The sequence below is a fragment of the Polypterus senegalus genome, chromosome 1, assembly GCF_016835505.1.
Source record: "Polypterus senegalus isolate Bchr_013 chromosome 1, ASM1683550v1, whole genome shotgun sequence".
NCBI lineage: Eukaryota > Metazoa > Chordata > Cladistia > Polypteriformes > Polypteridae > Polypterus > Polypterus senegalus.
The window spans coordinates 107,351,573-107,423,661 of NC_053154.1; the positions used below are offsets into that span (position 1 = coordinate 107,351,573).

At 38.6% G+C, this 72,089-nt stretch overlaps 2 protein-coding genes across 2 annotated transcripts in view; both read right to left on the reverse strand.

Annotated features, from left to right (window-relative positions):
• LOC120518081 (retinol-binding protein 2-like) overlaps positions 1-443 on the reverse strand; it is a 13,341-nt gene extending 12,898 nt beyond the window's left edge. Inside the window, exon 1 of the mRNA XM_039740675.1 lies at positions 316-443. Coding sequence (XP_039596609.1) covers positions 316-388 — 73 coding nt within the window. The 5' untranslated portion in view covers positions 389-443. The remainder of the gene's footprint in view (positions 1-315) is intronic.
• A 30,089-nt stretch (positions 444-30,532) lies between these two features.
• LOC120518087 (retinol-binding protein 1) lies at positions 30,533-55,499 on the reverse strand. Its single transcript, XM_039740689.1, has 4 exons — positions 55,427-55,499; positions 46,647-46,825; positions 39,443-39,544; positions 30,533-30,891 (listed from the first exon to the last, which is right to left on the reverse strand). The coding sequence occupies exons 1-4, from the start codon at positions 55,497-55,499 to the stop codon at positions 30,838-30,840; spliced, it is 408 nt and encodes a 135-aa protein (XP_039596623.1). The 3' UTR covers positions 30,533-30,837.
• Between the last annotated feature and the right edge of the window lie 16,590 nt (positions 55,500-72,089).

The window sequence follows — 72,089 nt, forward strand, 5'->3', positions numbered from 1 at the left end:
TTCAGAAATTGTTTTTTTTACACAATTAAAATTGCCTTTTCACTGAGTAGTTAATAATGTCTTTTTTCAACGTTCTTTCTTTTTTTTTTTGCGCTGATGGAAAAAATGCTAATTTTATCTTTGAAGGATGCTTATTAGGAAATTTTCAAAGTCAGGCAATTGCAAGGCACACACATTTGACGCATTAGTGAGCAGAAATGGCTTCTGTCCTCCGTATGAAATATTGGCGACAGCTTTTCAATATGTTAACGAGCCGGCCCTAACGCCTGGCGTGCCTTCAGCTGCACTCTACACGCTCACAGATTCTTTGCTTACCAAGAGCTTTCATGTAGCCTTCAAAGTTTTCGTTGCTTTCCATCTCCCACGTTCCATTGTAGTCGGCAGGCATTTTTTTTATTATTTTTTTTTATATGCGTGTTAAGGTGCAAGGGTGATCCCTGATGTGCAGCAGGCAAAATAGGAAAGTGCCTTGAACTTTCAGCTTTTTTATATGTCTCAGCCTGCCCCAGTCTAAGCTCAGAGTTCAGCAGATAAAATGGTTTATGATTGCTGGAGTCAGCCGGCGGTGAGCACCGTCTGCTTTTTTATTGTCCAACGCTGGGGTCATTTGTACCAGTTTGGACTATTTCATTTTACTTGCTACATCTAAATGCTTGCAGTATTTATTTGGTTTTTGTAATCCCAAATGTTTTGCTTTGCAGAATGTTAGCCTTTAAAGCTGTATACTGAATCAGTGTCTTATTCATTCTAAAAACGTTTTTTTATTGTTTCTTTGTCCTTAATTGTTTATTAGTACTGGTGTATGGTAGTTGGGGGCCGCTACATTGGTTATTGCTGCTGTCTTCAGGAAACTGGGTGTGAATCCCCACTTCTTCAGTTCTGTGTGGTGATTGCATGTTCTTCCATGATTGTGCTGGTTTTCTTCATTTACCACTAGAGCGCTTTGCCAACTCCCCCAGTCCTTCGCTACGCGCCATTGTGAAAGGGGTAGCTAAACGCACCCCAAGGAGATGCGGTCGTTTCTCCGAATCCCCCTCTTAAACGGTTATACGATATGAAACAAATACAGTTTTTTTTTTTACTTCCTCTGCACGATCAGCTTCTGACTTGCTGCTGCTGCGGTGCCGCGTGATGTTCATCTCGTGCAGTGCTTCAAACATTTAAAAGCCTGTACAGCAGCTGTCCTTTTGTCTCACTGCCTTGTCTCTCTTCTCCCCCAGACATCCTCTGCTCCTGTTGGGGGTCCCGCTTCCGAGGCGCACCCCTATGAAGAGGAAGTTTTTCTTTTTTTTTAATTGCGAAATGGATCTGTCCCCTCCGACTACACATGGAGCTCAATTCACTCCTGAAAGACACTTATGTTTGTTTGAAGTGTTTGAGTAACATTTCTGTCTGTAAAATCTCCCGTGTATCTGTGCAACTCTGTGACCCAAGCGTGACAGTGTATGTGGATTTCCCTGTCACCAAACAACAAATCTTTTAGTTCTCGCAGATACGCCTCTTCGTTGGGAAGAAACACTATTCGATCTTTTTTCACTGTTCCGTTATTTCACCAAGTAATAGTTTCTGTTTGCGCTAATGTGATCTTTATTATCATTTTTTTGAGACTTTCGAATTTTCCTATTTCCATTATCTCTAACCTGCTCTGCATGTATATTGCACCAACATTTTTTAATTCTTTATGACGTTCTACTTTGTTATCTACACTTTGTCTTTTTCCGGCCCCGGGTGTGGTTAGCCCCGGGTGTGGTTAAATCTCTTGGCACAAAGTCTCGTCTCGCGGGATGTGAAAGTGTCATTCTGAGAAAGTCAAATCTCGCCTCTCTGAACAGTACGGAAGCGTATTAGGGCTTCCGTAGAACAGGGCTCATCTCGTCCCAAGATTTTTTTATATAATAGAGAGATGGTTTTCATCTTAAAAAAAACATACAAGTTATAGTAGATTAAAGGTCAGTCATTCTTGACAGTGATCTCATCAGACCTTCTGATGCAAGGAATCTTGGTGTCATTTTTGATTCCTCCTTTTCTTATTCCGCCCACATAAACCACATTTAAGAAACTTTCTTACTTTCATCTCCGTAAAATATCTCGTGTTCGCTCATTCCTCTCCTTTTCTAATGCTGAGAAACTTGTCCGTGCTTTTATCACATCCCACATCGATTATTGTAACTCGCTGCTGGCAGGTGCCCCTTCTAATCTTATATCACAGCTCCAGCTTATTCAAAACTCAGCTGCAAGAGTCCTTACTTGAACCAGCAGCAATGAGCACATCACACCCATCCTGCTCCGTCTTCACAGGCTCCCTGTGTCTTACAGGATTGAATATAAAATTCTGTTAATAACCTACAAAGCTTTAAATGGCCTTGCACCAGACTACATCAGTGACCTTCTAAATCGCTATGCTCCTGCTCACCTAACCTACTAAGGTCCTCTGATTCTGGTAATCTTGTTGTGCCTCACACTAACCTGCACTCTATGGGTGACAGGGCCTTCAGCTCCATAGCACCAAGACTTTGGAATGGCATCCCGAAATGAATTAGATCAGCTGACTCCATTCATTCTTTTACAAAACAACTTAAAACTCATCTGTTTAGGAAGGTTTTTAAACATTCTGCCCATTCTTTCAGTTTACCCCTCTGTCCAGGAGCCCAGGATAATTTGTGTGTCTGTTATATCACAAATTAGGTTATTTGTTAGGTTTTTCTTTTACTATTGAATTTAGTGTTTTACTCTGGTTTATTGTTCTTTATTCTATGTAATGCTTTGTTATCTGTTTCATTCTTCTATTCAGGAAAACATATCCAATGTTACATATACCATGTTGTTTTTTTTCTTCTTCTAAGACTCTGTGTAGCGCATTGAGCATGGGAAAGGTGCTATATAAATAAAATGTAGTATTATTATTATTATTATTATTATTATTATTAAGGGTGTACTCACATTGGCAATTCATTCCATGCCTGAGCACGTTTGTCCACATGTTAAGGTCTAGTTTGTTTGGATAGTGTGATCGATCCATGCTGGGCCCTGGCCCGCTTAGAAGAGTTGGGCCCAAGTACAGTTCAGTAGCGTTCAGGAACAGTGTGATTGCTAAACGTACCCGAGCACGGAAAACATACATGAGGCCAGTGATGTGCCAGAATAGTTAATGCAATTCTCATGTCAATCAATATCCTTTAAGTTAAAAAAGGTTTTTATTCTCACCTTACACATGAACATGAATTGTAGTTGACAAGAAAAGCTACAAATTCCTCCCTTAACATCATTCATCACCGTAAAAATTTTCTCAGATGTGCAGCATGATTAACCGCAAACTCTGCCCTGCATACTTAATAAATCTGTAACAGGGCAGAACATTATCCTGCCCTTCATGACTCCAAAACAACCACAAAATAAGTAAAGTTTTTTGTATGCATGCTGCTACTTCGGGTTCAGATCTTGTTTTGGCTTTACACAAAGTCACATGGTCATGATGAAAGCGTGCCCAGGCCCAGAACTTTAAGCCCAGTGTGAGTGCAGGCCAACGGGGAAGTAGGGAGGAGGGACATATGCACTTGGGCATGGTATGTGCCTAATGTGAGTACACCCTAAGTAATGATTTGAAATGTGTCATGTGTGTGTATTGTGGCAGATGGCTGGGGCCTTTGCCCGGCCAGGATGCCTAAAGTGTAGGAAAAAGGATTGTTGGGTCAGTTTATTCCCCGGGCCGATAGAGGGCAGCCCCCTTGGTTTCCAGTGGGATCACGGGTTATGAGCATGGGGGCTTAACCATGTTGGAACCCGTGGCCACCGGCAGGGGGTGCATGAACCTTTCCAGGGCCTTATTTGGTCATGCTTCCGCCACACCCGGAAGTGTGGCCGGAAGAAGCTTGTTAGGCAACCTGGAGTCCATCCAGGTGCCCTATAAAAAGGAGCCGCCTCACTCCATAAGTGACTAGAGTCGGGAGGAGAGGACAAAGCCTGAAGAGGAGTGGAAGGAGAAGGACTGGTGGCAAGAAGGGACTGAATGGTGTTGGTGTGTTGCGTTATGTTGGTAAAACTCTAAATAAACGTGTGGAGTGTGGCAAAACCTGTCTCCTGCCTGTCTGTCTGCGTCTGCATGGGTTAGGGTGGCAGTACGCCCCCTAGTGGCTCACAGTATGTATGAATTAGTCTTGCAATGGCCTGGCAACGTGTCTACGATTGCTTCCTGCCTTGTACCCATTGCTGTTAGGATTACTTTGGTCTCTCTGGAACCCAGTATTTGGATTAAGCAGATTAGAGCATGCATCACATTTTGAAATTGTATCAGTCTCGGTTAAGGTGGCCCAGCTTCCCTCATACTCCCTAAAAGCTGCTAACACTCATTGAAGGCACAGTTTCACAGATTTACTGTTATCTTTCCACCTCACATGATTTTTGGAGGAATATTATTTGTACTGGGAAAATGTTCTGGCCTCAGACTTGGTGCCCAAAACAATAAAGACTCTGAGCCTTTTACTTGATTTATAAAATATTCAGAAACATATTTAGCATGACTCATATCATGGCAGACAAACTATCCATCCACAGGATTTCCAGGCTCTTGTTTCTCTCAATTTTGGACAAATTGCACAACATAAGATAGCATTATGCCTTTTCCATTTTATGTTTTTAAAGTTTATTAATTATTTACATTTTTTAAATAATTTTATTTGTGTGCATGCGCCTTTTGAACATATGTTAGGTTTTAGTTACTCATATATATGATGTAAATCTTTTCATTTTGTGTGTTCAAATCATAAGTCACCCACATACCGAGGCATTGTTACCATACCATACCATATCAGGTCACCACTTTGGAGGTAGTGTTGCTGGCAAGAAGACCTCAAAAGGATATTATGACTCAATGAAATGCCCTGGGTGCCACCAGGGGGTGCTGCAGGTGGAGCTGTCCTTGGAGAAACCACTTCTTCCACACCCGGACACATGGAGCACTTCCAGGTGCACTATAAAAGGAGGTACTTCATTACCAGTTAGGGAGCCAGAGTCGGGAGGTGGAGGACAAAGCTTGCTAGGAGGAGTGGCGGTGAAAGAAGAAGACATTGAGAGAGAGAAAGAAAGAGAAAGAAAAAGAAGGGCTGTGTTATATTGTATTGTGTTGGGTACTGTCTGTACTGTGCTGTGAAGTGAGGAGCAACAGACAATGCTTCCCCACCTCAAAAAGCGTGTCCTTTGTTGAACTTGTGTCTCAGACTGTCTGTGTCAGGGTCTGGGGAGCAGTACGCCTTCTGGTGGTTCATACCAAGTAACTTAAAGCAACATGAGTTTAGTAAGTTGAAAGCAATTTTGAGGAAAAGAACTTTTTTTCTGTTTTACCTGGTTCATTACTTCAAAGAAACCAGTCTTAAAATAGATGATTATAACTTGAATTCTGTAATGTACTCATGCACACTAATGACCTACAGGCTTTTGTGTCATATAAAATAAAACTGTAGTTGATTTGCTTGGTTTTCCAGTCTAAAATGGGGCTTTTGTGTATAACTGTAAAATGCAAAGGATGTAAAAATATTAAAAAAAATAAATTGTGTATATAAGTTTCAGGATTACTATTATATTATTTTTCACCTGATGTCTTCTCTTTCCTCCTATATAAGGCCACAGTTGATCTACTCCTTGCTAGGTGTACACTGAAAGTTTTACTTCTTTCTACGGGGTAAATCTTTTGGAAGAGTTTAGGATAAAAATTGCTTTAAATGGCCACAAACTGGGCCACCCATTAGTGACAACTTCCTTTACACAAAACACAGGCTTGAAGGACATTCCTGTCGATGACACCACTTCTTATAGCCTAGGGCAGTGGTTCTCAATCTGTGGGGCGGCCCTGCTATGGGGGGCGCAAAGTAACAAAAAGGGGGGCGCGAAGATGTGAAAAAAAGAAAACAAGAATCAAAAATATGAAAAATACATCTATTGAAACCAAAACAAATTAACTTAAACTACATTCTGATACTAGAACAATAAATATAGAGTTAGATAAATGTCGATAAAAGTTAAGTAGGTATAATAAAATATGCATCTATGACATATCATTAATTAAAAAAGAACAAATTGGTATTAATGGGCTCCTTTCAAAAAAATGGTAGGGGGCACGATTAAAAATGTTATGAAAACTCGGTCGCAAATACTTAAAGGTTGAGAAACGCTGGCCTAGGGTAACTGAGCATAATGTACGCCTGAAGATTAATATCCTTTTGTTGCCTTTCTTAATCATATTTTAATTTATTTGAATGTAAACAACACCAAATGTATTTATATAGCGTATTTTCATCAACAATGAAGCTCAAAGTTCTTTACAGGATGACAAAAAGAAAGTTACAAGAAAAAAATAATTTAGATTAGTTAATAATGTTAAAGAATAAGTAACAACAAAAGAAGGAAAAGTAAGATGGCTGGGAAGAAAAATTAAAAATAAAAAAAATAAAAAAACTCCAGTTAGGCTGGAGAAAAAAAATAATCCAAAATCTTCAGAGGTTCCAAAGCCAAAGGACACCCCAGCTTCCCACTGGGCATTCTACCTAACATCAATGTTCTTGTATCAAATCTCATAGTTTTCATGCTTCACATGTTAGGAATTTTTAGTTGGTCTCGTGGACAGCTGAGATGCCTGTCTTCACTACATTATCTCAGGGGGTTGCATGGTGCCTAGGTCAGGTGGTGATGGTGGAGATTGCGCCCTAAAAGAAATGGGAAAAACAACAGAGAATAGTGGGGTTTAGTACAGATTGTGGATTCCTGAAAAAAATTATAATTCCATGCACATGTACTCTATTAGGAATACAATAAAATGTAGCTACAAAAAAAGCCATATTAAAATTAAGGGGTTTTAGCAGTTTTTTCTAAAATGTTAAGTATTAGCCTGGTGAATTTCAATAGGTAAAGTATTCCAACAAGAATTAAACAAGAAGTAAATAAACAAGGAGAAATACAGTACTAACAGGTAAGCCCCCAAAACAGAAACCCATTCGAAGTTTCCACATCATGATAAAAGCACACATTATGAAATTAGAGAAAGTTTACATTTTCTATTATATTTTTTACTAAGAAAAATCCTAAGTACCTTTATTCTGACAGAAGTGGTGATGTTGGTTCAGAAGCCATTTGAATTATTAAATTAATGGGACATGATGATGATCTTTCCCCAAACCAGGGTAGAGTGTCGTCTCAAAATAATAAATCAATCTATCTCTCAATCAATTATTTAAAAATGCTCTGTTAATAGCATACACCATCATGGGGTGCTTTATAGAATAAAGGTGATTGAGATACCATATGGAAAACAGCAGTACACTCCTAAAAATGTTTTTTTTAATGGCACTGTGTTTTTTTTTAACTATGTTGCATGGTTATTAACAGCTTCATTGCTTGACTAAGCACTGTTTCATTCTGGGGCAGGTTCTTTGCATATGAAGTTGGTTCTTTGCACTTTGAAAAACTTCATAACATGTAGAAAAAAACCAAAATCTTTAATGTATGGTGGGCTGCGGGACACTAACAGATTATGAAAACCTGGACTTAGCTTGTGTTACTGGACATATGCAGCAAGACCCATTGGTATTTCACAAATCTGTTACTATTTATTTGTGATTTTTCACTGTATAGAGCATGTTACAGTTCTAAATAAATAAAGGGTCTTTCTGGAACCTTCATCTGGATGGGTCTTTTGTGAACCAAAAATGGTTCCCCTATGGCAGGGGTGCCCACACTTTTTCGGCTTGCGACCTACTTTTAAAATGACCAGGACGAAATGATCTACCTACATTAAAAATTATACATATATATATACAGTGTATATATATATATATATATATATATATATATCATTCAAAGTCTGAATCACAGGCAGGCAGGTAACGTGTGTGGTTGGTCTGCAAGTCGGCAGACATGTGCCACGGGTGCCCTCTCAGTTGCGAGGAGCAGATCATAGAAAGTTACATAGTTAACTGTCAAATAATGCAAAGAGTATGTGACACGTGTTTCTATGAGGGGCCAAACAGGCCATAAATCATATATTTCTGTTTGCAATCTATTGGTTTACGTGTGAACACTATTGGTTTATGAATATTTACTATCGGTTTGCATGCATACTTAATTGGTTTGCGTGCGTACAATAGTGGTTTCATTCATATGAACTATACTGGTTCGTGTCCGTACATTATCCATTTCCTCTGAAGATCACGTGAACAACCCATATAGTTCACACACAGAACCGATATAGCTCATACACAGAGTTGCGATAGGGTGCACACGCATAACAAATCTGTTTCGTACAAGAAACTGACATGGTACACACATACAACCAATAGAGTTCAAGCGCAAAATTGACAGGTTACCCACATGAAACCAGTATAAGACGTGCACGAAACCAATATAGTGCATACGCAAATCCATTGTTAGACCGACACAGAACACAAGCCAATATAGTTCATACGCAAACCGATAACATGCAAGCATAAACCAATGCAGTTCACTCACAAACCAATAACCAACATACTGGAACCAGTGATATACACACGCAAATCAATATAGTTCATATGCAAACCAGTGATATGCATGTACAAACGGATATAGTCCGTATATATAGTATAAACCGATAATATACGGACACGAACCAATATAGTTCATATGAATGAAACCAGTATTGTACACAGACAAACCAATTAAGTATGCACGCAAACCAATAGTAAATATTCATAAACCAATAGTGTTCACACGTAAACCAATAGATTACACACAGAAATATATGATTTATGGCCTGTTTGGCCCCTCATAGGGGGCACCCTTGCCCTATGGCATTTCTCTGAAGAGCAACTCTGATACCTTTATTATTAACAGTGCACTGGCAGAAAACAGGAAGCCTACGCTCTTAAGACTAACGCTTCTTTAAAGACATCATCTGCTCATGGTTATTATTGGTTATTATTTTGTTGTGGCTTTCAATAATGGTTCTCTATGAAACCAAAAATAGTTTCCCTATGGCATTTCATTGAAGAACCACTCCAGAGTGTACCTCATAAAATTTAATGACGAGAATGATCAAAAGTTACTTGTAATTTAAAGGTGTCATATTAATTGTGCAACTACAGGAACATCTTTAAACAGACGTGCAATAAAAATCCAGCTGTTCATGTTCATATATAGAACAAAATTGTTAGTATATGACATGACTAAAAATAACTTCAAAAACTAAAAATTAAGGGGAGAAATTTAAAAGGCATGCACAGAAAATAAAATTTAATGTCACATGTGCAAAGTGCACTGAAATTCTTACTTATATGTCATCATACAACAATTCCGCACTGTTGAGTGTTATAATCTGCAAGTGTGGACATTTCATTGAAACCTACTTGTGTCCTGTGAGTGCAAGGTCCAATGTAATGGACTCATCCCAGCACATAAAAAAGTGCATACTGGGAGCTGCATAACTACATTAAATACACAGTTTCTAGAGACCACAATGCTCTGTGATGGATGGCCGGGGCCTTGGCCTGGCCAGGACGCCTCTCTCTTGTATGGATTGTCAGGGATGCCAGGGGCAACGACCCGGCCAGGACGCCTTGAGAGACCGGAAGAGGTTCGACGCCCACCATGGATCACGTGGGGGCCAACATCCTGGTTGCTTTGGGGGCCACGGGTAGAGGGCTTGGAAGCCCAACCCTGTAGGGTCCCGTGGTCACCGCCAGGGGGCGCCCCAATGCCTTGGGGACCCTGGACCTCAGCACTTCCGCCACACCAGGAAGTGCTGGGGAAGAAGAGAAGGGACACCCGGAGAGCTTCTGGGAGAACATCCGGCATTTCCGCCACACTGGGGCGTGTCCAGGGAGGAATGGCGGGAAACACCTGGAGCTCATCCAGGATGATATAAAAGGGGCCGTCTCCCTTCATTCGAGGCTGGAGTTGGGTGGAAGCAGGACAAAGCAGCAGAGACTGTGGAGGTGGCCCAAAGAAGAAGGCATTGTGTGGCCAGGACTGTGTTTGTGGTTTGTGTGCACTTGACTTTAACTTGTAAATATTAGTCGTAAAATAAACGTGTGGTGGTGATGAACAACATGTCCGCCTGTCTGTGTCTGGGCTGCGTTCACAGGATCTGGGGAGCAAGCCTGGTCAGGACAGTACTTCTCCCGGAATGCTAGATGGCAGCCCCCTTGGGTTGCAGCTGTGCCTAAGACTCCCGCAGGGCTTCATGGGAGTTGGAGTTTGGTGAAGCCCTGTTGGAATATGTGGGCACCGCCAAGGGGTGCTGTAGCTGCTGCTGAGCCCTACAGAGCAGCTCTTTCGCCACACGCAGAAATAGGTCATCAAGCACCTGGAGCACTTCTGGGCGTGTTATAAAAAGAACCAGCAACCACTACTCCCAGAAGCCAGAGTCGGGAGGAGGGAGATGAAGCTTGCCAGGAGGAGTGGAGGAGGAAAAGAAGAAGAAGAGAAGAAGAAAAGTAAAAGTATTGTGTTTGTGCTGTGCTTTGGACTGTGTTGTGGGCTTGTGGGAACAAGAGGAAAGAAAATAAAAACCGCTTGCGTGCTTTGAACCTGTGTCCTACGCCTGTTTGTGTCAGGGCTGGCCTTTACCGGTCCTTTTATGCCTGGCTAGTTTTAGAAGTTTTGCTCCATGCATTCTTTGACATTGTATGCAGCAGTTTAAGGCCACAGAAATCTAAATGTATGTGGGGCAAAGGCCTTCTTGATTTGCTTTTGTGACATCACCTGTACAGAGGATTTTCAATTACAAGACTCTACATCATTTACAAACTAGCTGACTTTTCCTGTTCACCCAGTGGACCTTTCCTTCAGATACAGCAAGTCAGATAAGCAAGGCTCTGCTTCACACAGCTTATCACAGAGAAAGCAAGCGCTTGGCGAAATCCGCCTGTACCTGATTGTTCAAGATCGCAATCAAATAATTAATGAACAAATTTGTATTCTTTTTTTTTTACAAATGGCTATAAAGGCAGTTTATTTTTCGACAGATTACAGCTTCTTTCATATGTATTAATGCAGAGGTTAATGTGCACAATGGAGGCAGGAAGAGGGAGGGTGTAGGAATGTTACCAAAGGAGAGGAAGAGAGACAGCAGTGGCATAATCTCAGAGAAAGGGAGTGAGACATGACAGAGAGTGTAGGCCAGTGTCAATTAGGAGAAATTTAGATAAATACAGTAAGACAGAGACAATGAATCTACAAAGGAAAATGAGAGAGCGAGATCTAGGGATTGAAGGAGCTGTTTCAAAACATCAAGACAATGATCATATGAACATAACAAATCTGACAAACAAGAGGAGACAATTGAGTCCATCAAGCTTGTTTGTTTAGCTCGTAGCTAAACAGTCCGCATGTGTCATTCAGATTTTTGTTAAAGTTTGTCAATGTTTCTACTTCAACTACATTTCTTAGTAGTTTATTCCATATTTTTACAACTCTTTGTGTAAAAAGTTGCTTCCCGTCTTCAGTTGTAAATGCACTACTCTTTAATTGCTACTGGTGTTCCTGTGATTCAATGTTTAGATGAACAAATTCTGTTGGATGTACTTTATCAATGTCTTTGAAAATTTTGAAGGCCTAACAGAGTCTTCTCTGCTTGAGACTAAACAGGTTTAGTTCTCTGAGCTTGTCAGAATGTGACATGTTCTTAAGTCCTGGGATGCACCTGGTTGCTCTCCTCTGCATGGCTTTAATTATGCTATGTCTTTCTTGTAGTGTAGAATGAGATGAAAAGTGACTGCAAAACAGAAGAAGTGAGAAGGAGAGAGGGGCCGATGATAAGGTTTGAGATGGGATACTGAAGAAGAGATAGAAAGTGAATTAGGAAATGAGACAGAGGAGGGAGAAGACACCAAGGTATATGGATTGAGCTGGGGGATTATTACAGACACAAAGAGAAAAAATGGCTCAGAATAGAGAAAGGGTTTAAGAAAGAGATAGTGGGTTAAAAGAGATTAGTGGTGACAAGCAAAACAGTTTTTGAGCTGGAAATAGATGCAAAGATAAATGGAAATAAAATTGAAGAAATAAAATACACCAATTAGACACAGTGATAATGAGAAAGTGACTCAGATAAAAGGAGCAGGGTGAAGTGTGAGATAGGAGAGAGTGATACAGGAGCAATGTATCAGAAGGGATGGGATAAGAAACTTAGGTAAAGGAAATCGAGAGAATAAGGGAGCAAAACAGAAGTTTAATAAGAGTAAAGATAAAGTATTACATGTAGGAAGTAAAAATGTTAGGTCTGAATACACAATGGGAAGGTTGAAAATTGAGCATACACTTTATGAGAAGGACTTAGGAGTCATAGTGGACTCTATAATATTAGCTGCTAGACAGTGTTCAGAAACTATTAAGAAGGCTAACAGAATGTTAGGATATATAGCACGATGTGTGGAGTAAAAATCCCAGGAGGTTATGCTGAGGCTTTACAATGCACTGGTGAGGCCTCATCTGGAGTACTGTGTGCAGTTTTGGTCTCCATGGTATAAAAAGGACCTAGCAGAGTTAGAAAAGGCCCAGAGAAAAGCAACTAGGATGATTCCAGGGCTACAGGGGTTGAATTATGAGGAAAATTAAGTGAGCTAAGCCTTTTCAGTTTAAGCAAAAGAAGATTAAGGGGTGGCATGATGGAAGTATTTAAAATTATGGAGGGAATTAGTACAGTGGATTGAGACTGTTTCTTTAAAATGGGTTCTTTAAGAACACAGGGACACAGTTGTAAACTTGTTAAGGGTAAATTTCACTCAAAAATTAGGATGTGTTTCATCACACTGAGAGTCATAGATACTTGGAATAAGCAACCAAGTAGTGTGGTAGACAGCAGGACTTTAGGAATTATTTTGAAAGAATTACCTGGATAGGACTGGCGAGCTTTATTGGGCTGAATGGCCTGTTATCACCCAGGTTTTTCTAGTGTTTTAAAGATATGGGCAAGGATGAGGTGACGATGCCGAGATAATAAAAGCAAAGGAATGAAATGGAAGGGTAAGACATAGGGAGTAGGAAGGAAGCATCAAGATATAATGGAGTGGCAGGTGAGCAAGATGTAGAGGAACAAATGGAAGAATGAGACAAAAAGATTGAGACAAATTTAGAGGGAAAGACATGGAACAGGGAGACGGAGAAAGTGAGAGACAGAATGCTCTTTGCAAAGCTACAAAAAGAAAACGCTGGCTATGAATATTGTTATAAATGTGGATTTACTTAAAAAAAGTGCATATTTGGGATTATGATTCATTTGAAATATCTGAACAAAAGCCACAGAAAATTGTATGATAGTTTTTTTTTTTTAAATATTATTTAATCAAACAAACGTGACAAGTAGTGGATGATATTTTGTAGTTGTTCCAAGTTCAGTATGGTAAACATAACTTCTTGGCTTTTGCTGATGCTTTAATACTTTCTTCTTTGTATTTTCAAGCATGATGTTAAGTGAGCTGAGGAATTTTGTATGAGTATAAATATAAAAAATGATGATTACATTTAGATGCGAATATGACCAATAATAGCCCACTCGCAGATGGCTCAAATTGCATCTAGGAAATCGGAGTTTTTTTTTGAGAATCATTGCGGGTTATACAGAGGACAGCCCATCAGTTTTTCACACAATCTGCTGCCTTATGCACACACTAGGGGCTAAGGCATAGCGCTTGGCCAAGTTTTCTCACTAAATCAACCTTAAGAACTTGATGATGTGTTATCAAGAATACTATTCTACCTTAAGGTATTTGTTTTATTGGACAAGTTAAAAACAATAAAAATATTTCTGCCAAAATTTTTTAGCAACAAGCTAAAAAGAAATGTGTACTTTTTTGTAAAGATGAATGATAATTTTCAAAGGATTTACAGCTTTTTTTTTGGACCTGAGCAGTTATGTCCAGTCTCTATCTGCCACCCTTTATATTTTCTAATTATTTTCTGATCACAAACTGTATTCTACCAAGGGAGAGTACCCAGACAGATCATAAAGTAACAGTGTATTATATTATATTAAAATATTGGGTATATTTTGTGTCTTTTATTTACTGGGCACATAATGTTTCCTCTATCCCTGGTGGCATGGTGGCTTAGTTGTTAGTTTTTCAGCCTTACAGCTCCAGGTAAGTGGATCTGAAGCCCAGTCTTGGCTCTGTTTGCTCGGTGTGCATAGTCTTCACCTCAGTGTTTCATTTATCACATCCAAAAGACATACACGTTGAGTTGATCTGAGGCTCTAAAGTGTCCCAGGATGAGTGAATGTGCATTGTAATGAACTATTGCCCTCTTCTTGGTATGGTTCTTTCCTTCCACCCTGTGTATCTACCCCTTAATTTTTAAGAAACTGGCTCACAAAATGGATTAATGGATGGATGCTTACGATATCATTGAAATTCCACAGAGTTAGCTGAAATATTCCGCTTCTTGCAGACTTCTTCCAATGTGTTTTAGGGCAATTATCATTTCTGCCCTCCTTTTTATATTAATTTCCATCATATATTTGTTGCATTCAAGTGATAATAAAACACCTGTTATTCTTACTCAATTAATGTCTACCAGAACTCTCTGCAGCATGATGCTGACAGATCTGGCCTGCAGACGTAGATGGAAATGCATCATTACCCTTAACCTGCAGCCGTGGCTTTATGGTGGGGGGGGGAGATATAGTTGGTTGACTAGACAGATGACATTCTTTTGCAGATGAGCCATGAAATAGAATCCTTGTCCAATGTATCAGTATGTGAAGAAGAAGTCCTTTAAAAAACGAGGGAGAGAGCAGCATAGTTGTTAACCCTTTTGACCTTCCAGAATGAAGCTCCACCATACCTGTTTGCAGCTTTAAGTCGAGCAAGGCCAGTGCCATTAAGCTGTACTCAGAGACTATCTGCTACTGTGAGAATGGTGGAAGCTGACTTTAATCTCTACAGACACTGGGCAAATAAAGCCTCAAACAACATTGAAATAAGTATCCCTTGGAAGCCTAAGGCATGCAACATGTTTGATTGTAAAAAAAAAAAATGTAATTAAAACGATTTTCTATCTTGGCTTAAGCATTCAAAGCAAACCTTGAGCTTTTCCACAGAAAATGAATGCATGCTTCTTATGTGTAAAGAAACACCAGTTTCCCAGTCTGACATGCTATTCTGTAATGCATTTTCAGATTGTCAGCATGAAAAGAGTTAAAAAGTGACACAAGAACTAAAAGTAAAATTTGCAGCCTTTATGTCAGCTGGATTGATAGACTAATAATTGTAAAGCACTGTGAGACAGCAGCGTATATGAAAGATGCAGCAGAATTGAAAGAGTTGCAAGTTTAACCTTGGGCTCAAGGTTTGTTGTAGCATACAAAGCTTGTTTTGAATTGTCACAAAAAATACAAAGCACGTATCTCTCGTTTCTCAGAGGCTCCAGTGAACCTTAACCTGCACAGCAGGAATTTTATTCCAGTAATATTACACATTTCCATTCTCTTTGTTGTATTGTCTTGTGCTTGGATTGTTTTGTTCTCTGCCCAAGTAGTATCAAACCTAACTCTAAAAGTGTGTGCTGGTGAAATTGTGCTTAGTAGCATTGCCTAAAAATAATTTTAGCAGCTCTTCTGCCAACCACATTTTCTTTAGCCATAACTGATGCAATGTTCTGCCGTGTATTTATCAGGAAAAGACTCATGGTGTTGTATAGCATTATCTCCACCAATGCAGTGTACGTACAGATGAAGAAAATTGTTGAAAATATTTTCTTGGTTTTATAATGATTTTGAAAATTGAACAGTAGAAGAAGAGTTTTCCTATCTTGCATTCTCTGGGACATGGACTCATTAAGGTGCAGAGATACTGACACATATCATCTCTAAAGTACCCAACAGTTCTAGCAATTTGCCTGATGGTGGATCTCCACGCTCATTTTATGTCATCCCATAGTGAGATGACTATGGAATTCAGATGCATAGATGACTGGGCTTGTTGCTTCATGTAAAGTTACATTAATAGAGACATCTAGTGATGTGCTAGGTGATAGGGCCTCAAGGTTGGTCTGAAAAACAAGCTGAAAAATGGACGCCTGGGCAGCTTCATTTAATGACAATGTATTGATAAAAAGAGCATGAACTTTTTGGAAGCTGATGGACACTTACATATGTCCTAACCAATCAGGCTGTTGATTAACATATTGACATACTTTGTAACCTATTGAACTTCATGAGAACAAGTCAATATAGATAGATAGATAGATAGATAGATAGATAGATAGATAGATAGATAGATAGATAGATAGATAGATAGATAGATAGATAGATAGATAGATACTTTATTAATCCCAAGGGGAAATTCATATACTCCAGCAGCAGCATACTGATAAAAAACAATATTAAATTATAGAGTGATAAAAATGCAGGTAAAACTGACAACTTTGTATAATGTTAACGTTTACCCCCGGGTGGAACTGAAGAGTCGCATAGTGTGGTGGAGGAACGATCTCCTCAGTCTGTCAGTGGAGCAGGACAGTGACAGCAGTCTGTAGCTGAAGCTGCTCCTCTGTCATGGATTCTCCATGATTGTCAGGAGCCTGCTTAGCGCCCGTTGCTCTGCCACGGATGTCAAACTGTCCAGCTCCATGCTGTAAAACCTATACCCTATAAATATATATATATATATATATATATATATATATATATATATATATATATATATAGTGAGGACATTGCCACCTTTAGACAGAGAGGATCAGCTTTGAAAAGGTAACTGCTGTCAGCCTTCCATCCCAAGAAGCCACAAACTAAGCAGAGGAGAGAAGGAGGAAGGAAACTCCTTCTGTGTTTTGATATCTGTCTTTCCCATGGCATCTTTATATCCTTTTAATACCCTCATATATTTAACTGCTCTTGTTGAATATGTGCAAAGCCTTGCTAGAATTGTAAGAGTTGTAATATTTAACTCTTTTGATGAAGTGTAACAAGATCAAATAAAATAAAATAAAAAGACAAGTGTCTGTGTGCGTCTGTGTGTATCCGTCCAGTTGCTGAATCTCTGTTATATGTCATTTGGTATGGGATTCGTAAAAGCAGTGCTAATGTTTGTGAGGCGCCATCTGTTGGAATGGAAAATGTGATTCATTTTATTACTACATGCATTACAAAATATGTGCCAACAGTGCAAATGTTAATGCTAAATACAATAAGGTCCATGTTGATTATATAGATTTCAGCCCATTTTAGTCAGGCTGCACAGCTTGTAGTTTGAAAAGTGGATATAAGCTCTGTCTGAGGTACTGTGAGAGTTACACAAATTATAAATATACATTCATTCAGGTTAAAAGGAGTCTGGGAGCCATGACTGTGTGTCTGTGTGCTTACAGCATAAAGGGGATGTCTTCTTGGTGTCTGTAGAAGGAAATTCGTAAATAAGGACCTAACCCTGGTAAGTGGACCAGCAGCTCTTAGGGGAGACAAACAGAAAAAAAAGAAAACAAAAAAAACATAGCTGTGACTCCTGCTTAGCACAAAATTAAAAAAGTACACATTTCAAACCAGTACTGTATACCATAGATGCTTCTTTGTACTGAGATCTTTTCACTGGGGATGTTACATATTCTACTGAAAAACTCTTTGACAGGTGTACTGCAGCCATGAATGGTTTACCTTCCTGGAGATCTCCAAATGCCCTGCTGCATTCAAACATTGCTATCATGTTAAAGTAACTCTGGTGTGAATTATGAATGCACACTCTACACTCTACAGCACTACAATACCTAAATTTTCCCTGAATTTTTGCTGTATGGCCACATGTATCCACAAACTCCTCGGTTTTTGATATATTATGCTTCTTTGGGGTTCATCATATTAAGGGTTCATGTTCCTTCTTTCACTGTGTTTGTTGTCAGGAGTGAAACTTAGTTGGATTATCGATTTCCATACTCTTTGACAAAGAACATCAAGATTGGTGTCCTAATATGCTTTTTTGTGAAGCCTCGTACACAACTATTATTTGACTTACTTCAGACATAGTGACTTATGTCTCTATTGCCGTGTTTCATTAATGGTCTTTTTCTAACTACATAAATGCTATTGGCTGGATATTTTTGAACTGTGGGCTGTTCTCAAAACACTTTCAGCAGATTTGCTATTACTGACTTATTCACGCTGGTACATCTGGTGTGTTCAATTCTGAACTGTACACTTTTTTATTCTGCCCAATTTCTCTCACAATTGCAAATGCATGACCCTTTAGTACCCAGCTGCCTTCTTTAACTGGCATTCACACAGATTGTTGTTGCTGACTTACCTGGGAAAGGCAGGTGGACTTAACAAAGTGACAATTGAAAATAATTGCCCTCCCTCACTCTCCGTCTCTCTCTATCTCTATCTCTCTATCTCTCTCCCCCTCGCTCTCTGCCTCTATTTCTGTTTATATACAGTATATTGTTTAAGTAAGGTAGAAAGAGCTACCTGGCAAAATTACTCAGACAAGAAACATGTTAAAATGACAAGTCTACAGGACAGGGGTCTGATTATATTTATACATACACTTGCTAACCAGTGAGCCCCTCCAAGTACAAGTGTGAGCAGGCAGGGGGCAGAAAATACAATTCATATTAATACACTTTCCCTGAAGTAGTTTCTTCAAATACAGCAAAATAAGAGTGAAATCTTCAGGGCTTGATTAGTGGGATTCACTCCAGCACTGACAGTGCATCAAAGGTTCCAACAACTGGGGAGATGTAGGGCAAGCTGTTTGCAAGGTGCTGTTGCCACCAAGCCCTTTAAATAAATATGTGGATATAGACATACAGGAGCACCTGAGAGTTTTGCTAAGATTGCACCAGGATTGTTCATGGAAATTATACCGAGGATTGACATTGTGGGCTTTAAAGGCATGCCAAAGACCAGCTGAATATGAATTGAGGGCAAACAGTAAAGGGGTGCCTTGAATTGCCCATAAGGTTAGTGTGATTATAGTTTGAGTGACAGAATTGGGGTTTAGAGAGTGTGATGTGTGTGGTGATAGTTATGTGAAATGTGGATGAACTCTTCCTGCAACCCAGGAATACCCAGGTAGTACTAAAGTTTCCAGCTGGGTAGCAGGGTTTGCGGTGTATTTTTGTAATCTCCCTATGTGATCTGTATCTTGCACAGCACTTCAAACATTTAAAAGCCTGTACAGCAGCTGTCCTACTCTTTGTCTTTTATTTCCAGCCCTGGCCGTGGTTAAATCTCTTGGCACAAAGTCTCTTTTCGAGGGACGTGAGTTCTTGATATTTTTTAGTGTATAATTTAAAAATGGAATAAGAATCTGAAAATCTAACAACATCACATTTAAGTTAGATAAATTCTAAAAAGAATGATACCAAACATATATATGTAGGTTTTAAAATAGGCCTGATTTAAAGAGTGACAAAAAAGTGACATAAAATCGTTGAATAAAATCATTGCACTTTTAGGCTTAGGATTTTATATATATAGAGTACAGTGATCCCTCGCTATATCGTGCTTCGACTTTCGCGGCTTCACTCCATCGCGGATTTTAAATGTAATCATATCTAAATATATATTACGGATTTTTCGCTAGTTCACGGATTTCTGCGGACAATGGGTCTTTTAATTTATGGTACATGCTTCCTCAGTTTGTTTGCCCAGTTGATTTCATACAAGGGACGCTATTGGCGGGTGGCTTAGAAGCTACCCAATCAGAGCACGTATTACGTATTAACTAAAACTCCTCAATGATATACGATATACGATGCTTCCCGCGCGGTGCTTGATTGTTTCACTCTCTCTGCCTGACGGAGGGAGTGTGAGCAGAGGGGCTGTTTGCACTGAGGCTGTTTGCCTAGAGGATACGGATGCTCCTCTAAAAAATTATCGCAGTGCTTCAGTATACTTAAAAGCCGAAAAGCACGTATTGATTTTTTGATTGTTTGCTTTTATCTCGCTCTCTCTCTGACATTCTCTGCTCCTGACGGCGCTCCTTTGAAGAGAAGATATGTTTTGCATTCTTTTAATTGTGAGAAAGAACTGCCATCTCTGTCTTGTAATGAAGCACAGTTTAAACGTTTGACTAAAGGGTGTTATTTCATGTCTAGAGGGCTCTAATAATGTTAAAAGTGTGGGAGAGTTTATAAGGGCTTAAAATATATAAAAATAACCATACAAACACATGGTTTCTACTTCGCAGATTTTCACCTATTGTATATATATACACCCCGTGACCCTGTGATATAGCGGGTTGGAAAATAACTGACTGGCTGACTGACACACACACACACACACATATATATATATATATATATATATATATATATATATATATATAGATAGATAGATAGATAGATAGATAGATAGATAGATAGATAGATAGATAGATAGATAGATATATATACAGTATATATACTATATATATATATATATATACAGCTTATTAATAGGACAATTATCTGTGTGTCTGTTTATTTCAAAAGATGGAGCATCACAACCACTTTAGTAATAAATTGCCAAAATGTCAATTGACAGCTCTAGTCTGAAAAGTTACTGTGTGTTTTCTGTTTCTTTCTTATCTGATTCCATGGGATCACCAAGGATGTGTTCCAACTCTTTATTTTTGTTTTCTGTTTTACAATATATATATATGTCATTAACTGTTTTATTTTCTTTAAATATTATACACTGGGCAGCCCAGGTGATTAGGCCTTAAATTCTACTTGTGTAACTGTCTGGTATGGATTAGTACTTTAACCCGCAGCTATCTTGAGACTCATTCTGCTGCTTGTGCTCTGTTCCTGATGGGTTCGTCTTGCAAGCTCCCAAAATGCATTACACCTGTCATTCCTACGGATGGCTCATCACAAATGTTAGCACTGCTTTAATGAATACCATCCCTAAAGACATATAACAGAGACATATGTATTGTATGGTGCACTGAAAATGTTAGCACTGAGGTCTACGTCGATTATTTAGATTTCAACCTGTCTTAGACGGGTAGCACAGCTACATGTATATAGTCACGTGTGTATGCATGGAAGACAGACAGCGTAAGAGTTTTGATGATTGTTATTACCCGCTGGGCCTTGGATTGGTGCTTTGCACTAATGTTACTTCCGTGTCCATCTGCCTGGACCCTCATTTTCTTACCACATGAACTCATAACTTGAAAATTGTCCATTTTGTTTCAGTTCAATTGACAACTCCGGTCTGAAAAGTTACTGTGTGTTTTCTGTTTCTTTCTAATCTGATTACATGGGATCACCAAGGAGGTGTTCCAACTTTTAATCTTCATTTGTTTTCTGTTTTAGGCCTTAAATTCTGTTTGCATAACTGTCTGGTATGGATTACTACTTTGACCTGCAGCTATCTTGAGACTCATTCTGCCGTTTGTGCTCTGTTCCTGATGGGTTCGTCTTGCAAGCTCCCAAAATTCCCATCCCTCCCTGCAGCCCACTTCCACTGGCATATAGTATGCATTCCACCCCTTGCCACTGCGCTGCTCCACCAAGTCTTGGCACTTGGTCTTCTTTCTTTCATGAACCTCATCCTTCTGGTTTTCCCTGAGTACAGTCAGCTCCAGCATGACCATATGTTTACATGCCTCTGACAGAAGCAGTATGTCTGGCCAAAACATGGCTGTCAAGATGTGTTCAGGAAACTTTATTTGCTTCCTAGGTGAACTCTTACAGTAAATACTATTCCCTTGCTGGTCCCAGGATGCCAACTAGTTCCATTGATCACATCTGAACCTGCTTCTGTACCTTAATAAAATCAATTACTGGTTTTGCTGGATGCTGATGTTTGGATTTGCAGTTTGCTTCACAAGTGGTATCGGCCACTGTCTTTAGCGTCTGGTCACGCCACCAAAGGTAATGCCCTCTCTCAGGGCCTTTGGACAATTGCAAGGAATATGGTCTAAAGTACCCTTTCCTCAGCACAGTGGACTTGTCAGTGTTTTGAATTTTTCCCCAGCTGAAGAGATTTGCTGAACTAGGCAAGACAGCCTAAACTAATTCAATTAGAAACTTAGTTCAATGGAAACCCACTTGCCTTATTTGCCCCATGAGATGTTATGTTCTATTACCTAGTCCCATCTTGTCCATTCACCTTGTTGCTGCTTGACATACTAATGTTTCTTTACTTTTATTACAATCTTCTGCTCTCTGTCCCGGCATTGGAAACCCAAAAGCCTTGGGTTCTCAGGTATTTTCATAAAACAGAGTTGTGCTTTGTAGATGAGATTTTCATTACCAAACTAAAATACAAAAGCAGTAGCCATGAAAGTTGAATCATGTCAAATGATAGATTTCTGGTCAGCCATCATAAAGCTTTTGACAGGGATATGTTAGCAGCAGATGTTGAGAGGGAGTTTACAATGGGGCTTTTCCCTGTGTTGTGTGATTTATAATCTATCAGTCTGGTGTCTTTCCATAAATTAAACTGGAGCTACCAACCTTCCCACCAGTGCTCTGTTTTCATTAGCAGTACAGGCACTTATGTTAGAATTTGTTAAATTGTGTGACTGGAAACCAGCTTGTTCTTTTCCTAATAGATCATCAAATGAAGAAACTTGACACCCATTTTCCTATCCCATTTAATGCAGAACTCTTCTATTTTAAGGAATGACTGCCAGCATGTTGTAGGGTTTTTGAAGTATGTGGGGCTTCATTACACCCAGTTGTATTGCTCTTCCCACTTTTTTCATGTTGTTTTATTTCTCTTTCCTCTGCCACAGCAAGTCTTAAACTCTCTTGAAATGTAATTGCCTGCAACCAAGGCATTTTAACACTTAAACTGTGGCCTGTGCCGAGCTCACATTATGTAACAGGTGTTTAGGTCTACTTCTCATTACTGTTATCTTTTTCACATGAACCTGATGTCATGATTCTAAAATTTGTAATTCAGATTTGTGAATATCCTTTGCCAGCAGTGCTAAATCATCTGCAGACAGGATGTCCTTCAGATGCTCTCCTCTGACCCTGGATGAATTGTTCTTCTATTCCCTGATTATTGCATTGTTTGTATCTAATGCTCAAGGTCTATCTGTCCTTTATAACATCTAGAAACTATGGAAGCCAACTTTGCTATCTACAGATGTGGAGGAAAGCCATTGTTTTCACTATGTATTAGTCTGTTTGATTGACCGAATATCATTAATGGTGGCAGGGGACATGGTATTTCACCACAGGGATCTGCCCAATATGTAGAGGTGGACTGAAAACATCCAAATAACTACAGTCTGACAATATTTTCTTTTATTACATTCCATCAATATACTGATATCAAATATGAAGATATTTTATTAAGGTTATTTATTTTCTTTACCAAATTCATAAACACAGTGTGCTGGAATCTTACCCTAACTTCATTAATTTGTTACTTAAACAAAATGAGTTGCTTCTGTATTTCTTGAAATAATAACTTTTTCTTCTATCATGTGAGTGCTTGCAACAATTTTTTATGGGTGTGAGAGAATTAATGGCAACTGGTCGTGTTAACATTGGCAATGCTGTAACTGTGTTTAAGGCAAATATGTTATATTTCTATTGGGTTTCGTATTAAAAAGGGAATACATTTCTATATATGAAATATGAATATACAAACATTGTCATATGGTAGTATAAAACATTTCTACATAAGGTTCGGGAATACACTAATGCATGTGTTACACAGGGAGAGTATTCCGTCTTGCTTTGGAGAAAATAATATTTAGATTAGATTTTACTTAAGAAGTTTTATTATATGGAGTAACAGACTATTCAATCAAAGATAAAAGAAGACAGTGTTCTTTTTGCAGATCTGAATTCCACCTTTTAATGTAAAGTATGATAGGATGAGTTGTTTTACACTCAGTACAAATAGAAACAATAGTCACAATTTTTCTCAGTTGATTTGACACATTTCTCCAAATCACACCACATGTTCTCAAAACAGAAAATACAGTTTTTAGACTCTTCATCATTTTGCACAACAGATTGAACATGTTCATTTATGTCATACAAACTTCAAAATAGATACAACATGCATCCCAGTCATGGCACACAACAAACCAGAGCCATATTTTCAAGACAGTGACAAAAATTATCGAAACTCTTAATAACTATTGCAAATGCAGGAATATATATTTGATTGTTTTGCCACATGTTCCTATGAAAATAAGCAAACCTTTATCTGAAGTTCAATTCTCTTTTTAACCATCCATCTTACCAAATTCACACAGCATGGGTTCATTTGCCATCAAATTGAAGTTGATCAATTATGGGATGCAGTCAAAACATGAAGTGCATTTTGTTAAATTGTTCCCCACTTATCAGTGTTTTGATGACTATAAAAAGTATTATATGTGAAGGTTCTTGATCCTGAAGTGCCAGAGGAATGACAAGTGAGAGGAAGAAGCAGAATGAGAGGAGGAAGAGGTAGAGGTAGGCGAGGGAGATAAAAAGTGCAGGGAAAAGAGTAGAGGAAAGGAGATGCATAAAGCTGGAACAATGGGATAAGAGAGGTAGAAGAGCAGGGTGAGGAAAAACACATGAAATCGTATCAAATGAATCAAGGGCCACAATCATAGACCACATCTGAATCATTGTCTTACCTTTAAAGACAAAGAGTCCAGCCAAATGTCTATACACAACTGTGGCTGGAAACATTTGAATGTTCCTGAGAGAGAACAGGTAGTGCACACTAGATACTGGGGTTATGAACATCACAATTTAGGTAAATGTGCAAATGTTAATTGTCTTTCTGCACATTTCTCAGAATTGAATGAAGACTGCATTCAAAAGGATATGCACATCTCTCTATTATAAAAGAAAATCTTCAGAAGAGACAAGACTATTGCCAAGAGATTTTTTCAAGTCCCGCCCTCCTCTCAAACATTTCTGGTTAACGGCTCACGCTCACGGTCCTTTCACGTCTCATTCATGTGAATGCTATTGTCAGACACAGTTCCTGCACTCTCAGCTCTTATAAATTTTTATGTTTTCCTCACTTTAAGTTCCCAATAAAAGAAGACATATTATGTCCAAATCTTAATGAAGAATTTTATCCTGGAGGGTTTTCAACAGAAGAAATGATTACACGGGCAATCCTAGCACCAAGAAACTATGAAGTCAAATGAATTAACACGAAAATTGTCGATCGGTTAGACAGCAAATTGGTTAAATGCGTATCAATAGACTGTGCTGAAACAGTTGGTGGTGATTGTGCAGAAGATGAAAACATCAACTTACAATATCCTGTAGAATATCTACAACCAGTAACACAAGTCCAGTCTTCCACCGGCCGAGTTACTATTAAAAGAAGGATGTATCGTAATGTTATTGTGTAATTTATGTCTTAGTGATGGGCTGTGCAATAGGACAAGATTAGTTGTACAGTATTCAAAATTAGTCGAACAATTCTGACATGTAAAATTTTAACAAGCAACAAGAAAGGTAATGTAGTACATCTGCTGCGGAAAACATTAAGACACCAAAAGAGATCTTGATATGCCATTCGTATTAAAACGTTTACAATTTCCTGTTAGAATAGCTTTTGCTATGACAATTAAAAAATCACAGGAACAAACATTCGAAAAAGTTGGTTTATTTATTAGAGAGAAAGAAACGATATTCTCTCATGGGAAGTTATACGTTGCATTGTCAAGATGTAACTCCGAACACGGAATCAAAATTCAATGTGATATTGAGAAAAAGTGAATTCCAAACTTTGTTTTTACTGAAGTTTTACAGTAAAAGTTTAAGTTTAAAAAGTATTTGCATGTTAATTTCAAAGCCAAAAAGAACAAAAACGTATAACGCAATGAATATTTCTAATGCAACATGAAACATAATTTCCTTCAATTGTTTACATTTTACTATTTTCTATTATGGTTAATTACTCGCTGTAATGTAAAATAGTTAGATCTACTGTATAATGCATATGTAGTAATTCCCCCAAAAAAACAATCTGTTTAAACTGTACATCCGCTTCCCCATATGAAAGCTGCAGAGCCGTGAAGTGGTTATCGCATAGCACCAACAAGGGGGTTGGCAAGCGAAGCAAGCAGGGGGGCAGAGCCCCCTATTCTTCTAATAAAAGAACTGGAACGTGCTGTAGTGAACAGGGTATTACAAGATAATACTATTCGCCTTCGAGTAATTGAGCAAAGATTTATCAAAGACAGCATTGTGTTCCATGATATTCAGCAATACAGTGTGACCACTCTTGCCCATCTACTCAAAAGAAATGCTGTAAGCATGAAATAAGTGTATAAAGTGCCCTATGAGAGGAACTCAAAAAGAATAAAGGAGTGTCTACTCAGTTTCTGCGTTTACTATGAATAACAATTGTAACACATAGATATAAGAGATGATGAATCTTTGGGGCCCCCAAAGGCCAACCCCATATATTATAAATAAAATGAAAAGAAAAGAAAATGTCTTATTGACGCAAGTCTCCAAAACAAACTGTTGAAGATGATGGAGCTTCCGGTATTATTTGCTGCTGGCAGGAAGAGGCGGATCCAAAACAATCAGACACCATAAGTGATGTCAGAGACGTGATGGTCGTCAAACCATTCTACAGATAGGGGAAGAGAAAAGGCATCAGTCAACAATGTCCTCTGGCTTTCTGGAGAGAGATTACAGTTAAATGAGCCCTTATACTGTCCCCCATGCTGACGCGTCTTACACACTGTTGCGCCTGTCTAAGCACCGAGCACATGAATTGGTCTCACATGCATTGTTCGCTTTATAGTCCCATATGTAATTGTGTGTGCTTCTTTGTAGAAGATTTTGGAGTTGGGTGCCAGCCAAGTAACTTATGAATACATCTATATTGACAAAGCTGGCTTCAACTTCAACAGAAGAAGGAGAAGAGACAGGAACATCATGATTCAGCATGCAACACTAAATGTACTTGGTCAATGTGGACACAACATTACAATCTATGCTGCAGTGTCAGTTTATAGGGTGGATGTCCACAGTGCTGATTTTGGGCCTTACAATACAGCACGCCTGCACAAGTTTATAAATGTTCTCCATGATGCTCTTAGTCCATAAAGACAAGAAGACCAGCAACAATTAGATGGTATGCAGCTTGTGCTGGCATGGCATAATGTTCAATTCCACTACTCAGCTATTGTCCAGCAATGGTTTGAAAACCGCCCAGGTTTCATGACGGTGTTCCTGCCACCATACTTTCTTATTTTTAAACCTAGTACTATAGTTCTTCTTCTCATGGAGGTGGAAAGTGTTTGACTGCAGCCTACATGAAAGGGTGATACTCTGCAGACCATGAAAGAAGCATATGGAGAAATTGCAGTAAATGCTCACCAAGCATGGATACAGCATTCACAGCAATTGTTTTTCCCGAGGTGTATTGCTAAAGGAAATATAATGTGCAATATTGATGAAATCTTGTTACCTAACAGAAATCAAAGGCCCGATGAATGCAATAAAATGTATTGCTTTCATAGCTAGTTGTATATCGATGCATTTTGAAATTTCTAGGCCTTACTATCATAATGTCTACATTCATAGAGTTTCAATGCGTGTTTCAGGCAAAGTTATGTTGTATACAAAATTGCTGCTATACCCTATAAACTTTTGGATGTGTATAGTATTTTTAAAGTTGTAAAAATTGCCATTTTTGCTTGCAGGCAAAAAAATTCTTTTGAGGACACATCAGGGAATCACTTCATAAAGGAATGTGGATGTATCTGATAAACGTATAATTCAATTAGCACACTTATGAATAGATAGATAGATAGATAGATAGATAGATAGATAGATAGATAGATAGATAGATAGATATGTTGCCATTGTTGAATAATATATGTAATCAACTCATGATTGTCTTTTGTTTTTGAGATTAATCTTTACTTTTAAAAAAATATTATTAGAAAAGAATGCAGTATGCCATTTTGCACATGAATTGTGCTATCGTGCAACATAAAGAATCTACTTTAATAGCTGTGTTAACTCCTCAGACAACATGGCTGTTTGATTGGGGTGATGTATCATCTGAGAAAAACTGTAATACATATATAGGCCCATGTTGTATTTTGCAGTTTTGTTTTTAAACTCACCAAAACATCATTTTGCCTGTGAAGGTTTCATTGAACATTACATGGTGTCAAAAGTGTAGCAATTTATGAAACTTTATCCCTGGTCAATTTTGATTTCAGACTCTTGGAGCTGGGACCTGAATGAAAACACCAATTCCACAGGCACAGAAAGAGCCTGGTGACATCAAATGTGCACACTGTTCTTTTTGGGACAAAAAGCCGAACAAGTAGTGAAATTGTGACATATTCTGCTGATGGTGATAAGAATAGATATGTTGTGCTGGAAAGAGATTTAATAATGAAAGGGCACACTTCCATCAGCACACTCAGAAAGAAGGAGAGAGTATGGAAGGATATTTATAGAGTCTGCATGATCTCACAGTGATTTGTGTTTTCAATATTGTGAAGAATGAAAATATTTGAGACACGCTGGTATTTGGTATTCTGGGCAAACACTTTTCACAGATAATGTAGATGATGTCTGATCTGATACTCAAATAGGCATACAGACTTGCATGCGATGTGGAGAAAACCAAAGGACAAATCTCAGAGCAGTGTAAAAGAATGACATTTTGTTGAGTTGCACACAGACATAAACTTGAGCTGTTATTTCGAACCAAAGGTACATTTATGGAAGAAAAAGGAGAAAAACATAGTACTACCAAGCAGCAAGGGCAGAAACTATCAAATAAATTTATTTCAGCAGACAGAAAATCTCCACTCTGTGTTAGACTATAACAGAGACTTGAATGTTGTGCACTGAGAAATAAAAGGTGCCATCAATGTGAAAAGAATGGCTATACTCTAATGTTGTTATATGTTTGGAAGTGGGGACAGGAATGCTAGGGTACCAAAGAATCAGTGTTTGTTGGGGCCATAACTAATGCACAAGACACTAATAAGCCATGAAGCACAGAGCTTCACACATATTAATACTATGTATACAAGTAATACTGCTGTCGTGATGCTACCTTTCATTTAATGCATGCACAGCAGTGTCACTTTGAAAAAGAATCACATTGCGCAGATAACAATTTAGTCAGGCCTTGATGCAAATATCATGATAATATTGTATTGTGGTATCTCTGGAAATACTCACCCAAATAAGCCTACTCAGTTATCCTGTCCGTAACCACATGGGGCCTGGTGGCATGAACATTTACTGTATTTCTCCTTGTTTTCCTCAAAACTACTGTGCATTACCATTGGATCAGGCGCATTGGATACAATTTCAACCTATTTGCTGAAAATGTCCTTGCAGATGAATTCAATCAAATTATCATTTTCTTACTGTAAAATTTGCTATTCCTATGCATGGAGTCCATATTTAACAGCTCATATACTCACCATCACTAAATATGAGAAACATGTCAGACAGTACAAGATTGGCCATGTCTGCCAAATTTAAAGATCCAAAGGAAAATTTGCATACTCAACATGGATAGCGACTGGGCACAATATTTAAAAAAAAATTTTTTTTTTTATCTCATCCTAAGGCTAGACTAACCAGGGTTCTGTCAGTGTGTACGCAGAGTGATCTAATCACTTAGGGATATCAAAAAGACCCAGATCTCTTACAATTACAGGTAAAACCTTAAGGTCTGTTGTGGTGTGATGGAGTTCTCTGGTAGTCCAAAATATGCCCAATCCTTTTCTCTTCAGGGGTATATTAGTAGGCTGGGTCTGTTAGGTGAAATTTTGGCATCATGCTTAAAACAAACAGGATCCCAGGATGACAGAGTAATATCACTCCTATGTATAGAAACAGTGAACTTGCAAGAAGACAGAGAAAAGTGGGACAAGTGGGTGAAATAGAGAGACATTGTAAGGCAAGTAGCGTATCTGCTGCTCTTTAGCCCAATACTAGTAATGAAGAAAGCCCCATTGTTGCATTTCAAAAAAAAAACAAACATTTGTTGCTCATGGATAGATGATGGCATTCTACATTACACTTAAATCACATGATTTTAGGATTATGGCCAAGCTCTGGCCTATGTCAACTGCTCATATAATTTTAATTAATTAGCAATTTAGATAATCTAACTGATCTTAAACAATGGCATTGTAATCTGCTGTTTACCTGTTCATGGGATGATGAGGCACTCAGAAAGTAATTGGAGGTACTTGACAAATGATAACCTGTCTTTCTGTGGACCCGCATTGCATTTTTTGGTTAGTATAATTGGCAGCTGTAAATTGTCCCAGTGTAATTGTATTTTATGTGTTCGTTCATTTGTGTATCCTGTGAGATGTTGGAACTCTATCTAGGGCATGTGCTTGATGTTACTGTTACTACAAAGCAAGTGGACAGGTGAAAAGTAGGGAGAGTTTGCACAACGTTTAGAGCAAGACTGGATGACATGCATTTTTCTCCAAAGTTCACTCAGGCAGAGAATTTTGATTCAGACAATGCGTATCCCATGATGCCAACAGCATGAACAATACAAATATTTGTGAACTCTGAATATTTGTGAGCTATTTATCATCCCTTTAATTCCATCTAATCCAGACACATATTACTCTTTATAGGGCTACTTCCTTTTATTCAGACACTCTGCATTTTAGAAACTAATGTAAGAAAAGATGGCATCTATATTTACCACAAATTGTGTCGGAAGCTATACTTTACACCATTTCTCTGTTAAAATTCACAACACTTAAGAACCGAGCATAAGCTAGAGACACAAATGAGATTGGAGATAACTGAAAGATGCTTTCACTGGTCCAGGGACAGTTGTTTTCTTGCAGAAAATAGCAGAGTGGAGTAGACAGTATCCAGAAAGGCTGACGACCAAACATCCACATGCTGTACACGTTGTACTTTCCCATTGCTCTGCTGCTATTGGACCTTTTTGAAGACTTGTTTGCACTTCACTCCACACACTCTTATTTCCTGCCAAAGAAATCATATTAGAACATCATTGGTAATCTTTTTTTCATATAGCCTGTTTTATAGAGTACACCGATCTACAGTGTTAAAAAATGAAAGAAACAGGAGAGCAAAGTATAATGCAGGATATTTTAAATGTTTGATAAATTCCAGATAAACAGCACGGTCGAGTTGGTATAAATAGTGTAGGCTCCAGGAGATCAAAATTAACATAGACAAGTGTGACTGTAACAATTAATGTTCACAGAGCCTTGCAGACTTTGGAAGAGAGTTCTGAATAGTAGAAACTGCTGAGGCTGACTCTATCTATCTATCTATCTATCTATCTATCTATCTATCTATCTATCTATCTATCTATCTATGCCTTAAAGATCCATGGAAATTAAGAAATAGATCATTTTGGCTTTGTGGGATTTTGGCAGAATTTAGGTACCAAAGTCATTTGCCAGAAGTCAATTAACCCTTAAAACAGAGTGCTCAATTTTGATCCTTGACAGCCACGTTGGCATGCTCCTTAATTAGAAGCCAGTTCTTGCTGATGAATTAATTATTGATCAGACAACATTTTTTGCTTCATTTTAGCTAACTCTATTTTTAAGTTTTCCAACCTACAACTGTTCCCTTTAATCCTGAACAGCTGCATTCACTGTTTTTGATTGCCAATTAACATTGAGCTTCAAGCAACAAAGGAACTAACATGTAGAATTGTCCCATGTACTCCTGTGTGTGCTCGTCAAGACGCATCATCTATGTTAAAATATTTGGGAAGAAACAGAAGAGAAGAAGGTGGAAGACCAAGTATTACTAAGTCGCTCTGGGCCTCAAATCTTTGATAATATCTCATCTATAGAAAGGAAAAATCCACACTTTGAGAGTGACTGAACATAGCAAAGTTAAAATGCAAAGAAGCCACCAAAATAACTTCTATTATTGGCAATGATTGGCTTCTAATAAATTACTTGGGTTAGAACAAAAAACAGCAACCACCCACTGTGACTCTCCAGGATCGTATCTGTGCACCCTTGCTTTAAGCAATAATATACCAGTAATTTCATCCTGTATACATCTATAACAAAAACAGAAATATGTGATAAATGTTATTTTTGTTTAAAAAAAAAAACACTGAAGATAAATCTCATTAGTAAGTTTAAATAGCCTATTTGACAAGGCCCCAGTCATAGAAACCAGAATTACTCAGAAAAAGATCTGTAGATCTGAAAAAATGAATCTTTTGATTTGGAAGCAGTGAAGATGTATGGTCTAAATAGGCACATTTGATTGATTAAGAGTCTTGCTTAATATTTTAAAATGTTTGGTTTTAGAGTGTTTATTTAAAAAAAATCTCATTTACACTTCTAATGTGTAGGAAAAAGCTAAATATAAACCTAAAGAATACATTATGATAATTTAATTCACTGTCAATAAATTTGTTAAAGTTGCTGAAAATCCCAAATGCTCTGGACTGCAGAAACAAAAGTCAGGATCTGTTGCTTTAGTGAAGCAGTTGTGCACCACAGATTCAGAACGTATCTTACCAAATATGCTGTACTCACGGATATGCTGTATCATGCACAGTCCTTGCACCTGTCATACCTTACAATGTCTGCAACTTAGAAGGTAAAAACTCTGAAAGAATAAACTGCTAAATAGTGCGTTTGAGTCAGAATGATAGAGAATGCCCTCATTAAAGGCCCCCATTATTCATGGAATGGAATGTATAAGTAAAGTACCAGGTGCAGGTCAATGGAAATTGAAAGGCACAGAAAATATCTTGTAAAAATACATCCTTGGCATTTCCCAAGTAAAGACTAACCGGCCCAACCTTTATTTTAAACAGGTAATCAAGAACAGATTCAGTGTACTATTGCTTATACTGTTTACACACACACACACACACATATGTATGTATTTTGTTACAGTTAAGTGTGCTCAGGGTCACACCATACGTGAGGGACTGGAATTGAACTGAAAGCCTATAATGAATACTGACTGAACTAAAAAAAAAGAAATGATTACTTGATAAAGTTTGCTAAGCATCAAAAACACCTTATATGAGACATGCTAATTTTAATGAGTGTGCACTGGTCATAAAAAGCAATGACCAGTGTAAGAGTGCAGGTAGCTCAATAGTTATCTCAATGAAGCATACAAATAGTTTTTATTCACAATATTAGCTCTTTAAAATCTACATGAAAATAGAACTGTGAAATAAGAGTGCTACATGTACTCTACATCTAATTATTCAACTTTCAGAAGAAGGTCTTTAATGCACATGACACTGTTATACTTATTACCTTTCATATTTTGTTGTGTTCATATCGATGGTAATTTTATTTTCATTTTGGGCTTTAGTTTGGTCTGGAGATTTGCAATTTAGTTTATTTGTTATTTTTTTTCTCTCTAGCAACAACATTTTGTCTTTTAGTGGGTGTCACCATTTTGTGTTCCTGCCTCAAAGATGCACATCACTAGAGACATACCCCCGAAAATAACATCATGTGGCATCGTCAGCACAGCACTGTTGAAGTCAGTGTGGCACATCAAACATCATCCAATGTTGTGGATTCAATCCCAAAACATTTTTGGGTGTTTTCAATAACTTCTTGAACTTGAAGATTTTAAATGTGGTTAACATATTGGGTTTAGTGGCATGATTGTTTGCTTTTCGTTTTAGATGTTTGGTTTATTTTGCCTTCACTTTTGTCTCCTTAAACCTTTATTCTTGCCCCAGTACCCTGATGATTTTATGTCTCTGGCAGTACAGATATTCAGTACTTAAGATACAGTAGATAAATGGTTTAGCTTATAAACAACCTGAAAACTCTTCCAACATTGTGGTTGTGGACTTTTTATTCAACTTTCATATCTCTTCGCCCTTGAATGCTTCCCAGACTGAGACTGTCGTGTATGAATGCTATCAGCACTGGTCATCATTATATCTAAGAGTACGTGAACTTGACACCTCATGTCATTGTGCCTGTGTTTAAAGTGGGCTACTGAAACCACTTTCCTTTTTTTATTTTGGATATTTTAAATCCATCTTTCAAAGCTGATAACTATTTATGGATGCTGGTGTAAGTCACTGTTTAGCCATATTTAACCCCCAATGTATAATGGGCAAGGATTATTGACAAGATGTAATTAATTTACTCTAAAATAAATAATCCTAACAGTATCATTTAGAAGTAAGATTATATTTAAAAATGCTCCCTGAATATATATACACAGGACGATGCCACATTCAGCCTTCTGCACACAAGCCTGCAGCCATATATTATTATTGACTGATCTACACAATTAAAGCAAGACTCCAGACAATCGGCTCAGTACAGATGATTAATAAACTGTGTCCACATGATTTACTATTCATTAATAATGTATCATTCTGACAATTTATAAATCATGTATAAAGCCATTGTTCTGAACGTTTATAACCACTTATCTTTTGCACAAATTTTTATAATGCCATAAATCAAACGTGCATTACTTGCTGATTAAATGCAAAGATGAAAGCAATTCTTTGATGATGAATTATTAATAGATCATAACACCTCTTTAGATTATTTGATAAGACCCTTGTAGGGACAAAGAGGCATTGTTTTCTTTGCTCGGTGGGGGTTTCTGCCATAAATTGTGTACAGTGTGTACTACCTTCTACTTGCATCCTCCCTTCATCCATCCTCTCGTATTTTTTAAAACCCATCTGAGGATAATTCAAGTGAGGCTTCCTCTATAACACACAGCCTTCATACAAACTGGTGTTTCCCTTTCTTCATAAGGTGGGTACAGCTCATTCTCTGAGAGGTAGGTGAAGATGGAGCAAACGACCTCAGTATTCCTAACTAACATGATAGGCCTTAACAATACTGTACCCTGATTGCTCTCTTCTTCTTTCTGATCTCTGCACAGTCACCTAATGGTTGAGCTTGATTACTGCTAAACGTGTATTCACGTCTCTGCGAACAGAAACCTAACACCTAAACTGGGTCTTCACCTACTTATAACCTTATAAATCATTTAGATTTAGGAAAGAATGGAAAGCTATTAGCAGCACAGAAAGGAACATTTTGCTTTCTGAAGGTGGATTCAAATACACAAGAAAGCAGAGACATGGCAGAATATAGGTTAACAAAGGTTGGTGAGATGTTCAGATAAAAAAGGAGACAAACGACCAGTCAAGGCTATTGTCTGGAGCAGGTCAGAATCTTGACACCAACAACACTAGGATTGCATGGCACTAATACATTAAAAAACAAAGAAAACATAAAAAAATCAAAATAAACTGCTGAAAAAAATGAAAGGAACACTTTGAAAACACATCAGATCTCAATTGGAAAAAAAAATCATGCTGGATATCTATACTGATATGGACTGGGTAAGGTGTTAGGAGCGAAAGGACGCCACATCGTTTGATGGAAAGTAAAATAATTAACCTGGAGATGGCTGAAATCAAAGACACCCTGAAAATCAAAGTGGAAAAATGATGCGGCAGGCAGGCTAGTCCATTTTGCCGAAATTTCATTGCAGCAACTCAAAATCGTAATCAGTACTTTTTATGGCCCCCACATGCTTGTATGCATGGCTGACAACGTTGGGGCATGCTCCTAATAGGATGATGGATGGTGTCCTGGGGGATCTCCTCCCAAATCTGGACCAGGGCATCACTGAACTCCTGGACAGTCTGAGGTGCAACCTGGCAGCGTTGAATGAAGCAAAACATAATGTACCAGAGGTGTTCTATTGGATTTAGGTCAGGCGAGCGTGAGGCCAGTCAACGGTATCAATTCCTTCATCCTTCAGGAACTGCCTGCATACTCTCGCCACATGAGGCCGGGCTTTGTCGTGCACCAGGAGGAACTCAGGACCCACAGCTCCAGCATAGCATCTGACAATGGCTTCAAGGATTTCATCCCGATACCTAATGGCAGTCAAGGTGCTGTTGTCTAGCCTGTAAAGGTATGTGTGTCCCTCCATGGATATGCCTCCCAAGACCATCACTGACCCACCACGAAACCGGTCATGCTGAACGACGTTATAGGCAGCATAATGTTCTCCACAGTTTCTCCAGAACCTTTCTTCTCTGTCACATGTGCTGAGGGGGAACCCGCTGTCATCTGTGAAAAGCACAGGGCACCAGAGGTTGACTTGCCAATTCTGGTATTCTTTGGTAAATGCCAATCAAGCTCCATGGTGCAGAGCAGTGAGCACAGGGCCCACTAGAGGACGTTGGGCCCTCAGGCCACCCTCATGAAGTCTGTTTCTGATTGTTTGGTCAGAGACATTCACACCAGTGGCCTGCTGGAGGTCATTTTGTAGGGCTCTGGCAGTACTCATCCTGTTCCTCCTTTGCCCAAAGGATCAGATACTGGTCCTGCTGATGGGTTAAGGACTTTCTATGGCCCTGTCTAGCTCTCCTAGAGTAACTGCCTGTCTCCTAGAATCTCCTCCATGCCCTTGAGACTGTGCTGTGAGACACAGCAAACCTTCTGACAATGGCATGTATTGATGTGCCATCCTGGAGAAGTTGGACTACCTGTGCTACCTCTGTAGGGTCGAGGTATCACCTCATACTACCAGTAGTGATGCTGACCACCAAGTGCAAAACTAGAGAAAAAACAATCAGAAAAGATGAAGAGGGAAAAATGTCAGTGGTCTCCACCTGTTAAACCATTCCTGTTTATTGGGGTCATCTCACTGTTGCCCCTCCAGTGTTAATTTCATTAACACCAAAGCAGCTGAAACTGATTAACAACCCCCTCTGTTACTTAACTGACCAGATCAATAGCCCAGATGTTTAATTGACTTGATGCTATACTCTGATTAAAAAGTGTTCCTTTAATTTTTTTACGCAGTATATATAAGCAAGCAAGAAAAATTTGATTAACACAAAACTCAACAAAGTTGATTTAAAAAACAAGTGTGACTACAGCAAATAGGTTTTAGTTAGCCTCAGGTGAAACCTGTCACAACAGTTTAGTTCAGTTAATGAAGACTATCCATCTAAAAACTGTAAAAGTTTTATTATTGAATGGCAGAGATTTAATTAAAGAAATAGGAATGAGTAGGTAACAAGGTATTTTCTTTCTTCAAAAAAATAGGAGTAACATTTAAACAGAAATTCACAAGATAGTTTTAGGTTGATTTCATTAGATAATTTAATTGAAAAATTAGGCAGATGGCTAAAATAATTTCCTGTTAAGTTATTTACCCTCCCTTTTAAACAAAATACAGATGATCCAAAGGTGATGATTGTTTTTACATAATATGTCTGCAATAACACAGCACACCAATCTGCATGCACATGTGCCCTGCAACAACAGGACAGTCAGAAACTGCCATGTAGAAGCCTTTGACATGAAAGACGTTCAGTGGTTTTAGACCAAAATGTAAAGGAAAGAAAAGTGAAATTATGAAATGACACCAATTATGAGCAAAACTTGTAAGGGAGGTACATTAATCACCTGAGTGGAAGGGCACAAAGCAATGTGGCTTTTGGGGCAGCATTTTCCAGGAACATTTATGTGGCTACCACACAATACCACATCACTGATGCATTTCTAATAGACACACTTGGAAGAGCAAGACCCCAGTTTAAGCTGCTTTCTGTCACATAGAAGCACCTTCTAGGACATCTCTTGAGACAGCCTAGATGCTTACAATGTGAGTTTCTCTTTCCTATTTAAAAGTAATATCCTAATATGCCCTTGACCAACAGAATTTATTCTTCTTACTTATACACATGAACACCTACCACCTTGTCATGCATTCATCCGCTGTAGGTGCCCATATCTAAAGGACAAATGAACTACAAGATTCTTTATAAATGTAGTCTCTATCTAGGTGCTGATCTTTTTCTTTAATTCAACAGATTCAACATTCTTGACTTCTAAAATATACAATCAGATCAGTCAAGATACTCAGTCATACATGTAGCATGATACTGGTGTAAACATTCAGTCAGCAGTGAGTACAACCAGAGTCACTTGCTCATGTAAGATGTGACTAAATTTACTGAGTGGCAGGTGACTTCTCTAATCCTATTATGCAGAAATGAAATTTTCATATGGAATGCATCTACTGTGTACTGTGTAATGTAGTCAACATTTCGGAGAAAAAAATAAATTACATAATTAGGTGTCACCAGGTTCATTCCATTATCTGCTATAGGCAGAGGCCACAGAGTTGAACAAAAACCTGTTAGAGAACCTTTTGCACTGAATTTCCTAGAAATACTATTGAATCAGTCCACTTCATTCAGTAGCATTTCTTCTGTTGAAAATGTTAAGAGCTTCTTAAGTAATAGAGAGGCATGTGAATAAATCTAATTTACTTTATAAAATGTTACTTCATGGATGGTTTTACTTGAATATTTCATTATTCGGTGCCTTTCTTAGACTCTCTTCTATCTTTTATAATAGCAGTCTCCTAGTTGGAATGGAATGACATTCTGAACAAACTATCAAGCTAAAATTTCATCCATCCATCCATTATCCAACCCACTATATCCTAACTACAGGGTCTGGGGGTCTGCTGAAGCCAATCCCAGCCAACACAGGGCGCAAGGCAGGAAACAAACCCTGGGCAGGACACCAGCCCACCACAGAGCTATAATTTCAGCTTGGCTCAATGTGAATTTGGAAGTAATGTCATGTCATGTAATGTCAAGTAATATAATGTCATGAAAGTGAGTTCCACTGAACCAGGCCAGGTACCAGTGGTATACAATCCTGGCAACATCACACCTCAAACTGAATAATTGATTGGATTGTTCTAGATTCTGTATTATGTGCATGCATCAAAATAAATGCAGCAACATCTAAGATGCACAGTGCATTATAAGAATGTACTAGTTCAGCTACGTGACGTGAGTCATGTAACAAATAAAGTTTGCATGATAACTTTGTCAAACAAATATTTGATAAATTCCCATATAAAGGTTAAGGCACAGTTTGGAAAGAACATCATGATCATCTCTCAAACACTCCAGGATGTGCCTGTGTTTCCAGCATACCCAGGTTCTCTACCTGTTGCTACTTTTGCAACCATCTCATGAACAAATGGTGCTGGGTAGGTGCAATAGACAGCATTGCTGAATTCTAAGTCCATTCCTTTGCCAAAATACCATGATTCCACTTTTCAGGACACTACATTTCACAGAAATGAGAATGCTTGTGGATTTAATATCATCAAATCTTGCAATATGTAGTATTCTATTCACATAACAATGATAATTGATGTTTATTTATCTATCTAACCATAACCATATCTATCTATCTATCTATCTATCTATCTATCTATCTATCTATCTATCTATCTATCTATCTATCTATCTATCTATCTATCTATCAGGTCCTTTACTTCTATGCAGACAGACAGTTTATAATATACTCTGTTGATATTTCTTACATCCTTCCTTGTTTCTTTCCAGAAAACATTCACAGCCTATCATGAACAAAGTGGCTGGAGGGTTTGTTCATCTCCCTCTTTCTTGCATTACTCTTGTATCAGTCTAGAAATGTTTTTCAATTTTGGACAATTGAATGAGACCAATTACCAGGTGCATCTCGTCTCCTTCCACCCACTGGGTCCAGCCTCTTCCTTGTTTCTCGCCTTTTTGCATGCACAGAAGTTTGTCTCCATCCCAGGTTACTGTCGTCTGAAAGCCAAAGAAAATAACTTTCCATCAACACATGTGACTGACTGGCTTAGGGATGTATGGTCTAACCTGGGTAATCATTAAAATGGGGATTCATTTTCATTTCTTGGGTAGGAATAAGGTGAAGTTATTATTATTTTATTTAAAAGGCACTAAGAGAAGAAAGCCAAATAACAAGTTTGCATATAGGTGAGCTTATAATCTGGACAGTATGTTTATTTGAAAGGGACTAAAAGTTGCAAAAGTAAAAAAAATACAAACGACTGTTTCAAATATATGATGGATTTTTATTAGCAAAAAAACAAGGACAGTAAAACCAGTATCTCTTTGAAGATATGAAAGTGTACAATCTTTCTAAAATAATAGAAGTAATGCCACCAGGTTACTTATTACTTTTGGACAAATCACACTCTGATGTGCTTGTAGAATTTCTGGCTGCTGAATATACGTGCTTTCATTTTCTGAAGTTACTTAATTCAGTTTTTGGGTTCAGGGTAGCAGGAGTCTAATGTAGCAACTTTGGATACATTGGACACAAGGCAGTGGCTAATCTTCAATAAGAAGCCAATTTAGGGTGGAAAATAAATCTAACACGTCCCTCTATAATGTAAGAGGAAAACTGAAGTGCATTGATAAAAACACACACAGGGAATCATAAAACATATCTAGTGAACACAAACAATGGCTGTTTTTTTAATTCAATGTTCTTCAGCAGTGAGGTAGAAGTGGTAACCTCTGTGACACAATGCTTCTGCTAAACAGAATAATCCATCCATCCATTATCCAACCTGCTATATCCTAACTACAGGGTACAGGGGTCTGCTGGAGCCAATCCCAGCCAACAAAGGGCACAAGGCAGGAAACAAACCCTGGGCTGGGCAGCAGCCCACCGCAGTAAACAGAATTAGCTTGTGATAAAATACCGTTCTTTTTAAAACATTAATGATGATTAATTATTCTGAGTTTACTCTATGTTCGTGATTAATAATTCTGAGTGTGCTCTACATTTATCAGCTATCCTGTAAAGTGAACCCACTAAAAAAATAAATATGGTATTTAAATGCAAGAAGACAGTTTCTGTTTTATTAATGAAACTAGCAAAATACCCGCGCTTTGCCGCAGCGAAGTACTGCCTCAAAATTTTTATTAAGAAGAAAATTAAACCTTTTTAAACTGAGGGAAAATATACCAATAATTATTTGTTAAGGATCTCTTTGTATACCACATTGTGAGTTCGGCCCTCCGGTTATAATATGACCAAGCTGTGCGCTGAGCTTACTCTTAATGTAACGTACAGTTGGCCATGTGAACAGTAATCTTGTTTCAAATCTCACAGCTTGGATTGCTGCTGTCATAATCGGTTTGAGTTTCATAGTTTGTTTTAATTACGACAGTATTTGTAGGACTTGTGTTGAAGTGACATTTGGCATCTGTCAAGCGTTGTAAGTATACAACCGGTTTCATCGATAACTTCACATCCAGCTTTTGAGAGTTTAAACTTTTATAAACATCAAAGTGTCCACATCGTCACCTGTCAATCTAAGATGTTTTAGAGGCATTGGTGGTTGTCGAAAGGTGTAAAATAAGCTGTAAGGAATGAGCCTGGCAAATTTCAGCCTTCTGCCTACACAGGAAGTTGGAGAATTAGTGACGTTGGAAAGTTCAATATCGCGGCTGACAGTGGCGTCATACCACCGAAATAAGTACGTACATTGGTTTCGGTTAGCGCAGGGAAGCCGCCTACCAAATTTCGTGAAGATGGGGCCATGAATAAGAAAGTTCAACATGGCGGACGTTGTTGACCGTTATGACCATTATGCATAGAATTTCGAAATGAAACGTGCTTAACTTTTGTAAGTAAGCTGTAAGGAATGAGCCTGCCAAATTTCAGCCTCCTACCTACACGGGAAGTTGGAGAATTAGTGGCGTTGGAAAGTTCAATATGGAGGCCGACAGTGGCGTCATACCATCGGAATAAGTATGTACATCGGTTTCGGTTAGCGCAGGGAAGCCGCCTACCAAATTTCGTGAAGATGGGGCCATAAATAAGAAAGTTCAATATGGCGGACGTTGTTGACTGTTATCGACCGTTATGACCGTTACGTGTAAATTTCGAAATGAAACCTGCTTAACTTTTGTAAGTAAGCTGTAAGGAATAAGCCTGCCAAATTTCAGCCTTCTACCTACATGGGAAGTTGGAGAATTAGTGATGAGTGAGTGAGTCAGTGAGGGCTTTGCCTTTTATTAGTATAGATAACAGATAGCCCTTTTAGTTGGTTCTTTGGCAGTGGTTTTACTTCAGTGGACTGTAATGTACCCAGCCAGCCATTCATTTTTAAACCTGTTATTTTTGATCCAAACTATAGAGAAGTTGTATGCTATCTACAACACTGAGGGACAACCCCTAAATTGACCATCACAGGCGTCATGAGACTATAATTCAAACCAACTCCAATTTCATTTTCAACCAACTTTTAATTTCATTGGAGTTGGAAAACATGATGGAATGACCCAAATTCAAGGATCGATTCCCACTTTCAAAGAGGAAGTAAGGATGCATCTAACTTCATTTTACTATTATCAAAGTTTTATTGCTGTAAATATTTATTGAATGAAAATAAACATTAAGCTAAAGATGCAGGGCTGGTCACCTTTAATTTCGCAAATTTATTGCAGTGATTTTATGGGCTGATTATGTTTGTTGAACTTTATTTTTTACGTGAAGATGTATTTTACTTCCAGTTGTGAACCATGGACATGCCAAAGTCATTCCCCAACCATTTCAGGATCCAAGAAGGAACTGGGATACACTACCAGGAGCTCCTCAGAACTGTGATACAGAGATGACACCCCTTAATGCTTTTTATACAGCAAAGAAAAAAATTAAACCAACGATCAAATCATCTGGATACAAAAATCTCCTTCACATATTGAAGCACTTGCTTCGGAAGACAGGAAACAATCACAGTAAATCATCTCAAGCTTTTCTCTCTTCATGATCTCATTACATTATTACTGAAGGTGCTTCTTAGTGAGCAAAGGTAGATTTGCAATCAAGGCTCTGAAAGCCCTGGGGGATAAAGAAGGCAATTGGCCTCAGCTCGGGTCAGACCATTTGGCTGGTGTCACAAGTAGTGAAATGGTTTTGGCAAAGGACTGATGAAGGGTCACTTGTCATTTTTAGTGCACAACAAGGCTATTACAATTGGGGAGCTTAATTACAAAAGCTGTTAAATCCTTTACACATATAAAGTAGAGTTTATATATGCAAATTTAATAAATAAATGTGTGTCTGTGACAGTAATAACTTGAAGGATACTGATTTAAAATTCTGTGACAATATTCAATGGTGGGTAAAAAAAAACAGGCATATATAAAGAATGCTCCAGATTGATTTCAGTATCTTCGGGCACAAGGTATTGGGCCAGATACCATTCCATTGCAGGGTACACTAATACAGTATGTACATGTTCTAGAGTCACTAGTTAACCTAACCTGCTATATATATTTTCATGACCTACTGGTCAAACCAGAAGCATTGTTACAAAGAAATTATTTAGTAGAAAAATAGATAAATTAAAATGTTCTGTGATCTTTGGCCGGCTTATAATCCTGGCCAATACCCCCAGGCCGCCAGATGGAGCCCTCCCTGCAGTATGGAGGTGCCCCGAAGACCAGCAGGGAGTCATGGGATATGTAGTTTTTATACAGGACCCTGCTGGATACCACAGGGGCCGTAAGAGTGAGCTGCAGGGAGGACTGAAGACTTCTTTGTGCCCTATAACCCGGAAGTGCGTCAGAGGAAGAGCGACGTGCTTTCGGGGTGAGAAGAAAAGGACTTGTATCTGACCCGGAAGTGAGTGAGAGTCACATGGACTGGGAATTGGAACACTTCCGGGTCAGGATATATAAAAAGACTATGGGAGCTCCCAGATGGCGAGCTGAGCTGGGTGGAAGGGTGGCAACGCGTCTGGGAGTTGGAGGATTGTATTATTGTAGTAATTACTGTGTTTGTATAAGTATAGTGGAAGAGAGGGTGCTTTGTGCACTGTGGCGATTTAATAAAGTCAATGTTTGGACTTTTACCTGGTGTCTGGAGTCGTGGACAGGGGTTCAAGGGAGCGATAGCTCCCCCTATCTGTCACAGTTCTTAATTTAAAAATTTGGTAAATCTTTTTTTTTTTTGTATTTACATACTTACTGATGACTAACAGAGATATTATCAGTTCAAATCCTTCTAGGCAAAAGCAGGTATTTCTGCTAAGAAATAAATAATTATGAGAAGTATTTGTTATTTAAAGTATAAAGCCAGAGCACAAAAAAATTCTAATACATATTAAAATGTGAAATTTTGCTCTGTGGTAATATGCTCTGTAAGTGTCCAAGAGGAAGGACGGGCATCGCAGGAGGCCAGAGTGGAAGGACAGATAAGTACGCCAGCTGGACGAGGAAACAGCTTCTTGCCTGACTGGAGTCATATGAATAGTGGACCAGAGGAAGCCAGAGGCAAGAAGCAATTCCATCCCCCATATGACAGGGGGCAGTAGTCTTCCCGTGGTCCCAGTTTGGACATCCACAGACATACCGTATATACTCGAGGATAAGTTCTCCCGTGGATAAGTCGGGGCTTGATTTTACCATATAATTTCTGGTATTGTGTAATGTCAGCCATATAAGTCGAATGCGGAAAACTCACGCTATTGGACCAAGAGATTATGATATGCAAATGCCCACCTGAGAGAGTAGCCACGGAGCACAACGCCTTTTTTATCTATGTATTGTGCCTACATAACCATACAGTAATACTATTCTGAAGCAACGTTTGCACTGTTTTGTGTTGAAGTGGCAAAAGAAATTGGTAGCTGCGCTGCTGCAACAAAATTCAATGTGTCTGAGAAACTGATGCAAGACTGGATAAGGCAAGAAGATGTAAAAAAAAAATTAAGTGTTGCATATTTGAACGGGCATATATGTCGGGATCTGATTTTATGATCGATTTTTCGTGTTTCAAGACCAGACTTATACGCGAATATATATGGTAAATTGGAATTAGAGTCTGGAAGTGCAGCCATTTCCGGGTCCCTGGGTGCCATTGGGGTTGGACATCCCTGGTTTCCAAATGCCCTGCAAGTGCTTCCAAGAGGACACTCTGTGGCAACAGAAGAATTCCTCGGTCCAGTTTAGAAGGAATCTGCCACCCTAACTGGTTGAGTCAGAGTCAGGAGGCGGTGGTAAACACTCTTGGAGGAGGGAAGGAGGAAGAATTTGACAAATGTATTGTATTGGTGTCTGATGGTGTCTGGTGGTTGTTGAAAAGGAGTGACAGAGAAATAAATATCTTTATTTTAAAAAAAGAATTGTGTTGGACATTACTGTGTCTGCAGTTTTGGGCTCTGGTGCGCCTCCTGGTGGTCACAGCATTTACCTTGTATAAGTTGTTGCTTTATCTTAAAATCTAAAGGGATCAAATGGAACAATGGAAGCCCCAGCGTGGTGACCTTGCTCATTTTAACTGTTTATGATAAATGTGATGAAAGTCCATTTAAATATCAATCAATCTCGCCATTCATTAAAAACAAATTTATATCTATGTAGCAAGCTTCCTAACTTATATAATCTTGAATAGAATAAAAACTGAGATATTCTGACAATTTAGGTGTTAACTAAAGAAATGAGTGTGCTGGACTGAATGTTCTCCCCTCATTTGTCAAATTTCTTATGTTCAAAAATGTGAAAGGTCTGGGATAGTGTGAAGAATTACTGCTTACAAAGAGAGATGAAGGCAAAGAAAATGCCCTTTCAGTCTATTGACTTGCCTTCTCTGTTCCTAGAAATATGATTTTTGTTGAAGAATTCTTTAGATACATTGGAATTATACATTGAGCTTCACCTTTAGGTGTTTAAATTACGTTCTTTACTTGGGGGGAAAAAAACAGAAATCCTAAATAGATTTAATCAGAGAATAAATCAGTAGTTGAATGTGTCTGAGCCTCCACATTTGCAAAAAACACTTAGCCCTCCATAAATTAAAAGATGTGATAAACTGAATGTCATAGGTGCATACTTCCTATTTAAGTGTGTTGTTGTGCTGTCACATCTAGGGGAACTCTGACAAGCGCTACTGAGATAAGCACTACCACCTCGGGGCAAGAGAGGGCCCTGTTGTTAACTATGTCCTCTCATTTTTCTCCACCCATTGAAGGCATGCACAATTGGCTGTGACTTACCAGGCTAGAATAAGACCTGCCCTTTCCAATCATTTCACCATAAAATGAATAGATCCAGAAAGGTGGCATCTCTGGAATTTTAGAACCAATCAAGACCCAAGTATGACATGATTGATAGAACAAAAGACAGAAAATTGACATTTGGCTGACTTGGCATCAGTGCCTTTTCTGCTGTGTCTTGCACAAATCATTTGTTTTATTTTTGAACATTTACTTTTCAATTAAACTGGCATACCAGGGTGGTACCCCAACATTTCTCTCTGCTCCTGATTGCCTCCTCGCCACCTGTCACATTGTCTATACAGGAACAGCAATATTAATTCCCTGGGCATTGCTGCCAGTGTGTGCATTACCAAAAGGCAGTGGGCTATAGAAAATGGGAGGCAGCTCTAGTATTGACAGTTCCACCTATTCTTCTGTCATGGATAATAATATCAAAAATTCCTTCTTGAATTGTATTCTGCTTCAATTTGCCTGCTATATAAATTTGCAAATATTGTTGATCAGTTTGTAACTAAATGAATGTCTGTTATTGTCATCTTTAAAGTTTCTCTGAAGACAGTTTAATAAGCGTGTAAACTTTGGGGCATCTAATGTAACTCTTGGAGAGCTGCCACATTTTCTGCTTTTTATTTTTATTTTTTCCAGATCAGCTTTCAGCAAAATATTGACACTAGTGAGTCCAATTAATTGAGCAGCCATAATAATTTTGCAAGGCACCAGCTGACCTTACAGTGATAGAGTACATAACACAAATGAAGAACAGTTTGGTGTCACGAACTGAGAGAAAAGCCAGAGGATATTTCTAGATGCTCTACAGAAGCTTGACAATGTATGCTAAAACACTCATGTGACTCAGTAATGCTAATTCTTACCATGCATTTGCGATCATCCACTCCAGTCAAATCCTCTTCAAACTCCTTTCCAACTTCAAAATCCATGATGTAATTTTTAAATGTGCTGAGGGTTTTAATGATCATGTGATCCCCATGCTGAATGATCTCTTTGTCAGGTTTTAGCAGAGAAGCGATTTTCCTAATTGCAATGTTTACATCTGCAAGGTGATTTAGAAGAAGTTATTAGGAAAAGCTGTACAATGCATGCGTCATACACTCAAAAAACAAAAGCTGTACCATGCTGTTCTCATACTAATGGAGATCCAGAAGTATCAAAATATGCAGGCACAACCTTGTCCTTAACCCTAACCTTACATGAATAGATAGATAGATAGATAGATAGATAGATAGATAGATAGATAGATAGATAGATAGATAGATAGATAGATAGATAGATAGATAGATGATCTGTCCCCAGGGGAAATAAAAACTTTATAGAAACAAGAAAGAGAGAGAGAGAGAGAGAGAGAAAAAATATATAATTAAAAGAATAAGAAGAGCTGATCTCCAACAACTTCCAGAAATGCATATCGTTCCAGATATATTGTGGAGTGACCTTGTCCGCTGTTTATTTTCTAGTATAATTTGTGCTGCAAGTTCTCATGAATTATTAGGGCTTGGATTTAGAACCTATACACCTATGTTAGATGAAGCGACTCTCTAAGTGTTTGAGGCCAGATGGTCTGTAACCCATTGGTTCCAAATTGATTTCTAAAAATGAGATGGAAGACTAAGCAGAGTTCCACCACTCTAACTCTGAGAGGGATTGCCTTAATAAAGCCCTGAACTGAAGATGGTTAGGGGAAATTAGTTAGGAGCACAGGTGACAATATTCACCTGCCTGTGGGGATGTTGGGGCACTTATGGTGCCAAGGGAGGCAGGACAGCTTTTTTTTATATTCTAATTTGCTTGATTTTAGAAATCTGACTTTTATTATGTTTGAAACATGTCAAACAATTTTTACATTGATAGCTCTTATTATTCTTTATATGTTTATTTACTGTTAACATTGTTACGGCAGCATCATGATATTGCCACTTTGTACTCTCATGCTGCTATTTTGTTTGTTGGACATGTGGCTCACATTACTGCATGCATATTGAAGATGGAGTTTTTATAGATGTAGCATCCTAGTTTTGTTATAAAAAGAAACTTTCTTTCAATTAAACCTTCCATTTTGATTTTGAACTTCTTTTTTGTTTGTTTCTGGAGTTTGATTTTTATTAATGTTTTGATGGTCAGTATTTTAACTTCCTCTTGGCATTATAACCTTTAGCATGTCCATTGATTACGTCATTGTTAGTTAGTAAAATATCTGTTGCAATGCTCTCAGAAACCACTCGAAACAGAACTCAACTGATATTTTAGCATGACCTTTAACATTTTTAACTTTTCAGCATGGCCTACAGAGTCCTTTAATGACCTCTTGGGCACAGCTATCAGCAATGCGTCTGTTTACAGAGGGAGTGTCGAGATTTACTTACCACTGGTTTGACTTTGTGTCAAACGAGTAGTTGCTCTCGGAATTAGGTGCATTACCTGCATTGTGAGGGAGCAGCCATGTGGCGTGATTCCCTGAGGGTGATCCAGCTTGCAGGATCATTACTGTTGAGGACCTGAGCAGCTCAACCAGGCCAATGGGACACCCATATAATACTTGGCTGTGGCAGATGGATGGTCATTTCTGGAGGTTGGGACTGGACTGTGTGTCTGCCTGTGGGGATCCAGGATCCTAAGCTGTTTTGCCATGTGGTAGGTGCAGCAAAGTGCTGTACCAGTGAATGCTTCTGAACCTAACCTGACCTGACCTACAGAGGGTGGATTTTAAAATACGATGTATTGTAGCTTTATACTCTCACAAGGATTCTGGAGGGTTCATGGGAGTATGCCCAGTCAGTGTTCATGTGTTTTGTGGACTTGGAAATGGCTTATGACCACATCCCTCAGGGTGTTCTGAGGGGGTGCTTTGGGAATATGACATGAGGAGCTTGCTGTTGCTGGCCATTTGGTCCTTGTACAACCAAAGTGGAAGCTTTCTTTCATTGCTGGCAGTAAGTTACACTCATTCGTGGTGGATATTGAACTCAGGGACCAGGGCTGCCCTTTGTCACAGATTCTGTTTATCTTTTTTATGTACAGAATTTCTAGGTGCAGCCGAGGACTGGACGGTGTTCAGTTCAGTGTCCTCAAGATCATCGAATTTCTGCTTTTTGTGGATGATGTGGTCCTGCTGGCTTCATTGGGCTGTGAATATAAACGTGCAATGGGGCAGTTTGCAGTTGAGTGTAAAGTGGCCAAGGTGGGGATCAGCACCACCAAATCCGAGGTCACGGTTCTCAGCTGAAAAAGGGTGGAGTTCTCTCTCTGGGTTGGAAATAAGGTGCTTCCTCAAGGAGAGGGGTTTAAGTATCTCGAGATCTTGTTTACTAGTGAGGGGAAAAGGAAGAAGGAGATCAACAGGTGGATTGCAACAGCATCTGCAAGCAACTCTCAGTTTAATAATTGATCTCCTGTACGTACATTTTGCACAAACATTAAGAGGTTTTTCTTTACATAGAGATCCATAGACACATGGAATAAGTTACCAAGTAGTGTGGTAGACATTAGGACTTAAGGGACTTTCAAAACTAGACTTGATATTATTTTGGAAGAATTAAGTGGATAGGACTGGCAAGCTTTTAATGAATGGTCTGTTCTCATCTAAATTGTTCTAACGTTCTATATTCCTGCCCTCACCTGTGGTCAAGAGCTGTGGGTAGTAACCTGAAGAACTTGTTCATGGATATAAGCAGCAGAATCACCTAATCGCCTGCAACGCAGCAGTGCAGTAGATGACATCTTGTGCAATAATGTTCATGTGCAATTAAGGTCTTATGTTGAATGTTTGTGTTCTACCTTATTTTCTCTTATCCTTTTGTAGTTATTTATTTTGACACCGCAGGGACTGCACCTAATTTCGTTGTATTTGTCACAATGACAATAAAGATATTCTGATTCTGATTCTGAATACGGTTTTCTTCACAGGTAGCCTAGACTCACCCATACAGAGAGGGTGAGAGGCACACATGTTTGGGGAGGAGTTCAAAGTAGCGCCACATCAAAAGGACGCAGTTGTGGTGGTTCGGGTATCTGATTAGGATGCTTCCTGGATGCCAACCTGGGAAAGTGTTTCAGGCATGTCTGACCAGGAAGAGACCTGAGTGCCGTGCAGGAAACACTTGATGGAAATCTCTTAGCAGGCCTGAGAACACCTCATAATCCTCCGGAAGAGTTAGAAGAGGTGGCAAGGAAAAGGGATGTCTGAGCATCTTTGCTTAGACTGCTACCTCCGCAACCTGGGTCCGAATAAGAAACAGAAAAAATATGGATGGATATACTATAGTAGCAGGTAGGATACTATGTTAAAAATCCCAAGAAGGGGCCTGATTTGCCTCGAAAGCTTGCATATTGTAATCTTTTTAGTTAGCCAATAAATGATGTAATTTTGCTTGGCTTTTCTCTACATTTGACCAAAAGCAAATAACGTAGTGCACAGAAGATGAGCCAGGGCCGAGTCAACTGAATGTTTCAATTGAGAGAACTGACCCATTTCAGAAAGGCACCACGTGCTCCTCATGAGTGTACCAAGACAAATGTACATTTTTTATTCTTTACCGAAATTGTCTAGTTTATGCCCCTTTTTAATTACTATAATTTTATCAATCACCACTTAGCATGAGGAACCTGTGATAATAATTGACATCTCTTTATAGTAATAAACTGACTAAAGTCCTTTTTAGACTTGATAAGTTCAGAGGGCAAATGGGTTGATGCAACAGCTTTGCCATAGTCATGGTAAAGATACAGACAAGAGTTTAAAGAGCACGGTTATGGCCTGCTCATTTCAATAATAAAGTGCAGAGCAGGCAGCTTGATATTTACATTTCTCATTTCAGATAAGGAGTTTTCTCTTTGAATTGAAGCCTGCAGGACAGGATGAACAGTGCTCTGAGAATTAAGCCTTGACATTTTATTCTGGTAATACTCCAACTAGAAGGTTATCTCAAACCATGGAAAGAAAGAACAGACTTTCCTGGTCACAGCTTTTACTTTCTATCAATTCTTACTACGGAAAATGTTCTTGTTACTTTTGAGAGGGTTCAGGACTATCTCTCCGGCAATTGGGAGCTGACATAATCTGCTATCATTACAAGCTGAATTAGTCTTGTGTGGTGCAGTGTCTAGTGTGTCTGACTATAAACCACACAATTGCTGGTTCAGTTGCACTTCTGACTTATTCTGTGACCCTGAGCAAAGGGTGATAATATTAATAGCATGGGGTTGGGGTGTTTAACACCCCCCAGAAAACTCCACATAGATAAAGGTGACTAGAGGAGTACTCATATTGTTTTATGATACTGTTGTTAAATATTTCAAATGGATAGTAATTAAACTGATATGAGCAAAAAATGTTAAGCTGTCAGGCAAGAAATATGCAATTAACGGCCACTTCTAGAAACATTAGGAAAATACCTTTAACACAGTTTCTCTTCTCTCTCATAAGCAGATCTCCAGATCTTTACTCAGTGCTATCTTTCTATATGCCAATTATATAAAAAGGAAAGATAAGGCATGTACATCTTTGAATTTGTTTCAAACACTGCATATATGCCTGTTGCTCCTGGAATGAGGGTATCGTACAGTGAACTGGTTACTGAGTATTAGGAAAAAGTTAAATCATATTGCGTTTTAAAAAATTGAAAAAGAAAAGGCACCAAAATCTAGACTGCGGTGGGCTGGTGCCCTGCCCAGGATTTGTTCCTGCATTTCTCCCCGTGCTGGCTGGGATTGGCTCCAGCAGTCCCTTGTGACCCTGTGTTAGGATATAGCGGGTTGGAAAATGACTGACTGACCAAAATCTAGACATTTGTCTAGCGCGTCTATGTGAGTCTAACAGAGGAGAGAATGATAACTAATGGATGAAGAATACATTGAGAGTTGTTTGAGCAACTTCTGTATAGTGGAAGTTTACGTAGTAACAACTACAATCAGTTTTAACAAAGAACTGGCCATTTAAACCAAAATAGCCTGTCGTTTAATTTTCAGAATTTTGTGAAGTGGTGGTGACTTCAAGCAGAAGGCAGTATTGCGTTTCCAAAATTAATACTAAAGCAGCTGGGCTAAAAGGGGCAGAAGTCAGCTTTGTTCATGGGGACCCCTATTGGCAGTATTGGGTGAAAGGCAGGAGTCAACCCTAGATTGAATGCCAGTTTCTTTTGGGCCAATTTCTGAATCAGCCTATCAATCTTTATTTAGTATACCTGTAGTCCCTGTCACAGAAAAAAAAACCCAACAGAAATTGTTTTACAAAAGAAGAATAAATATAAGTTAACAAGGTGCATCTATTAATCTAAAGTGACAGTGTAGCTTTCAGTAGTGCCTGCAATATCCTGGCATCAACTAAATAATGTTTTTCTTTCACATGCTGGCATTGGTGCTATAATCTAGGAAATGAAACATCTGCTCTGTGTCGGGCCAGTTCACTTCACCAAGTTAAGACGCTCAGAGTCTTACTATTGCACTGTACTTTGTGCATTTGGTAAAGTACATATCTGATGTGCTTTGCTTTTTATTGCTTTGAAATCATTTCCTAAAACATGTTATGGAAGAAGCTTCGTAACAAGATTACTTTTCTATGATTTTGTTTTATGTTTACTACATTTACTTGGGGAATGATGAAGTGATCAGAGCTTCTGCTTCACAGCTGCAGCAAAATGGGTTTGAATTTCAGCCCAGTCAATGTTTCAATGGAGCTTCATTTTATATAATGTCATTAACATCATGCATCATTGCAAAGTCAAGGCTCACAAAATGATAAATAAACAATATAATTATAGGAATTAACAAATACATAGAAGAATAAAAGAAAGGCAGCATTGGTAGAAAGCAAGAGGACCTTGAATGTGAAGCTGAAGGATTTCACAGAGCATGTGCATTAAAGGTATAAGGTATATATGGTTTAAATGAAACAATAATGACGTTTGAGTGTTCTTGCTATATCTATGTTGTTTTTCTTCTCTGGATATAGTATTTTTTTCTCCTGCATCCTAAAAATATACAAAGTTAGATTAATTGGTGAGTGGCATCCTGTGCTGGGTTGTCTGCTGCCTTGTGAACAAAGGTGTCAAGATAGGCTCTGACTGCCTGTAACTCTGAATTGAAATAAGCAGATTCAGACAGTGGATGGATGGATGGATGGATGGATGGATGGGTGGTGATTTACTTGGTATATTGCCTAGAGTGGCTGCTAACTACAAAAAAAAAACAGATGCAGTGCCTGCTGCTTGTGTTGCTTTCAGTCTTATTAGGCCTAGTAAAGCACATTGTGAGTGTGTGTTTGCTGTGGAAAACACTATGCAAAACAATGAATGGTCAACAGTTTGTACTTTTACAAAAATATAATGGGTAAAATGCCTTCAATAGTACCTCTCTGTGAAACTTACTATATAACATCGAGTGCCTTATTGCTGTCTTGTATTGCTCTTTTCTCATTCTAATTGCTTGACATATTTCCTTGTGACAGTATCTCTTTCAGTTTATACAATTTGCCTTGTAAAGGTGCTATAAACATAGAGCTGTTTATTATGTCCTGCTGTTTGCATCTTATTCTAATTTCGTAGTAAAGGTTCTTGTCATGGTAATCAATATGAAATCACATCATCACTTGTAAAGGAGTCCGGAGTGAACAGTACCACATAAACTAACATCCCTTCATCGTTCGGCTTATCCTGGCATGAACAAGACAGGGACCAACTGTTGAACAGGTGTCCACTTTAATCCAAAGCCTGCTTGGCAGCTACTTGGGGTGGCCATTTAACCCAACCTGCATATCCTTCTGATGTGGCAGAAAAAGTGGAGTACCCAGAAAGAAATCTGCACACACTGCAAATGTGTAAGCTCCCCACAGGCAGTGATTGAGCGTGGAATTCAAACCAAGGACACTGCTTCCTGGTGATCACCGCAAACACTTTGCCACTTCTTCAATCATTTATTTATTTGTTAGCTATTTCATGGCTTTTGTTTTGCAACGTAACTGTTGATGGTGATCAGTGTATAGGTATCATGTGAAATAAAGCTGTGGCTTACTGTATTGTGTTTGCTTTACATATCACCTTGGTATGGTGCAAACTGTGAAAAACCTCATACGAGACAAAAGCTAACTGATTGCTACTGTTTGTTGCTATGTATCTTATTCATTTTGTAAAATTCCCTCTGGTACAGCTCCACATCAAAGGTGATTTTAATATTTTATTGTCTTATTTGTTTTTGTAAATACTTTGAAATGGAGGTTTCTGTGAAAAAATAAAACTTATAAAACCAAATATTGTCTTGATTTGTATTTAAATCATTGAGCACTATAATGGCTAACTGTACTACAAGCTAATAAGTAGAGAAATCATGCTTTAAATCCTGGCCATGTGGTTATCCACATGCTCTTCCTGTGTTTCCATATACTTATTTCTCTTTCTTCCCATATAGCAATGATATTCCTATCAGCTTAACTGATGATTCTAAATTGGACCAGTGGAACTTGTTCTAGACTAATGCCACTCTTCATGGCTGGCTCCTGCTGTTCCTCATGATGTTGTACCCGGTGACTTTGTAATGGAAAACATGGAAGGGTGGACACTCATGGAGTGCCTTCTCATGGAGGTGTAGCCTATCATTATTGAGCACATTTTCTTAAAGACAGGCAACATTAACAAAAAAATGGCCTCCCTCTTTTAATATTACCTACCGGCAACCTCCTTACTGGTATACTTTGATAGTTAAAGTAAGACTTGAAAAAATTAGAAGAAGGCAGTGAGCACCCTGGACTTTGTGCACACACCATGCTTACTACTGATATAAAAATATTTTCTTAATCCTCATAATCTTCTTCTTCTTCTTTTGCCTGCTCCCATTAGAGGTCACCACAGCAGATCATCTTCTTCCATATCTTTCTGTCCTCAGCATCTTGTTCTGTTACACCCATCACCTGCATGTCCTCTCTCAACACATCCATAAACCTCCTCTTAGGCCTTCATCTTTAACTCTTCCCTGGCAGCTCTATCCTTAGCGTCCTTCTCCCAATATACCCAGCATCTCTACTCTGCACATGTCCAAACCAACGCAATCTCGCCTCTCTGACTTTGTGTCTCAACTGTCCAACTTGAGCTGGTCCTCTAATGTACTCATTTCTAATCCTGTCCATCCTCATCACACCCCCAAAATATATTTTTACTCTGATTATTATATTACAACAACAAATAACCAGGAAAAAAAACATAAAGCAGAAATCTATTCAAAGCCAGAGGGAGTCATGTGCAATAGTTTAGAGCTTGAAATTTAAAAGCCAGCAAACCCTCGGCTGTCCCTTGGAATGTTGCGTGTGACGGAGTGAGAGTGCTGAATTGGGCCGCATTGAAGTTGCACAAATCTAGCTAACATGGCTGTGAAGTCTTCTATCTCTTTTTCTGCCACTTTTGTTTTATTTCTTTGTGAATCTTTTTCACTCAGTTTTAAATCGCTTCCATCACTTTTAAGGTCTCTGTCTGTAGCCTGAGGAGCTGGCAGCCCTACTAGAGGAGAGCACAGGCATCGCTTCCTTTGCAGATTTGAAAGCTCTTAGTTTTTCTTGCCTTGCTGGCATATCTGTGTTTTATTTGTAAATAAAGACAAGACAGGGTCTTCTAAGTTCTCACTGCTGGCATTAAACGGCATAATAAAACACTCTTACCCAAGGCTTTCAGATAGTCCTCAAAGTTTTCATTGCTAATCATTTTCCAGTATCCATTGAAATCTGTGGGCATGTTGCGAAGAATTAGGATACGAACAGGTCTGGCTGGCAGCGTCTGTGGAGTGCTTGGGCAGGATCTGGGACTGACAGCTCTCTGCTGTTGCCTCTGCACAAACCTTTATCGGTTTAGAGGCGTATTAATCGGATTATTGCTCGAAAGTTGCATAGCCTATTCTGATCAGTCTTAACACATGACAAAGATAAGCCTTCTGTCTAATGAAAAAGTTCTTTTTTATTTTTAAGCATACCTGCAAGGTCCTAATTCCCAAGTTCTAATGGTGCCTGCAGCTTTTAAGTAGAATTCACCAGACACCCATGATCATCGAAATGGGTTTAATGGCCTTAGAGAGAAACAAGCATCCTTTAATGAGGGTGTAACAACATAGGGGGCTTTCTGTCGTGCACCCTTGCTCATTTTTGAAAGCACTATCAACTCACACACACAAGCTTACTGTCAGGGAAGAGGGCTTGAAGCGTCTGGCTGCATACTTTACACTCCAGACATTTTGTTTTGCATTCTTATCCAACAAGAAAGAAATAGCTGTAAGTTAAAAAAAAGGTAAAAAAAAATTCATTAAAAACAGCCTAACTAAACTTTATGTCATAAACCAAATTAAGAGAATAAAAATGGATATGGGGTGATGCATTTGTTTATGCTGCTGCCTCTCATCTCTTGGTTCCCAGTCCAAGCCTGGTTCTATGTAAACTTGCATGGGATTTTTTCTCCAATATTCCAAAAACATTTGCTTGATTAGCTGGCAACTCAAAATGTTTTGCATACATGATGTTCCAACTAGGTTGGTCTATATAACCTTGTAAAGGAAGCAAACTATTCATAAAATGGAGAATTGGACAAATATATTCAGGCTGGTAATATGGTACCAAAGGTTATATAAGAACTCAAAAAATCTGACAGATGAGAGGAGACAATTAAGTCCATCAGCCTCATTTGTTTAGTTAATAGATAAGTTGTCCCAATATCTCTTCTTTAAAGGTTGTCAAGGTTTCAGACTCAACTACCCATCGCGGCACTTTTGTTGAGATTCCCACAACTCTTTGTGTAAGGAAGTGCTTCCTGTATTCAGTCCTCCCCTTAATTATGTGCTCATGTACACGATTTGCCATTTAGTCAACGGAATTTTGCTGGATCTACATTGCCTTTGAAAATTTTGGAGATAACATTCAAGTCGCAACAAATACTTAGACTCTACTTCAGTTGCCATTTGGGATGTTTTCTGTGTGGAGGTTACCTGTTGTCCACTTTCTATGGGAGTTCCCTCTGATTTTCAAATATTGAACTGGTAAGCATATATAAAGTGGTCTGGTGTAAAGTGTGGAGATGTTTGTAAGATGAACTACTGTTATGTTCGTGTTAGCTCCTGTCTTGCCGCTCGAATAGATTCTAGCACCAGCTACCATGAATTGTAGAAATTCAAGTTCACATAATGAGTTGATTCTTTATATACAGTAAATCCCCGATTATCCGTCAGGGGTTGGGACTGAGGTTGTGACGGATAAAAGAAAAGATCGATAATAGAATAGCTACTTTAAAAATTATATACAGTAGCGAATAGTCATATTTATTTACAAAACAAAACTATATTAGTAAAATATAATATAGTTTTAACAAGATTATTTAATTCATATAATATTGTAATGACCAGCGTAATAAACAAATACACCTCAGAGGTACTGGAGTTTTCTATGTTTTACTTAGAGTCTTTGCTATGCAACAAACGGTACCCTGTCTTATCTGGGTTACAGGGCACATCTCCAAAACAATAAAAGAAAGTTTTCCTTACCAATCAGTTTATCTCCTGCCACTTACACTGTTTTTTCTCTCTAATGCAAGCACTCCTGCTTATTGTCTCATGACTCTCTACTCAAAACTTCTTTCCACTGCACCTTCCTTTTTCTCCTAACTTCTTCTGTCACTCATCTCCTAACAGACGTGTCTGCCCATTGTAGAACAGAAGCCCTTCACCCAGTCCCATTACTTACAGAATACATTCCGTCCTTTCTGCTCATGCACAGCGCATCACAAGCTGCCTGCATGTCAAAATATACTAACAAAACATAATATAACAAAATTTGAAAAGAAAACGGCAATTCAGAAGAATATTAATACAGAATAAAATTACGGTCAATGGTTTCCATTGTCGACACATTTTTCAGTTTTGCCGGCATCACGCTTGATATCATTCACTGTTCTTCCTACTCCATAAATTGAAGCAATACTTGAAACACTTTCTCCTTTTTGTAAATGTTTTAATAATTTCAATTTTTGTGAAAATTCCAAAACCACATATATACATTTATCAACCATAACTGAAGGTACTGTGGCGGGCAGCTGGCAGCTCATCATAAAGGACTGCTGCAGACCCAGCAAGTGAGCTGGAGTTGGGAGGTGTGGTGAAGAGAAGACTTATGTTTTGGTATCAATTTAATTGTGTTTATTGTGACTGTGGTGCTTTGAAGGCACTGTGCAAGAAAAAATAATTAGAAGAATACTTCTTGGTGCTTTTACCCTGTGTCCACACTTGTCTATTGGGTTTAATGGGGCAACAGAGCCCCCAAGTGTCTTACAGTACGTAACTGACACTGTAGTGCTGGGGAAGAACACTACGCGCTAGCACAAGGAAAAGTTGTTCAATGTGCAAAGCTTGCAGCGTACTGCATGTCAGTAATAGTACAGTAATAGGTAGGTGATGCTATGCGCTCTTTTGTTTTTTTTGCCCTGACAGTTAATGGAGACTGACGGTTAACCAGGTGATGGATAATCGAGGTTTTGCTGTATATAGTGCAAAGTTGACTGACTAGTAGATAGACAAACAGACTCACTCCCTCACTTAACTCACTCACTCATCAACAAAAACACTATTTGCTGTTCAACTAAAAAGCTAAAATTTGGTAGGATGGTACATCTAGGGCAGCAGGTATCCACTAAGAAAGGACATTTTGATATATCAATATGTAGAGTTAAAAAAAAATAACAAAAGAAAAACTAAATATCCCCACAATCTCAAAAATGCCTTGACAGATTTGATTGAAATTTGGTGAAGATGAAAAAAAATGAAATTACAAATTGATATTTGTCATTGATAATGCTGTAGTGAGTAGGACATTCTAACATCCCTTGTTCTGCCACAGCACTTACAGAGATGACACTGACAAATGGGGCGTGCTAATTTATGCAAATGAAGTCTGTCTGCTGAAGCCAACTGAAAAGGACCAAAGTTCAGCAAAGCTCGGAGAAGACAAGGCTAGCAAGTGTTTGCCACGTGCTGTGGTTGTGAGCATAGACAATATTGCACAACTGATCTAGTAACAAAGGTATTCAATATACTGTATATTACCCTTCCCATTTCTTCTTATCTACAACCTTGTGCAAATGCTGAAGTGGGGACTACAATTGCTACTCCAGACAACTTTATCTGCACTCACAAAGTTTAAATAACAGCATCAATAAAAGCAGAATAGAATGAAGCTGATGGAGATGCTGTTTTTGAAAATGTGAGGCTGTGCTTTTGAAAGAGTAAAACTAATTAGTAACTTTTTTTTGGCATTCATTTATTCACATCCATTATACCCTGAGGCATTACTAATTGAAGGCTTTTTAGCAATTTTTAGCTTTACATGAATCAACTTTAAATCACCTTTGTAAGATTACCAAAAACCACTTTAAAATGGAGTTCTGCTGCAATCTCTTTCACAGCAGCACCATCAAGGACAGTATGTAGCAAGTTCAAAGGTAAGCAGCTCAAGGGACCTAATAATATTAACCCCTGATTAAAAAAACAATTATATATATATATACAGTGGTGTGAAAAACTATTTGCCCCCTTCCTGATTTCTTATTCTTTTGCATGTTTGTCACACAAAATGTTTCTGATCATCAAACACATTTAACCATTAGTCAAATATAACACAAGTAAACACAAAATGCAGTTTTTAAATGATGGTTTTTATTATTTAGGAGAAAAAATCCAAACCTACATGGCCCTGTGTGAAAAGTAATTGCCCCTTGTTAAAAAATAACCTAACTGTGGTGTATCACACCTGAGTTCAATTTCCGTAGTCACCCCCAGGCCTGATTACTGCCACACCTGTTTCAATCAAGAAATCACTTAAATAGGAGCTGCCTGACACAGAGAAGTAGACCAAAAGCACCTCAAAAGCTAGACATCATGCCATGATCCAAAGAAATTCAGAAACAAATGAGAACAGAAATAATTGAGATCTATCAGTCTGGTAAAGGTTATAAAGCCATTTCTAAAGCTTTGGGACTCCAGCGAACCACAGTGAGAGCCATTATCCACAAATGGCAAAAACATGGAACAGTGGTGAACCTTCCCAGGAGTGGCCGACCGACCAAAATTACCCCAAGAGCGCAGAGACGACTCATCCGAAAGGTAACAAAAGACCCCAGGACAACGTCTAAAGAACTGCAGGCCTCACTTGCCTCAATTAAGGTCAGTGTTCACGACTCCACCATAAGAAAGAGACTGGGCAAAACGGCCTGCATGGCAGATTTCCAAGACGCAAACCACTGTTAAGCAAAAAGAACATTAGGGCTCGTCTCAATTTTGCTAAGAAACATCTCAATGATTGCCAAGACTTTTGGGAAAATACCTTGTGGACTGATGAGACAAAAGTTGAACTTTTGGAAGGCAAATGTCCGTTACATCTGGCTTAAAAGGAACACAGCATTTCAGAAAAGAACATCATACCAACAGTAAAATATGGTGGTGGTAGTGTGATGGTCTGGGGTTGTTTTGCTGTTTCAGGACCTGGAAGGCTTGCTGTGATAGATGTAACCATGAATTCCACTGTCTACCAAAAAATCCTGAAGGAGAATGTCCGGCCATCTTTTCGTCAACTCAAGCTGAAGCAATCTTGGGTGCTGCAACAGGACAATGACCCAAAACACACCAGCAAATCCACCTCTGAATGGCTGAAGAAAAACAAAATGAAGACTTTGGAGTGGCCTAGTCAAAGTCCTGACCTGAATCCAATTGAGATGCTATGGCATGACCTTAAAAAGGCAGTTCATGCTAGAAAACCCTCAAATAAAGCTGAATTACAACAATTCTGCAAAGATGAGTGGGCCAAAATTCCTCCAGAGCGCTGTAAAAGACTCATTGCAAGTTATCGCAAATGCTTGATTGCAGTTATTGCTGCTAAGGGTGGCCCAACCAGTTATTAGGTTCAGGGGCAATTACTTTTCACACAGGGCCATGTAGGTTTGGATTTTTTCTCCCTAAATAATAAAACCATCATTTAAAACTGCATTTTGTGTTTACTTGTGTTATATTTGACTAATGGTTAAATGTGTTTGATGATCAGAAACATTTTGTGTGACAAACATGCAAAAGAATAAGAAATCAGGAGAGGGGGCAAATAGTTTTTCACACCTCTGTATATATATATATATATATATATATATATATATATATATATATATATATGCCTTAAATAATTTTCCAGGAAAAGTGATGTCTTTTGGCAGACTTATTCATTCAGATGGCTTTGAGATTTCCAGTGACCATAATGCCATAATGAAGAGGATCACCAGGGACATTCAAATCACGAACTGGAGGTCATAGCAAGTGTCTTAATAATGTTATATTACTCTTTAGTACCTTTATCATGAGCAAGAACAGAAGATGCAGGCATTGAAAGCAAGTTAATTTACACGTTATTAAAAATAAATCAAGAATTAAAGATCAATAATAAGCCATAACCAAAAACTAACTAGAAGTGGCATTTTTGATGTATTATGGAAGCCTGAAATATAAAACTACACTTAATAAGGACAGAAAGAGCTGAAATTTTTCAGTTTAAACAAACATATGTTACGAAGAGATATTATTAAAGTGTTTTAAATTATGTAGTAATTTATTACAGGAGATTCCAGCTGTTAGAATAAGTTCATCAACAAGAACAGATGGAAGCTGGTTAAAGGAACATTTCTCACAAATGTTAGAAAGTTTTTCTTCACAGGTAGAATGACAGATATGTGGAATGAATTACAAAGTAGTGTGGAGACTGGTAATTTGGAGACCTTCGAAACTCAGCTGAATGAAATTTTGAAAAAGTTAGGTGTATAGGGATTGAACATCTTTGTTTGGCTGAATGGCTCATTCTTGTCAAAGCTGTTATGTTCAATCAGTACAATGAGAAGACACTTTAACTAAGTGGCTTTGACCACAGTATGATGTAGTATGGTAGTTCAAGCATTTCAAAAACATCTACCCTCCTTGGTTTTGACACCAGTTTCTAGCAATTACTGAGGATGGAGTGATAAATAACACCGAGTGACTGTCAGTTCTGTCTGTGGGTGAAAATACCCTGTTAATGAGAAACATCAGGGGTAAATGGCCAGACTCATTCAAGCTGGCACAAAGCTTGTATAAATACTGAAGTAGCAGCTCTTTAAACTGTGGTGTACAAAAGGGCATCTCTGAATGTACAATACATGAGACTTTGAAGCAGACTGGCTACAGCGTCAGGAGACCACACTAGATTACTAAAATCAGGATGATGAGTCTACAATGGGCATGTGATCCAATCTATATGGATTGGATATTTAAAAAAAAATTATGGTCTGATGAGTTCCATTTTGTCTTTAGCTTGCACATAAAGTCTCCACAATACTTTATTAAAAATGTTAAGGAGGATGCCAATGCTTTTATCGATTAAGGGCTGTACATACTGTCACACATGTGCTCATGGGAGACAGTTTACAGGTACAAATGAATGTGTTTCTCAGCTGGATCAGGGGTTGGCTCAGTACTCTAACACTTTTTCTTTTCCTCCACAGACCATCAGAAGATCCCGCCTCCTAAAGGCATCACTTCCAGTTCTGGCCCCTATGGATCCTTCTCTTCCTGTCTGACAAATATATAGCAGCCACCTTTTCTGTCTCACCTCACTTCTGTTTTCAGCTCATGTCTGTAAAGACACATACATTATTTTGCTGATTACCAAGTATATGGGGTGGTAACCCACAACTCTGTATGCTCTTGTTGTCTCCTTATTTTACAAACCGTTGGATCTTATAATGGCTTGAACACCCTCTCTTTGATTGAACAGAATAAGACCTGCTGTTTGAAGATCCAGTGAGCTAATTCTGAGTACCTTATTGTTTTCTGTTGCCCACTCTCAAGTGAGCATTGCAAATTCACACACAGGAAATAGTCTCGATCACTTTGTCAGGAGTCTTGTCAGAATTTGGGGTAAACAACAAGAATCCATAGCATACATTAGATCTCTTAATACTGACCTATCATACAGTCCCGATCAAAAGTTTAAGACCACTTGAAAAATGGCAAAAAATCATATTTTGCATGGTTGGATCTTAGCAAGGTTCCAAGTGGAGCTGCAACATGCAACAAGAAGAAATGGGAGTGAGACAAAACATTTGTTGAGCATTCAATTAATTGGATGGCAAGGGAAGTTTACAAAAATGGACAACAGTTTCAGACAGTAGATGTCCTTTGTGCGGCCATCTTCACCACTTGGAGAAATGTTCCCACTCACCTCATGGAAACGCTTGCATCAAACAAATTTTTGAAGTGTTTAAAATTACGGTGGATCTACTCAGTACTGAGTTCATGTTTGGAAGTTTAATTTCTGTTTTAGTGGGGTTTACAGGTTTTTTTGGAGGTGTGGTCCTAAACCTTTGTTGTTTTCATTAAATTGCATGCTCAAAAAATGTTTTGTCTCACTTCCATTTCTTCTTGTTGCATGTTGAAGCTCTACTTGGAACCTTGTTAAGATCCAACCATGCAAAATATGATTTTTTGCCATTTTTCAAGTTTCTTAAACTTTTGGACTGTACTTTGAATGCCACATTCCATTTGTTATTGATAATGTGCATTCCTTACATGCGCTATCCTTTTTCATATCTGTTCCATATACAGGACAGTGTATTCAGTTTACCCAAATGTACTACAAAGTTCTTTGAACTCAATCTTCATTGAGAAAAAATTGAAGAGAAGGTCTACAGTATGAATAAATGGTGAAAAACCCCATGGAGCTATATGCTGTTGTTGATCCAATACCTTGTTGAATCCATGGCTTGAAAAAAACAACTACCTGGCAGTGGTTGGTGTGCCTAATAAAATGACCTGTGCTTTTGTAAGTGGCCTTTCCTCATTCTTAAGACAGACTTAAAGAAATATAGGATTAATAAGTAGTTTGCAGTCTCAGTTAATTGCATATATGATATTTGAACTATATGATACTGGAAGCCATCCCATGTCTCACATTAACCAGCCACAAATCTAAATCAAATCTGAAATAGATTCTTCTATTGCTGTGATTATTCTTTTGTCCTTACAATTGTGTTGCCTTGAACTATATCATGTTTTAGTTAGTTGTCAGGACAGGAGCTATACAAAAAAGTTTTTCTTCTAGGACTGCATGTGACATTAGTGAAACATATATAATAAATTACTGGATTTATGAAGGGAAAGTGAAATATGTCAAATGTAAGGCAATGAACTTCAAAGGGACCCATCTAATGTGGAGGAGGTCAATTATAACACAATGTTTACTAGATTAGGTGGTGCAGTGGTAGCGCTGCTGCCTCGCAGTTAGGAGACCCAGGTTTGCTTCCCGGGTCCTCCCTGCGTGGAGTTTGCATGTTCTCCCCGTGTCTGCGTGGGTTTCCTCCTACAGTCCAAAGACATGCCGGTTAGGTGGATTGTCAATTCTAAATTGGCCCTAGTGTGTGCTTGGTGTGTGGATGTGTTTGTGTGTGTCCAGCGGTGGGTTGGCACCCTGCCCAGGATTGCTTCCTTTGTTGGCTGGGATTGGCTCCAGCAGACCCCCGTGACCCTGTGTTTGGATTCCGCGGGTTGGAAAATGGATGGATGTTTACTAGATTATTCCTTGGAAGAGCAAAACTTGTACTTCCAGGTAAGATTTATTTCCTCCTATATCTTTAGATGTAGAAAGAAAAGCTAATTAAGCAAAAACCACAACTGGACAAAAAGAGACACAATATCTGAAGGAACTTCTTATACTACAATCCACTGCAAGAAACCTCAGCTTTGCAAATACCCACCGCCTTCGCCCCCCCTGTGACCAAACTTCATACAATGGGTGACCGAGTCTTTGCAGCTGCTGCTCCACAGCTCTGGAATGGCCTACCAGGGAGCCTAAGAACACAGCAGACTGTGGGCTGTTTTAAAAAACAGCTAAAGACTTTTCTATTTAGGAAAGTATATTAACAAAAATGCTAAAATTATTGTTGTTTTATCTCTGTTTTTATCTTGCTTTGCCTTTGTTTAAACTTTTTATGTAGCACTTTGAGATTTACTGCTAATGTAAAGTGCCCTATAAATAAAATGTATTATTATTATTATTATAACCTGCACTGTAACTATGTACATTGATCACTCAGGGCCTAGCTCATAAAAGACAGACACTTGCAGTTTGTTTTTCATTTATACATTACTGAATTTAAGAACGTGGGTGGTGTGATGTGGGGAGATTCATTTTGAAGTCACGCATGCCATGGAACGGATTCACCAAAATGGCCAATGCACCTGAACGTTAATAATTAAGAAAGTAGTAAAAGCTTCAAGGGATGCAGACAAGCTCACAGATAATGGATTCAACTGATGACCCATATCTACGAGACTTTATCACTGAAGTCAAAGATTATGTCTGTAGTGGACTAAAAAACCCAGCTAAGATCCACACCGTTGATATGATGGTGGTTTATTTATTTTTTAGGTCGGGATCCCAGGAACATATCCAGCTTTGGCCCGACTCACACACACAGAGACAAAAAAGAAACCGGTAGTATATCAGAAATTAAAGAATGTATTAAACAATAATACATTAAATATATGAAACTATAATGATCCCACCCAAGTTCCCCTTATGGCAATATACAATCAACACAAACTAAACAATAACAAACCACTAACAAAAACCATATACTATGAAGTCCATGAAAATGGCAACTGCTGCACGCTGTATATGAATGTAAAGGTCAGCCCTACAGGTATTTCTTGTTGAGATGATGGCATGTGAATGGGATCAGGAGTGCTCCTTTCTTCACAAGATGACAATGTGACAGATGTCTGGCCACACTTACAGGTAATCTAACCTAGACACCGTTAAAATATCTGACTACGCCACCCAGTTTTATTAAGAGACTGGGAACTCCTGAGATTTACAGAAAATAGCACACAGGTTTCTTTAAATTGGGCGGTGAGTAAACACACAATGAAAGACACAACAGTAATTTCAGGAAAAGCAACATTAACTGCTATTACACAAGACAATAAGAAGTACATTTAAAAGATAAACAAACATAACAAAATCTAAAAAATATCAGAAACTAATTTCCTTTTTTTTAAAAGGAAAGCACACAGTCCACACTCTAAAAGTCTGTCAAAAACAAGAATTGGAGGATACAACCTTTAGTGGTGCAGAGTCCAGTTTGCGCACTGTTCCCCCAACAATTAATCGTCCTTACTATTCACCGATGCACTCTGTTCACCGGACACTCGTTTCCTAACAGAAGTTTTGTGAAATTGTGGAATCTCTGTCAGCATCTCCTCGTTGTTCCTTTTCTCCACTCTGGGCTCCTTGTGTTGCTGTGACCTAGGCACGCCTCATTTCATATCTGCCAGCTTTGCTTGGTCCTTTCATGCGGCTTCCCTCTCTCACTGGACCCAAAACTGCCGTCTTCCTGTGGAGATGTCTCTTCCTCCCCGGAAGTAAGTGTTTCCGTTCTTGTGTCTCATGTCCTGCCAGTCACGTACCCTCATCTGCCTGTGAGCCCCTGTTCTATGTCCGAGTGTCTTGGCAGCGTTCTCAGTGGACTGTCCCTCCCTTGCCTTCTCCAGCCCAGAAGTTTAAATCTCCTTCAGTCCCTGCAATTATCAGTATTGGGCAATCAGATTAAACAATGGCACATCTAAATTTCCTGGGTTTAACAAATAATGAAAACACAAGTTAACAAAATGTATTGTTACCAACTATCAATGAATACACAGCTGATTAGAAACCAATATTCTCAGACAGATTAATTTCCAAGTCAGGTAAATACAAACGTCCTCCAAGGAAGGAGCAGGTCTGTTATCACAACTTTGTATTGTTTGTAATCTCAACCAGCCAAACACTTCAAAGTGGTGACTTCTTTGCAATACAGCAAATACCTACATCCTGTAGACAGCCTTTTAACTTCTCACCCCCAGTCCCAACAATGGGTGCCTATTGCCTGTTCATCGGCTGGGTTTTAAATGTAATATTTACATGTTTCTCTTCCTAAGAGAGAAATGGAATGACCCAGTGTAAAAAAATGTCCCCCTCTGACAACAACAAAGTCCTCATGCAGCAGCAAGACACCAGACAACCCATGCACCCAAAACAGGAGACAATCCAGGGCAAAACAAGAATCCACAGGTAGCAAAACGGGAAGGCAAACAAACAGACAACTCCAGACATGTAACACAAAGGACATTTTTTTCTGCAGAACTGGCCCCCTTTTAAATGTTGTACCGGCCTCTTTGTGCCCAGCACCCACAGCAGATAACCAATCAGAGTCACCAAAGGGACTGCTGGGAGTTGAAGTTTCATCCCCTAGCACCACCATTACATGTCAATGCTCATAATGAATAGGGACTGTACAAGTTGGAGCTGGGTATAATGGGATGCAAAACTTTTCTTTGTTTGAACAAGACAAGGCCTGCTGTTTGGGACATGAAGGAATGAGTTAAGTAGTGACTTAGGCCGGTAATAGTGTTTTCTGTTGCCCAGTCTCAGCGACCCAGCACAGCACATTCACACACACCATGGAAGGGTCTCAGTCACCTTGCTGGGAACTTTGCCTGATCAGATTCAGATGGTAAGTAACTCTGAGTGTGATCAACTGAGAAAACACTTTGTTTCAGGTGATATTGGTGGGCCAGCAAATATTTACTACAGTACCATTCTGTGAATCAATTATGCAGAGAAAAGAAACAATTTAACTGGCAGTTCATAGCCTTGTGTTGGACATATTCACAAAACTGACAAATGAGTCTGTACAGAAATAGCCCTCTGCCTAGTCATCTGAAAGCAAGACATCGGCTTACTGAAAAGTACACTGTATTTACACTATACATATACAGTATTTGCAGTGTACCTTTTACTATATCAATATGTCAGTAGTTAGCATTGCTGAATTACAGATCCTGAATCCTGGGTTCATATCTCAACACAGGTACCAAAAATGTTTAATTGCCTAAGCAATATGTGTGTCATTGTGTCCTGTGTGGCCTAGTGATTCATTAATGGTTGGTTCCTGCCTTGTACCCAATGCTTCTGGGATAGGTTTGAGTCCTTTCAACTCTGAAGAGTGTTGAGAGCGTTTAGTAATGGATGGGTCGGTAAACTTCATTATGCTGTGTAATTCAAAACAGAATTGCTAACTAATAACCAGTCAATACATAGTTTTCTATGTGATAATCATGGCTCCTAAAGAATGAAAGCAAGGCAAGGAAATGCATGTCTAGTAAATCTTTATAAAAAAACTAGCTGTGCAAGCCCGGGGTCCTAGAAAATTGAAATCATCAGAAAAAAAATTGAAATGTAGAGATGTCAGGTAATTGAAAGGAACTACTCTGGGTGTCTCTCTCCTAGGAGGTTTCGTTTTGCCGACGTGCTTGCATCACTTGTGCATTAGTGGCGGGAGGAAAAGTAAAACGGATACCGTTTTCCTGATGTTAGCATCCAAGCGACATTTTCTGAGGTTTCATTTTGTTGACGTGCTGGCCTCGCTTGTGTTATTAGTGGCTATGTGAGTTGTCTGCTTCCTCAGAGGCGGGCCCTTACCCCGACTACACCTCTCACTTCCAGGCCGGACACACACACACACACACTTCCAGACGTTGGATGCAAGCGTTTATATATAAGATGTGGAAAATGTGTCTAACAATATATTATTAGTTGGAGTCCTTCACAAACAATCAACTTAGAATGTGAAAAAGGTGTGGCAGAACTTTCTAGTCCAATGATATTCTTCCAAAAGGGAGTTAGCTTGGCCTTGAACACACTGAGTAAATAGGACTGGGGTGGAATCTTAGCACGAGAGCATGCAGGCATCAAAACCAGGAAGACAGAAGATCATTTATTAAACTTAATACATGAAACATAAATCAAAGTCAAAATAATCTACTGTGACCAGTAGGGGGTGCAGCAGAACCTCCAAAACCTCAGACAAAGCCCAAATACACTTTATGCTCAAATAAAGGCTTCTAATTAAGCTCCATAACCTTTCTTTTAAAGGCAACCCGGGAGCTGCTTCCAGTCTCCTCGCCAAGTCATCCAGAGTACGTCTGGCTCATTCAGGAACCAGGGTAGTCCTCCACCAGCAGCACCTTCTGGTGGTCCCCAAATACCCTGATAGGGTTGCATTTCTGGACTCCATATCCCATGAAACTCTGCGGGTGTCCTAATTGGGTTCAGCCCTTTAGGAATGACCTGCTCCTGGTAAGCCCAATCTCCCAATTTTTCCATTATGGCCTTCTGACTATGAAACCTTCCATTATTCCAGCCAGGATACCTGTCGTCCCTTCTGGGAACCCACACTACCTAGCCAGTTGTTATCTCAAACCTATGAAGAAACACATACCAAAGTCTTTGAGAGTTACCTACAAACATGGACAACTAAAAAATATGTGATGCCAGTGTAAATAATGCCACATCACTAATGTCACATAATGTGACTCCTTTGGAGCAGGGCAGGTAAATGGAGGCTCCAAAATGGTGAAGCTAAGAATACAAAGAAAATTGTTTTGCAGAGCATAATAATAATAATAATAATAATACATTTATTAATATAGTGCATTTTACTCATTCAAGGCTTTTCACAGAGTCTCAGAAAAAAAAAACAGCCGGTATATGTAGCATTGGATACAAATGTTTCCTGAATAGAACATTAAAACAGATAGATACAGATAAACAAAAGCATTAAATAGAATAAAAGACAATAAACCAGAATAAAATACTAAATACTAAACACAAATTATACTGAGCATCTGGACAGAGAGAAAGACTGAAAAGAGGGGACACAATGTCAGTTAAACTCCTTCCTGAACATCAACAAAACTAAAACACAAAAATGAGAAGTAAAATGAAGATGAAAGCAAAAATAGCACTCTTCAAAACCAAAGGAAAGACTTAAAAAGCATGTAAGAAAAGTTCCTAAAACTAATGAAAAGTATCACAAAATCAATTGCATGTACTCATGTTCTAGTCCTAGAACATTTTCTATGACACAGTATGCCAGATTAGGTGTGTCCTTATGGTTATAGCTTCTTATTTTTTGACTTTCTCCATCTTCATGCTCTGCACTGCACTGCACTACATGACCTGTTCTGATATGCTTTCATTCTGTCATGCAGTTTCCCATGCTGACTGCCTCCTCCTCTTTTGGCACTTCCTTGCTCCTAAAACCCTTCATTTTCTCTTTAATGCTCTTTAAAAAAATCCTTCCTCCCTGAAGTTCTCCACTTTTGACGGGACTAGAACCCCTATTTGAGACAGGTAAATGAAGGAAAGCTCTGAAAGACGCCTTCTGCCATCACAGAAAGAGTTTGACTGATTCAGGAGTTCAGTTCTGGGTTTTCAGAAATGGTGACATTAATAAAGGCTCAGTCTACTCTTTTATATATGTTCTTTATAAATCATTAGTTAATCTTTCATTGTTTGTTTACTTCTGAACATTTGAAACCCAGATTTAGAGCTACTTCAAGTATCACACATTGACAAATTAGAAGGCCATTGCATTTGGTGATATCAATAGCACTTACCTTTCAGATACCCTGCCTTTATGTTGAGATATCAATAATGGATTTTGTTTGTGACATGAGATATTTGCTTGGAAACATCATTAATGAACTTTGTTTAGAGACATTTATTGCACATTGCACTTTAAGGTATGCATAATTATGTTAAATCAGTACTGAAAAAAGTGGAAAAAACAGAAGAGGGAGTTCTTACTTATGTCTTGATATTGATGGATTTAAACCTTGAGGACCAAACAATTGCTAGGAGATAGATAGATAGATAGATAGATAGATAGATAGATAGATAGATAGATAGATAGATAGATAGATAGATAGATAGATAGATAGATAGATAGAAAGCAGAGTGTTTAAAGAATAATAGTACCGAGGGGTGGTAAGAACTTTGGATACATCCTGGCAGACTTCATAAACTGCCAGTGTAGAAGAATCAGTACAATGTACCAGTGGTTACCGGCCTACTGTATTGTATCAATAAAACACTTCACTTTGTGTTCTTTGTGCAAACAGCACCTTTCTTTGTAACATCAGATCTTCACTTGGAGAAATCATAAATGAGCTTCATTTTGAGATATGGGCGACACAGTGGCGCAGGGGGTAGCACTCCTCGTAGTTAGGAGACCCGGGTTCGCTTCCCAGGTCCTCCCTGCATGGAGTTTGCATGTTCTCCCTGTGTCTGTGTGGGTTTCCTCCGGGTGCTCTGGTTTCCCCCGACAGTCCAAAGACATCCTGGTTAGGTGCATTGGTGATCCTAAATTGTCCTGCCTGGGGTTTGTTTCCTGCCTTGTGCCCTGTGTTGGCTGGGATTGGCTCCAGCAGACCCCTGTAGTTAGGATATAGCAGGTTGGATAATGGATGGATTTTGAGATATATATTGAAAACTTCACTTTGGGACTAGGTCAGGGGCCCTCAATCACGGTCCTGGAGAGCCGGAGTGGCTGCAGGTTTTTGCTCCAACCCAGTTGCTTAATAAAAAGCACTTATTGCTAAAGTAACACTTCTGCTTCACTTTAGTGATTTTGAGCCCTTATTGCTTAATTTTGTCTTAAACAGCTATTTTAATTGTTCCTTATTATCAATAACATGCAAATGCCAAGAGAGAGCAGCATTTCTCCATTTAGCTTATTTACATTTACACCTGTGTGTATTTATCTGCACTATTGGGTTTAATTAAATACTTGGAAGAAAAATGAAGAGAAAAAAGTGAAGGACTGAGAATTACCCATCCATTTTAGCCTTCAAATCATTTGCATGATAGAAAGGGAAAGAAAATCTAGGATATGAGAATGAACAGACATAGCAGAGTTAATTTAATTTCATAGCTTTTTAGTGCTTTATTGGCAAGAATTGCTTTCTAATTAAGCAACCGGGTCAGAACAAAACCCTGCAGCCACTGCGGCTCTCCAGGACTGGGATTGAGGACCCCGGGACTAGGTAATATCAATAATGTACTTCACTTGTAACTTTTAAATTTTAAATATTAGCATCACAATTCTCTTTGAGAGTTTAGATGTTTGCTTTGAGATATCAGAAATTAGCTTTACATTGAGATATTTGTGGTTAAATAGTAATTAGTGAAACAGGGGAGTTTCGAATTGCATACAGTTTTGAGGAACTGACACTGAAATTTGTTTTACAATTGTGAAATGAGAAGCTCACTAAAAAAGAGTTTGGTGGAGGGGTAATTTTTTTTTTCAAGTAGAAAACAAAGAATATGCTCCCTTAAGACTCATTCACACTCCCTGTGTTGCCCTGTGTAATCCAAGTAATTACCACATCATCAGTCCAAT

Coding starts and splice junctions, on each gene's coding strand:
- LOC120518087 (XM_039740689.1), bottom strand. CDS start 55,499: ATGCCCACAGATTTCAATGGATACTGGAAAATGATTAGCAATGAAAAC. Junction 39,545..46,646: donor TGGATGATCGCAAATGCATG/GTAAGAATTAGC, acceptor TTTGGCTTTCAG/ACGACAGTAACCTGGGATGG. Junction 30,892..39,442: donor AAGGAGACGAGATGCACCTG/GTAATTGGTCTC, acceptor TTTCTTTGGCAG/GAAATAAGAGTGTGTGGAGT.